Genomic DNA, 59,306 nt, shown 5'->3' with positions numbered 1-59,306 from the left:
CCATTGCTTTCAATGGAGCCGGCTGTATTGCCGGCTCCATTGAATTCAATGGTCAGTGCTCGTTTAATCGAGACGAGTACTGCGTGGTGCTCGTCTCGAGTAACGAGCATCTCGAGCACCCTAATACTCGAACGAGCATCAAGCTCGGACGAGTATGCTCGCTCATCTCTAATGGTCAGGCATGGAGGCATACAGGTTCTGTATGGTATCCTGCAGCATATCAGTCCACATTTGCTGTAACTGAGCCTCTAGATCATACAAACCTGTAGGCTATGGAAGTTGGCATCCCATATGGTACCATACATGTTCTATTGGTGATAAATCTGGTCACCGGGCAGCCATGGAAGTGTGACAATGTAGTGCAGACATTCCTGTGACCCCCTTGTGTGTGCGGCCGAGCATTATCCTACAGGAGAATGCCTCTTGGAAGCTGCCATGAGAGGAACACATGTGGCTGTAGTACGTCCTGAACATATCGCTGAAGACAACCCAATTCCACTCTGTAGCAGTCCAGTCTCATCATTCACGACACCACTGCAAACGAAGACAACAGTGGGTGGTTGTCAAAGGCAGGACAGGTAATGGGCACCGTGAGACTAAATGTTCTTCAGCCAAGTGCCCGGCACCTGTCTCTGGATGGCAGACAATGAAACAGTTGGAACTGCTTGTGTAGTGGCCCAGAGTTTTGGGGTCCCCTCCAGCATCTCAGAATGCATGTTTTATGTCTGCCTTGTGTTACTGTCTTAAATGTGGAATGCATGAGATTTATGTATATTGGATATTTGCAGGCATGAATGGTTAATGACTGGTCATGTCTGGAAAGTGTATCATTTTGTTCTTTGTGTCATATAAAAGAGTCACGTGAGAGTCCCAGAGAGAGAGCAGAGAGCCCAGAGTCCCAGATACTTTGAGGGGCTCCAGTCGGAGCTAGTGAGAGGATGTACTTTTCTTGCGGCGGTATCGCGAACGCCACTGTGCAGGAGACCTAAATGTTTCAGAGCTTACTTAATTATTATACCTGCAATTAGAAACAGCTAACAAGATCTTTGATGGGCTCAAGCATAAAGGGGCTGTCCAGCCTTTTACTATTGATCACTTACCCTCAGGGTAGGTCATCAGTAGTTGATCTGCAGGGGTTCACTACTTAGGCTCCCTGGACCAGCTGTCAATAGCATTGGGAACTATGCATGTAGTACCAAATGGGACTTCTGCAATACTATCAGCGGTATCTGCTTTTAGCACTATCCGTATTGACAGTGCTGCTGGGAATCAGCTGATTGGCTGGGATACCGAGCGGCGGTCCCCTAGTGATCAAGTATTGATGACCTATCCTCAGTATAGGTCATCAATAATAAAAGTCCAGACAATCCCTTTATAATCTCGTTACTGTAATGCATGGGGCAGGTTGTGTTTTCCACATTAGATTAATATATAATGCCTGGTATAAAGAGGATACTATCTAAAAGACAAATCACTAGTGCAGATTCTTTCCAGGCATTATTCAAAGAAGGAATACTGAAAGTCAGTAGAATTATGAATGCAGCTCTGGGCTATAATCCGAGCTGTACTCATGATGGGCATAGATAAATATATTTATATAGTTGCTCCTCCTTTTATGTACATGTACAACAGGGTTCCATGGTGAACATTGGCTTCAGAACCTATGAATGATTAATTTATACACATAGAAAAGATGAAAGACTTTCTTAGAAACGTACTTTTTTATTAAGAAAATTTACAAAGACATGTATCATAGATGTATCCACACTACAAAGAACAAGGGCAGCATGCAGATAATCCTGGACACTTCTTAGTTCTTCTTTTTGTAAACCTGATGACAAACTTGATCTCCACATGATAGTTCCTAAAATATAAAGATATCGTACAATGAGCAGCTAGAACTTCGTCAGATAACATACTTGCATAACGCTGATTGCTATGGGCAACCACTCCAAATTCTTTTGTACTCGTATTCATTCACGAGTATAGCTATGCTCTTGTCATAAAGGATTGCCTGCAATTAGGTCTGTATGGGTTTCTATCACCTATGTGTTAAAAATGTCTCTATTCACTTATAGTATTCCCTTTCCCTGAAACTAAGACCTACCCTGAAAATAAGCCCTACCCTGATTTTTCTGGATTTACGACGAAGCTTGAAATATAAGTACTACCCCGAAAATAAGCCCTTGCTGCATTACATAAAAAAGGAATACATTACCTAACAGGTACGATACAGGTTCCTTCCTCCCGCTGCTCTCTGTAGTGTCGACATGCTTCTTGTAGTCCTTAGCTGCCCACAAAAGATCACTTCCTAGTTAGGGGATTCATAAATCCCACCTCCAGGAAGTGATGGCTCTGATTGGTTCTTGACTGCTGCTTAGCTAATCAATGCAGCGCTCAATGAACTAATGCAATGGCTGGGATTGGTTCTCGAGCGTTGCATTGATTAGCAGATCAGCGGTCAAAGAACCAATCAGAGCCATCTTGTTGTGTAGGCTGGATTTATGAATTGGCCAATTAAGGTCGCGGCTCAGTGCGTTGGAAATCCGGAGAGCAGCGGGAGGGACCTGTACCGAGCCTGCTAGGTAAGTATAATAAGGCAACCGCCAAAAATAAGACCTAGTGCCTCTTTTGGGGCAAAAATTAATAGAAGACAGGGTCTTATTTTTGGGCTAAGCAGAGACTTTGAAAATGTATGTGAAGTCTACACAGGTACAGTTATATATGTTATCATATCTGCACATATAAGAGCTCTTTAATTGGCCAGTAGAGGCACTAAAACCATAAGTTCTTACCATGTAAAGTTTGCCTCCCTCGATCCAATGCTTCCAGCCACGGTTTTCCTTCTCTCCCCTCTGGACACAGACAAGTTTGTCCCCTTCCCAAGACACCAAGGTCTGTAATATCAATGAAACATACATCAGTATTACAATATAAGCAGTAAGAAGGATCATTTCTGACCATGCAAACTCATCACCAACGAACCTGAACCACCCGATTATCCAGGCCTTTAGTCTTCTCCTCGAATTCTACCCCAACAGTGAAGTCGACCTCATAGTTCCTGAATGTGCTGAGGGTCTTTGTCCTAAACTCATTTCCATTCTGAATAAGTTCTTTGGTCTGGGTCAGATGAGCAGCAATCTTACGGGTAGCGAAGTCAATGTCTGCAGAAATAACGGATCAGTGAATTAGTTGTCACAGTAGGGCCATGCAAGTCTTTTATAGGCGATCTATGCATGTTAAGGTGGGCTTACATGGAGCAATAAAGACTGGATATCGGTTTGAGCTCTGAACAGATCATGTTCTTGCATGAGAAATATAAAGCCCTGCTGTTTCCCATATTGGGGTTTCCATTCTGATCACCGTATACATTTACCACCAGCCAATACCAGTAATTGGACTGGAGATATTTCTTTGCGTGTCAGAACTTTGGGGCTACTTTCAGAAATATGTTATTGTCCATTTAAAGGGAACCTGTCACCATTTTCATGCTGTCTGAACCACAGACAGTATATACCTGGGACAGGTATACACAGTGCCCCCGTACATGTTTAATTCTAAGTCGCTCCAACTTTATAAATTGAACATACGCTGAAGTTTGACTCGGAACTGAGCTCCAAGTCATGGAGGCAGACCATGCCAGCCTGTCCCCGCCTACATTGTGTAGACTGACAGCTCTCTTCTATTTGTGTAGAGAGTGAGCTGTCAGTCCACATGATGTGATTGGGAAGAAGCAGTCACAGCCCGTTTTCCAAGTCACACTTTGAGGCATGTTTATTCTGAAACGTCGTAGCATTTCAGAATAAAGCATACGCAAGGCTATAGGCATTCCTGCCCTTGGTTCATAATGCTCGTGGTTCAGGCAGCAATCAATCTACTAACAGGTTCCCTTTAAAATAAGTGTATGTTTTACAGAAGTGCCAGCAGAGGGCACCACAGAATAGTGATTGCTAGGGAAAAACTAATTATACATTATTCTGGCGACATGCCGTGTATTCTGTCATAAGTGTTACAAGCAGCTATCTTGAATAAAGAGACTGTACGTAAAAATATATATTTCACAGTACTGTTCCGACCTGTTGGTGCCCTGAGTAGGGGTTTCAAAAAGTGCCACACCAGTCATTTAATTGCCCCCTTTCCACCCCTTTACCCATCAATCACTAATGTTGTTATATATAATCTCTTTCCTTATTTCCCTCCAGTCTCAACCCCTCCAAACAGTTCTCAATGGAGGACCATGAAGCTTGACAAAGACCATCTATGTAACGGTCGAAACGTCGCTGTATTTCATGATGATGTGATGTTCTGATGGAAATATAAGTCTTTATTGCACCTGAAGATCTGGACTCTGCTGCCTATTTTTCTTTTTTACTCTGTCTCAATGGAGGACCAACTGGCCAACCTACCATGATCCAGTAGTGGAGTCCATTGACTGCTCTTTCTGCTCCATTCTTTACCTCTCTTATATGATATATATCTGCTGCCACCCAATACTCACTTTCTTGGATTGCTGATTGGTTACTGTGGCTGCCTATCACACAGAAATACACAAAGAACAGACTCTTCCCCACCAATGCACTAATAGGAAGCACTAATCGTACTTACACCATAGGCACCTGCAACATAACCAGCAGCTCAGACTCAGATTCTGGTGCAACAAAATTGAAAGGCAGCCCTCATCTCTATCCTGCTTCAGGAATACATTTCCTGTATATTAGATACAGTAAGCTACCTTAAAATGTTAGGTAGAGGACTGTGGAGATTTGCTTCAGGACTATGGTCTTCTATCTGGAAGGTAGCAGTGCTGTCCATGTCCACAAGGGTAAGGGTGCTGTCACATGGGACGGAATATTCCGCAACTGCGTTAGACGTGCAAATTTTCGTGCGCAATTCCAGTATGGCCCATTCAGAGGTAAGAAACAGGCACTTAAACACGGCAACTAATCTGCCACATTTGAAGACATCCTTATGAGGGTAAATTGGCCTCTGCCTCATTGTTGTTGTTTTTTTGCCTTCCTCTGGATCAACAATGGGGGAGGGGGGGGAATAGGCTGAACTAGATGGACATGTGTCTTTTTTCAGCCCAGCATACTATGTCACTATGTTATATTACCTATTGTTATTATTGTATCAAGTGGGAGTGCATAAGTTGCACTTCTATCTGGTACTGGAGAGGGATCCAAACACTTCTCTATCAAATAAGGCTGCGTTCTCACATGTGCAGGTTGTGTTCAAGTTTTCTATGCGGTTTTTGAAGCAAAGCCCGGTAAGGATCATAAAAGGAAAGAATAGAGGACAGATAGAACGTTTCCTCTTTTATTGGATGCATACCTGTTTTTGTTTAAAAACTGCATTAACTGAACAAAAACTGCATGTGTGAACACACCCTAAGGGTCTTGGTGCAGAACTATAGCAGATTTCACCTTTCCAATTGAATTTAAATTTAGGAATTGAAATCTGCTGCAGATCTGTACCAAAATCTGCGCCAAAATCCACAGTAAATCAGCTACGTGTGAACACACCCCAAGGCTCTGTTCACATCTGCGACATGGTTTCTATTATTAACAGAAACTATCGTGCAGTGTTGGATCCCTCACCAGCGGACGCAAGCCCACACTAACTTTTAATGGGGTCCATTAGGTTTTCTCCAGAAGTTTGTCGCCCTGGTGGACTGCGTGCCGCACTGTGTTTCTGGTGAGAAACATCAAAATCTGTGATGGAGGCTTCTGATAGAGACTCTGGTGCAGATGTGATCACATATAAGTAGGGCTATATAGGGCACATGTGAATTAATAAGCAAGGGTCAATGGATTTCAAGTTGCACCTATACTCATTATTAGTTAATCCAAATCAGTTCTGGTAGCTAACATGATCAGATCTGGTGCTAAAGCCTGCAGACACCGGCGACATAAAATCTGTTATCTGACCGTGAAGAAATCCTCTGACATACCATAATTCTATTCTGGTTCACTTAGACAAACTCCTCACTACTTCCTCACCACTCCCTTACAATCATAAAACTTTACAAAGCTCAGTCACTTGAATGTAGAATACCTAATGCCTTCATGTATCCATCAAAGTTCTCATTGGACTCCATGACCCAGGTGCCATTGTAGTCTGCAGGCATGATGAGGTGACAGAAGGGTTGCTGCACAGACGGAGCGGAGAGGAGGGCAGGCTGCGAGAAGACTATATCCCAAGAGCACTTATATATGCCGTGGAGCGCAAGGCTTCCTGGGATACTGATAAAAGGGTTTCAAAGTCACAGATTAGTTGACAAGGAACTTTATCTGTAGTAATAGGTCCATAGGTCAAGTCTGGAATATTATCTGTATGATTTTAGATTTTATTAGTTGGACAGACCCAGTGAGATATTAACCTTTTCAGCTGGACCCAATATTTTATGTCAATTTTGTCATCTACAATTTGCCTATTTAAGGCTATATTTACACGGGCGAGTACAGTATTGGTGATGGGTTTGGTGAGAAAATACATGCGATTTTCAAGGGCATTGTTCACACGTGTGAAAATTGTATGTATTTTCAATAGAAAAAATGTTTTTTAAAAAATCGCATCATACTTACATTTGGAAATAATGGGCAAGATTTCTGCAGATTCGCAGAAAAATAGATCTTGGGAGAGAAAAATCATTTATTTAAATACACCCATTGCAAATAATGGGTTGTATTTTCATGTGTTTTGTGCATCTTGCAATGCACAAAACTCCCATGATTTTCTAGCCTGTGTAAATACGGCCTAAGGGCTTATTCAGACGACCGTATATCGGCTGGGTTTTCACGCCGAGCCGATATGCGGTGTCCTTGTCTGCAGGGGGCGGGGGATGGAAGAGCCAGGAGCAGTGCTCTGAGCTCCCACCCCTTCCCCTGCCCTATTTGCAATGGGAGGGGTGGGGCAGGGGTGGAGCTCCATCTTGCCCCCTCCTATTGCAAATAGTGGCGAGGGGCGGAGAGGGGGCGGGAGCTCAGTTCCTGCTCCTGGCTCTTCCATCCTCCTCCCCCTGCAGACAAGGACACCGTATATCGGTTCGGCGTAAAAATCCAGCCAATATACAGTCGTCTGAATAAGCCCTCAGTCAACAATTTGATGGACGATTACTTTTAATAGAACACTGCAGTTCTCAGGACCAGGCGGTCATGGTGATAAGCTGACCTAACTAATGTAACAAGCAGCTGAAATTTTGTATAAAGGGCACATTTTTCCATCCCTGGCCGCTTACCTGATTGCCTGTCACACTCTATTTCAGTCACTTCCATGCAGTGCAGCCCCCTGTCTAATACTTATCAGGCACCATCTTGATGCAGAGATTTGTCCCAGATTTCTTTTTCACTATGCTGTGCTATTAATTTTATGTTGTATCAGCACAACATCACATGAGCAGCTAGGGACTGCACCATCTCTGCCTACTGGTAGGACACTGTAAGTATTACTACTCTGTATATTCACCTAAACGATAGACAATAAGTTTACAGTCAGGAGCCTAAACTAGCATCTCCTTCATTATAACTGTGTGATGGGAGCCTCTAATCATCAGCCGTTTAACTTTTTTACATGTATAGCTGCCTGGACACAATTTAAATTGACTTTTTAAATTAACTGTTAGCAGGGCTTAATTTTGGAGTAGGGCTTATATTTCAAGCATCCTCAAAAAGCCTGAAAAATCATTTTGCATCCTCAAAAATTCTGGAAAATCATGCTATGTCTTATTTTCAGAGTATGTCTTATTTTCAGGGAAACAGGGTAGAATAGATGTCCTGTCAGAATGCCACTGTCCCATCCAAATCATTGTTGCTTTGTTTGCTTATCGTTTGGTTTAACCCCTTAAGGACACGGCCTATTTTGGGCTTAAGGACGCATAGATTTTTGGGGGCTTTTCATTTCCACATTTCAAAAGCCATAACTTTTATAATTTTCTGTCAACACGGCCATATGAGGGCTTGTTTTTTTGTGTGGCGAACTGTAGTTTTTATTGGTGCGACTTTTGGGTACATAGACTACATTGCAAAACTTTTATTAATTATTTTATGATAACAGGGAGAGAAAACATAAATTCTACCATTGTTTTTTTTTTTTTTGCTTATTTACACGAGTGCATATCGGCTGGCGCTTTCACGGGCATTTACATTTCAACACAAATTGCCATGGAGGAAGATGAGAAAGTCATCTAATAGCTAGCTAGAGTCATCTAATATAAAAGCTTTTAAGCTATAGAGAATATATAATAGACAGATTATTACAGAGTAGTATTGGAGTTATCTATCCTGATAGGAATACTCATTCTGTATGGACTTTGAATGACTGTATGGGTCTGGATAATGAGCATAAACAGTGAATGGTGTGCTTGGAGCAAGAACAGCACCAGCTGAAAAATAGGTTCCCAGTAGAGATGAACAAGCATGCTCGTTTAAGCCTGATACTCGATCGAACATTGATTTTTTTCGAGTAACAGATTACTTGACCTAACACCTGCTGAATAGTATCCCATGACTATAGAATATTAGAGGGCGGCTAGGTAGTGGTTAGGGATGAGCGAGCACGGTCGTTTAACCCCTTAATGATGCGGTCCTTTTTTTTTTCCATTTTCGTTTTTTCCTCCCCCCTTTAAAAAAATCAAAACTCCTTTATTTATCCATCGACGTCGCTGTATGAAGGCTTGTTATTTGCGGGACGAGTTGTATTTTTCAATGGTGTTATTTAATGTACCATATAATGTACTGAAAAATTATAAGTGGAGTAAAACGGAAAAAAAAACTACATTCCACCATCTTTCAGTCTTGTTTCTACAGCGCACAAACTGCAACAAAAACAATAATTCTTGATTCTATAGGTCAGTACGATTGCTACGATACCAAACTTGTATAGTTGTTTTTTACTATACTACTCTTTTTTTTTAAAACGACATTTAATTTTTTTCAATTATTTTCTGCGGTCATCTTGTGCACGCAATAACTTTTTAATTTTTCTGTCGACGTAGTTGAGCGAGGGTTAATTTTTTGCGGGATGTTCTGTAGTTTCTGATTTGGAATATATACGACTTTTTCATTGCTTTTTATTGCATTTTTTCTGGGAGACAGGGTAACTGAAAAAGTGCATTTCTAGCGTTCTTTATTTTTTTTTGGATGACGTTCACCATGTGGGAAAAATAATGCGCTACTTTGATGAATCGGACTTTTACAGACGCGGCGATACCAGATATGTATTTTTATTTTATGATTTAGATATTTTAATAATAGATATGGCAAAAGGGGGTGATTTAAACTTTTATAACTTTTTTTTTTACAATTAATAAAACTTTATTGATTTTTTTTAAACTCTACTTTAAAGTCCCCCTGGGGGACTACAACCAGCGATGCTTTGATCACTCCTGCATACTGCCATTTGACAGGCAGTCTATTAAGCCACCCTACGGGGATGCCTTGATAGGCAGTTTGCTAAGGTACCCCCGGAGGCCTTTCAAAAGGCCCCCGGCTGCCATGACACCTGCACGGCTCCCCCGATCTCACTGCAGGGGGCCGTGCGGGACCCCCAAACATAGTTTGGGGGATTTAAATGCCGCTGTCAGAATTGACAGCGGCATTTAAAGGGTTAATAGCCGCGATGTGCCAATCGTGGCTATTGCCCACGGGTGTCAGCTGTAGTAAACAGCTGACGCCGCGCTTTATGCAGAGAGGTCGCCCCGCCCGACGCTCCAGGACGTAAATGAAGGGGTTAAGGCTGATGCTAGAGAGAGAGAGTATCGGTCTTTTCGAGTAACTGCTTACTCGTCCAAGCACCATGCAGAAGGGGGGGGGGGAGCGGCGGGGGTCGTGGAGTGGGGGGCAGAGGGAGATCTCTCTCACTCTCTCACTGTCAGGAGTGTTATCAAATATTATTAAGTGAGATTAGGTATATATCTGTGAAATATATATAACCTATTGAGCACTTAGATTAGAGATGATGGTAGACAGGTGTTGTCAGGCGCTCTAATGTATGAGGACTAGTTCATTCACCTTGGATATTTTATATCAATAAATGTGAGACTTTACGTCACACGAAGAATTGGATTCATCTTTTTGTGTATGTGCACGCGCTTTTAATTGTGATATCAATAGAGGTTATATTTTAGTTTTAGTGGTCCTCTTGGTGATACCAAATTGTCGTCGGCATGCGCCGCACAGGAAATAAACTTATAAATTGCTCACCAGGTGGTATAGATGTCCGGACCTCATTCACTGTATTTATCCGGCAATATCGGACTCCTGTTGGCGCTGTGGCTCTGTGAGAGGCACGTCACTCCATGTGTGGTGGGACTGCTCGGAAGTCCATCCTTTTTGGGACGTGGTTTTCCAGATTCATGAACAGGTTACATGCAACCCAGTTGTTGCATCACCAAAATTGGCGCTACTTTCTATTATTCCAGGCTCGTTTGCTCAGGCTAATAAAGGTTAATTGCATCATTTCTTAACAGCGGCGCGAACTGTAATTCTTTGCTACTGGCGAACCCCCCCCACACCTTCTGTAGTAGAGTTTATTCAAGAGCTGAACTATTTAATGCACATGGAAGAATTGGTGGCAGGAGATGCCCTTGGCTCCAGTAGAGGTGTAGACACATGGATGCCATGAATCGACTTCCAGCATATACTGGAGTTCATGAATCTACTGGGGTGATTGGATGAGGGGAGCATTTTCCGTCCCGCCCCCATCCCGTTCCCGTATCCTATTCTTCGGTTTCTTCTCCCACCCCACATATAGGTTTGTTTCTTCCCATCCCCACTTTATTCTTTTCTTATCAGTTCTTTTTCATTTTCTATCCCCTACACCGTCCCTATTTGTCTCCTTATGTCCCTATCCCGTTCTTTCTCTTTATTTACGATACCTTTTCCTCAATGTTAGTTTACCAACCACTTAAGTTAAGCAGTGTTCTGGTATTTGAGAGCCATTCTCTAAAAAAAACCATAGTCACTCTGAGCTAAAAAGTTAAGCAAACACTCCAGAAGGGATCTCCACTCCAACTAGGAATTTCTATACAAGCTGAGGACCTCCTGGAGTATATGGACTCTCACCCCAGGTCGCAGTCCTATTCTGAGTATGAATAGCTGGTCCTTCGGCGACACTGCTACAGTTAATTGTAATTATTACTTTGGAATTCTGTATTTATCTTATAACTTTAAATGCATAAAAGGATTAAACATAAAATGCCAGACCAAGAGAGCTGCAGTGCCAGACACTAGAAGATGCAACCCAGCCTTGCAGTTCTGTCCAGCTTTCAACGAATCTCCTCACCTGGAACCTAGTCGGTTTAATTACTGATTGCCCAATAGTCTTTATTGTGTTCCTTTTAATTTACTTAACCGTTTTGCCTTTTATGTATAATAATGGAATGTTTTCTAGCAATCATCTGTCCTCAGGACAGGTCATCAATAGATGATCAGTGCGGGTCTACCACTAGGGATCCCTGCTGATCAGCTGATTTCCGGCGCTGGTGTCACTACTGACAGCACAGGAAGCAGATCACGCTGACCATAGTCCAGTGGCTCTGGTTCTATCCAATTTAGTGGGAACTATGCCTGCAAAACCAACCCGGGCCGCTGTACTACGGATAGTACAGTCAACTTCCTGCGCTTTCTGGTGCTGGTAATCAGTTGATTGGTGGGGATCCTGAGTGACAGATAGGTCACCATTAAAAAAATGCAAAAAAAAGTCCTGAATATTCCCTTTAAAGCTTAAAAATTTAATTGCCCAGTCCTTGTATGCTTTGTAGAATTCATAGCCTTTCCTGATGTCGAACCCTTTGGCTGCTAGAGCACAGCATGTGTCTGTATGCTACTCTACAGAACCAAAAGCAAGCAACTGGTCTGCCTATGGCAGCTGCCGGCAAGGGGAGGGGGGTACTTTAGCAACACAAGTCACTGTAAACTCCTTCCCACCTCCCTTTTCTGAGAGCTCCCACAGGCTCCCATAGGAGTCTATGGGAACAGCTGGTGTATAACGGCAAAAGATAGGACAAGTCCTATCTGTTCCGGATGGCCGATTTTATGCCCCGGAAAATCGCTCATCTGAACAAATGCATTGGAATCCAATGCTTTAGATGGTCGTGATTCTCGGCCTGCGTTTTATCATAGCTGCGATAAAACGCTTGTGTGAGAGAGGCCTCTGGGAGAGCACCTAGTGAGGAGACTTATAAAGTTATGCAAAAGAAAAGATGGAGCAATACCTCTGCAGCGCCACCTATTGGAAGGCAGCATTCCTGTAAGTCAATGTCTGACTCTTTAACCAGCCTTGTATCAATAACTGTGAATACACGCCATAGTCTTCTCCATAAGGCAAATATAAACCATTCACAGACTGACTACTTCGGGGTATCTGCCCTTCATCAGGTTGCAGTAGGTTTACTGGGCTGGCAAAGTGAGTGGCCTATGACTGCTGCCTTCCAATAGGTGGTGCTACAGAGCCTGCTGGCTCTTAAGGGTGGCCATGTTACATTTCCTTATTGAGTTTTCCAATTCCAGACATTTATAGCACATGCTGAGTTCACAACTATTATAGAGATGGCCACATATACCATTATAGAAATAGGAAATATGGAAACAGCAGAGCTGGCACCAGTGAGAGTGCCTGTGTCTGTGTTGAGAAATCCCTTTAAGCAAGCCAACAATTAGCAAATGATATGCTCCACTCTACACAGATTATTACACTGCTTACAGTCAATATAAGCTTAAAAAGGAATCTTTGTCAAACTCCATAGACAAGTTGTGACGGGCAGAACAGCTTTTCAGGATAGAAATCTTTGGATTGCTTAAAGGGGAACCTGTCATGTACTTGATGCCGTCCTCACTAGGGGCCAGGCATGCTGATTTCAGTGGTCTGCTACTTATGGGGTAATATGCAGGGTTTTTAAGAACTTACAGCTGGTTTCTGAAGTTTCCAGCAAGAGAGGAGCCCACATTATTTATGAGGATGAGTTAGCCGCAGGCTATACACCCCGATTGGCAGTTTTCTCAGTTGTACAGTAGAGCACACTGTCAGTAGGTTCTCCCCTTATACGATTGATGCTTTCTGATAGACTTTGCTCTGTGGCTGAAGTGAACCACTGCTAATGCCTGTACTAATAAATCTGTACTGTTAGCCCTGCTAGTACCTGCTCTTGCTTTACATTAGAGCACACTCTCAGTAACATTTGCTTACACCACAGTACATACTCAGTAGGTTCACCCTGTTACTAATGATGTATGCTTCTTAGGTTAGTTTCACGTGGGCAATCGCAATTATGCCGCAAGAAAATCGCATTCTTGTTCCCACATTTTTTGAGAGTCAGTGATGCTTTTTCTTGAGAATAATTTTGTATTGCATCACTACCGCCCGTGATGAAATTACGCAATTTTTTACCACGAAAGTCATTAGAACTTTTTAATGTTAAACACGCATCGCATGGGGGGGGGGGGGGGGCTAACCACCACTGTTAGAGGTTGCACAGAAAAAGAGCTCCGCTCAAAAAGTGGTTCAGTTTAGCACATTTACTGTAGCCTCAGACACATTTAGGGCTTGTCAGACCCTGCTGTGCAACCTCAACATACAAGCAGGAGCAGAAGATCCTCTCTGCACCATCGGAGACCCCAGGAAGAGACACAGCGACTTGAGACCCAACTGGGCAGTAGAGTCGGAGAGTAAATTTTTGGCCAACCGCGATATAGCAGGAAGCAGCTAGAACGAGGAGACTAAGGGAAGTTTTCCCTCACAGACCCTCAAGCTTCAGGGGTATTTCAGAGGCGAGGTGGGCTCTCCCTGCCAGGGGGTTGTGTGAAAAGAAAAGACAGCTGCCGCAGCACTCGGTAGCATCTATACAACACAATGGTCAAGTCAGGAAAAGAGAGAACTAGTCAGGCCTCTGGACAGCAGTCAGCCACTAACTATCAAGCTGACCTGCAAAGAACATACCACATACGAAGGAGGGAGATATCCCCGCAGACATGGACAGTGATAATGAAATGGAGCAAGGCAATACTCAGAGATCAAGCATATCTAAAGATTTCTTAAAAAGGCTCTAGCACAAGCTATTCAAAATGTCCTCTCAGAACTAAACGATATATTCTGACATTATCACTACTATCTAACGACCTGTCGGACTACATGGGCTGGTAGAGAGAGCAAATTGATAGAGCATTGGCTCTGATAGAGGACCAAGAGAACAAGAGTCGCAGGCGAAATATTAGGATTAAAGGACTTCCTGAATTTCAAGCATCTGATGGGTTTAAAAACATGTCGTCCACCATATTTGTAGATCTATTGGGAGAAGAGAGAGCTAGCTAGATCATAATAAAAAGAATACATAGGGCCGTGCGCCCTAAACCAAAAACGGGTGAACTACCGCGAGACATAATCTGCGGCCTACTCACTTTTAACAATACACAAACAATATTACTTGCCTCTAGAGATAAAGATCATCTAAGTTATCGAGAATCCACCATTCAATTAATCTTAAGCTCTCCCCTACTTGTGTGATTTTATCCAAACCTTCCTCTGATTAGAAGCCTACCAAGACCAACCTAATCACTAATCTCATAATGGCGGCCTAATCCTTAATCCCCCTTCCATGGCTTCAGTCTACTGCACCCACTGCAAGCCAATAGATAGCTAAGGTGGGCCTCTAGAACACATGGAAAATTTGAGTCCATGCGGAAGCCTTGGCGCATCGATGTCAACTAATAGGTTCGATTGGTGTAGTTTAGCTCTGTTTAAATAAGCTTTCTCCCTACTGTTTCTTGTAGCAGATATCTCTCATAGCATAGTCATGTGCTGTTATGTCCCACCTTCCCCCTTGTGTGGAATCTAGCCCTTAAATCCTCAGCCTGCCCCCTCCTCCCTTGAACCCCTTATCTTTCCCATTCCTTTTTCTCCTCTCCCCCCCCCCCCCCCCAGCCTGCTCAGACAAGAATGCAGGTACTCAAGAAGAGCGTGCTCGCTCATCTCTACTCAACACGAATATGACAGTCAAAATGCAAAATTGGCTCTATTTTTTCGTAATCTGCAATAATTGTTTATATCACGAAATGCATAATAAGTAATAGGCCTATAGTTAATACCGGTAAAAATCAAGTCATAGACTACATCTTAGATTTATTTGCCTGTCTCTTGTACAGCTGTTCGGGAGTATCTCTGTGGAGTGTCCAGCAGTAGTCAGCCAGCACAGTAGGGGACCATTTTCCCTGGTATCTTTGTTCCATTGTTGCAATATCTTGATGTGATTGGTCACAGCGCTCAACCAATCATTCAGCCATTGAATTCAATGAATGGCTGAGCGCTGCCTGTGATTGGCTGAGATTGGATCAGATACAGCCCTTTCAGCAGGCAGGGATTTTAAATCCATGCCTGCTGAAAGATTCAGAACAGTACAGGGAGAATACGCAGCTGGACCCGCCTGAGCCCCGGCAGCTCAGAGAGGTGAGTGTGTATATATATTTTTTTTTAAACACATTCTAGGGATAATTTTCAGGAAAGAGCTTATATTTAAAGCCCTTCGCCGAAAATCCCTGCAGGGCTTGCCGCGGCAGCCCATTGCTTTCAATGGGGCAGCAGAAGTGCCAGTCCCATTGAAAGCAATGGGAGAACATCGCAATCCGCTGTGACGGGGGAATTCTTCAGCCTCGCGGGGAGTCCCCTTGTCACTGTACACTGTGACAGCGCCGAATATTTACATGGCCGTGGCAGAGAGGTGAGTATATTTGGTTTTTTTTATTTTTTTTTATTTTTTATACAAACCAGGGATGATTTTCAGGGAAGGGCTTATGTTTCAAGCCCTTCCCCGAAAATCCCTGCAGGGGTTGCCGGCAGCCCATTGCTTTCAATGGGGCCGGCAGCAGCAGCTGTGGCCCCATTGAAGGCAATGGGAACATACCTACATTCACGCGTGTTTGCACACGTATGTGGGTGCGCGGTTTTGTGTGCACCTATGTACACACATGCTCATGTGAATGCACCCTTAGGGTGACTACCCACTACAGTTTTTTTTCACTGCAAAATTCGCAGCGTTTTTTTCCCTGCAGGGGTCTATGGGACTTGTAATGTTAAAATCGCGATCCTACTGGATAAATATACACGGTGAAACACAGAAAATGAACTATATGAAATATCATCAAAACGAGAGCCAATAAAAAAAAAGTCATGGTCATATTCGTGTTCAGCACACCAAGATACTACAGATTATGACCTTTCTAAGTCAGTAACAATTTCAGTGTTGACCAGTGTAATTATTGGGTTCATAATTCTGTTTTTTTACTTGCATCTTTGGGGGTAGTAGCAGCTTTGGCCCCATTCAAAGCAATGGCATAGCATAGCTTCCTCTGCCACAGCTGTGGCAGGGGATTCTCTCATCCCCGCTGCAGTCCCCTCATGACCGAACACTGTGAAAGTGCTGTCAGTGTTCAGTGATGAGGGGACTCCCCATGGGATTAAATGCAACCCTCGGGGAGCCCCCTCATCCCCACGGGGACTAAGGGGTTAACAGCGGGATATTTAAAGGCGGCTTCTGGCCAGAAGCACATCTTAAATGTCTTGCTGTAAGCAGCGGGGAAGCTATTCCCTGCACAGGAGTTTACATTAATTATTGCTTCCATGGAAGTCAATGGAAACTCCTGGAAAACCCGCACCTAAGATTGCCGGTCTTATCCTTTTTAGTTGCGTGCTGTTTTGCGCTTCATATTCCGTGCATATGAACGCTTCTATAGGAACCAATTAGTTCTTTTAGAAGCATGCATTATGTGCGCGCAAAACACACGCTCATCTGACTGAGTCCTCAGTAAGTGCCTCATCATACAGAGAGGGGAAGAAAGTGTTGGCATACTGGAAATTAAGGTATAAAAATTTATCGTAATAGAAGTCTCCTCCGTTTGATCATTCACTGTATTGATATCACAGCGGGAAGTACCTAGAACTTGACTGACGGACTTCAGTAAATGACTTTAATGAGCAGAGTGTATTTTTGAGAGTCCCAGTCACCTGTTATATATATCACTATCATGTAGGAGATTGAGCTTCTTTGAGATGCCCACGTGATATGGAGTCCTATTAACCATAAACATGTAGGATGTCTTTTTGGCCAATTACCATATACACTCGAGTATTAGCCGACCCGAGTATGTGGTGTCCAGCAGTAGTCAGCCAGCATGCTAGTGGAGTGTCCAGCAGTAGTCAGCCAGCATGGGACCATTTAAGCTGAGTCAATAAGTTTTACCACAAAAAAAATGGGAAAGCTTATTAACTCGAGTAAAAGCCTAGCTATACTCGAGTATATACTAGGTAAAGAAAAAATGCAATACTCACCTCCCAGCCGGCATCTGTGTCCCCAGTGGTGCGGCAAGCTGCTTGAGAATTCTCCCCGCTGTCATCTCCCTGCTCAGCTTTGAATTCCCCTGCCATCAACACTGTGTAAGCAAGCGCTGTGATTGGATCGAGCGCCAGCCAATCACAGCCGGCACTCAAATCAATCATAGCCATTCAGTAATGTCATCCACTGAATGGCTGTGAATGCTTGAGCGCCGGCTGCGATTGCCTGGCGCTCGATCCAATCTCAGTGCTTACTTACACAGCGCTGCCAGCAGGGGAATTCAAAGCTGAGCAGGGAAAATTCTCAATCAGCTTGCTGCACCGCCGGGTTTACCATTGCGCCGGGGACACAGACGCAGGCTGGAAGGTGAATATTGCGGATTTTTTGTTGTTTTTTTTTTTTACCTCACTCGAGTATAAGCCGAAGGGAGCTTTTTCAGCATGAAAAATGTGCTGAAAAACTAGGCTTATACTCGAGTATACATGGTATTTTATTGTAATCCATTAAAAGATATGCTTTAACGGGGGCCTTTTCTGCGATTCCCAAATTTTTTTCTTTTGGGGTTTCTACTGCCTTTAGCGATTTATCCTACACATAAAAAACACTTTTACACAAGACAATTATCGCCAAAAACCAACGCACCCGACAGTCGTTTCTTGCAAAATATACTTTTACCATAGAAGTGACAGACCACTGAAATCAGCATGTCTGAAGCAAAAAATTAAAAAAAAGCCAACTGCACAGCAATCCGCATACAGCGGGAGGATAGCAGCTCGTAAAGTCGCAATACTCTGGAATCCCCAGACTCACCATCCACAAAAGGAATCATACAGGACAGCATATCAGCTGCAAAAGTTAGAGACCCCTCTATTCCTCCTTCACAGCAACGTTTCAACCATCCTGGTCTTTATCAAAATAGACTTTGGGAGTCAGACCACAATCAGCCATATCCTAGTAATGTGCATAATGTTAGGAGGATGGAAATACTCTGTTCAAAGAACCACATATCCCTTTAAAGCCCTTGGGCTATTGTGTATTGAGAGCGCCGTCACTCTACATGATACGGGCGAGGAAATGCCGGCATGGCACCACCCGTGACTCAGGTCTGTTCTGGCTGCATCTTCAAAGTAGGTTTATTCTGAAATGATAGTGTTTCAGGATAAAGACATACATGAGCGAACTGTACATATCCGTCCGGGGTTCATGCTGTTCATGGTTTGGCCTAGTATGTGCCGTACAGAGCTCTTACAGCTACTATTCATCCATAGACGCCAGTAGAGGAGAGAGGAGCGGGCAACCACCAGATTTCTACGGGACTGGTATATGGCCTAGCTGATACACAAATGAGGTGCTCTGTAGTTGTGGGTTTTATTTTAAACCTTTGGGACAATGGAGCACAAAAAAAAACAAAAAAACAACAAAAAAAAAAACATACAAAAATACATTATGCAGGAATAGTAGTCACACCAATGCCCTAGTGCGTTAGGGGGCTCAAAGGCTCCTCTGCCACGAGAGGTTACCAATATTATACATGAGAAATGCTAGTTTGGAGGCTGTGTAACAGATTTTACACTGAGACCTAGGAATGTCACGTTTGACTCCTGCCAATAATGGCAGGGGAATTAAAGGGGTTGTCCGAGAAAAAAATGTTTTTAAAAGACCCAGTCCCACATAGTAATAAGATAATAAAGAGCTGATACTCGCCCTCCCGGCTCCCTACTGTGTCCAGCTCCACAGCAGGAGGTATCATTTACAGGCAGCTGCAACCAATGACAAAGCTCATTATTTGTTCACTGAGATCTATCATTGACTGCAGCAGCGTGTGATCTCATGTACACAGGCTGCTGCAGCCTGTAAATATTACGTCACAGGGGAGACCCGGAGCTGCAAATGGGGTATACAACAGAGATCTGTGAGGAGAATATGAGCTTTTTAAAATTTATTTATTTTTTACAAATGGGGGACTGGTTTTTAGAAAAAAAAAAAAAAAGTTCTCTCAGAGAACCCCTTCAAGCTTATAGGATTCAAACCTTACTAAACTGATCAAGTGTGCCAATAAAAGTACAAATATGTGAATATTTTATATCTTTTAAAAGAAAAAAAATGACTTTAGCTCATAGCTGGAACTTATGTAATTTATTCTTAAGCACAACATGGCAGAGGTCTAACAAAATTGAATTTTCCGTGATTGCATTTCATGAGTTGCATTGTGACAGTTTGGTAAAAAAGGAAACAATACAGTTTTGTAACAGTCATTATGTCAGCGAGTTATTTTTATGTAGCTGATGAGTCCCTGGAAACAATTGAATGACACAATGTAAAATCAGGTTAAGGTTTTTATCAAGGCATCTAACAGCACATTATAAAGGAAACCGAAAAAAATAAATCACAGAATATCTGACCCTAAAATAGTCATGTGGTCAAAATAACCAATACGGCTGCGGGAAGGGAAGGAATTCTCTAAGGATTTCTAGGATGGTGACTGCTACAGTCTTAAAGTCGGCGTCACTGTTGAACCTTCTTAAAAACTTGTTTGCAGGCGATGTCTCCTACCCGCATCTCCTAGAAGAAAAAACACAGGTCAGAAAAGGAGGTAAGAATCACAAAAGAAGCAACAATAAACTTATGGTATATGCATAACTGCTAGAAATATTTGTATGACTGTTAACATTAGAGGGGTTGACAGGGAGGGGAATGTTGAAGATTGATGGAATACTAAGGGGATATAATCCATATCTAATCCAAGGTTCCCCCAACCAGTAGCTTGGAACTCCATATGGTTCTCAGCCCCTACTCGTGGCTTTACAACTGTTCACAGCTCCATATTTTAATATAAGAGTTAAGAGGGCATGTTCACACAATGAAATCTGACACATTTTTTCCTGCACCTGGATTTAATCCAATCCATGGGCAAAGTGCACATGCAGAATTTCCCGTGTGTTTTTGCACAGAAACCCACAAAGTAGTAACATATTCCTTCTTTCTGCTGATATGTGCGGAAAGGCATTGGAGATTCTGCACGTGGATTTTGCCCATTAACAGGACTAACTGTGGATCTGCACAAGGTTTCTGCTGTTTGGCAGGTGGATTCCGTGACAGAATTCGCAGTGTGAGCATACCCCGAGTGTTTCATCACATGGTCATATTTTTAATAGACTTTACTCCTATTAATATACAGTGTGGTCAAGACCATCAGCTGTGTTAGAAGAAAGCCTGCTAACCACAAGGGGTTGGGACTTCTGGTTTAGTTAGAGTTGCCAGCCAGCAATTACATCAAGAGGCTGATGCTTGCATTTATTTTGCTAGATGGAAGTCATGCTGATCTATTTACAACATGGCTCGACTCCTCCTGCACACCATGTACTCCCGGGGAGGACTCCAGTTATGTTGTGAATAGAACAGCTCGACATCTGAGTTTATCCTGCAACTAGCACGAGGAACCATGCTTGTGTTGAGCTACAGAGGGGGCAGTAGCATTATGGGGAGGCACTGGGGATAGCAGCAGGAAGGGGAGAGTATGCAGAGACAAGTCTTGGATAGAAGGAGGCATCATGGTGGTCTGAGCTGAGAGAGAAGAAAAACAAAAATGGATGACTCAAGTTAGCCAGAGGAGCCATTACCTGAGCTTGCTTGCGGTAACTGCACGGTGATCACTATTACTGTGTTTAACTGGCATCTGACTATTATCTGATGACTGCATTATTTAGAGGTATATTGTAGGTGGGTTGTTGTATCCAAGTCTGTTTTGTTAAAGTTGCTGAGTAGAATTTTTTCTTTATTTGAGGGGGGGGGGGGGGGGGGGGGAATTCAGGTGGAAAGAGGTTAGGAAAAAGAAGGATTTTAAAAAAAGACGGAAAAAAAAACACGCTGTTGTGGTAGAGTACAATGGTCCCTTCATTACCACCCCCCCCCCTAACAGTGCTGCTTACAACCAGATGCTGTTTGGACAGTTGCAACCAGTCAACTACTGAAATACTTCATTTTATACTTTTGCTATAGGGACCCAGTGTCCCTTTTGCACGCTACTGGGAGCATCTGTACAGTTTTTCCACCCTGCCTGAAATACGTCACCTTCCTAACCCAGCATAGAGGGAGCTTTAAAAGAGTGTGCCTTAGTGGGCACTGCCCAGTTCATGCTGTAGCATGTGTTAATATGTGCAATGCACCATTTTTTGTGCAAATTGTGAATGATTTCTTGTTTCCTCTTCCTATTAATCAACTTTTTCATCACCGGAGGACGCCACGTACCTTCTTCACCATAAATCACAGCCTTGTACTGAGGTTTTTATATTCAATTTGTTTGTTTTAGCTAAAAGCAATCTTAACTGAAAAATTGCTAGAGCACCACTTGGACGGACAAAAGAATGACTCAGTCTACCACTTCTCCCGCGCTCTACTTAGGCAAATACACTCTTATTTTTGCTGCAGGAATCTATGTGGTTTTGTTAAAGAATTCAAAAGATGAGGGGAAGATGAAAGAAGATATCTTGGAAAAGCAGCGGCATCTACGGTTCAGCAGAGGGATGTGGAGAATGGAGTCTTTGTGTTTGAAGCAAGTTGGTTCAACATTGCTCATGTCCAATCGAGGCTTTTATCTCGGGGCTCTAACTTGCACAAGAGAGGCCTTTAAGATTCTCCAATGTAGATTTCTCCTTCCGTGTTTGATATTAATAGATGCCAAATAAAAGACTTTCTTTGCATGTGAAAACTAAACAGAATGGTTAGCTGCACTTGGAACACAAATGTACTCATTAAAACAGAAAATAGAAGAACTAGCTTTTTAGGAGGAAACAGATTTTTTTTTTTTGTATTTAATATTTTTCAAGTCTATGCAATAGAAGTGTAGTGGGTTTGGGAAAGTTAATGGTCGGTATCACCCTAGTGAGATTTCCAGATCATTGCAAACTGGACTAAAAGCAATATTACTTTAATCAGAAATATCAAAAAGTTGTGTGTATACAGCATCTATGCAGATCTAGTCATCAGACTAGTAGGAATGTAAACCTGCATTTCCATTCTATTTCACCCGAACTGCTACCAAAAGTGTACAAAGCGACTCCTACAAAGGGTTAAAAATGCTACTATGGTGGTAGACCGTAAAATGCACCCGTAACTTTGCCGAAATATTTTGTTTCAAAATTTACACCAAGTTTTGGTTCACCCGAAATGAGCATGCTTAAGGGGCACTTGCTGATTGGCTGATGCTGTGCAGCTGGAGTGCAGAGACAATGTAATGGGAAAGGAAATGTTGCCTGCAGGACTGAGAAAGGAGAAGACATCAGACAGGAGACTACTGGCTGAGAGAGCAGAGGAGTTGGAATTACCCTTACTTAGAGAGACAAAAAGGATGAAGAGTGGAAGCACAGAATGATGCTCCTGAATCCCCAGGCAATGCCGAGGGATCGCTGGGGTCAGTGGAAGCTGCAGGCTGACAAACCGTAAGGGAGGCCGGCCTCAATCCACATAGTCAGTGTGCACACAGTTAGAGACGCCATTAGTTAATCAATAGGCTTGTTGTACAGGAAGACACCATACCTGAGGACTTGGACTATTTAGCAAACTTCTATTGCTCATGCCCTCGTTTAAGGACTGAGATATTGGTACGGAGTGAGGGAGGATCGGATGGGAGTCTTGAGCAAGTGAGACACTTCAACTGGGATCTAATACACTGTATTTTGACTGGTCGTATTGGTAGTACTGGAGTGTTAATCCCTAAAGAGGAATGTTGTGCGACATTACATGATCTGTATTTCTGTAAAACAGGACTGACCTTCCCAAACAGTTATTGATATTGTTCTTCAGGTTCTACTGTTATTTCACATTGTACGGAAAGAATTCTTTTTCCAATGATCTAGTTAACCATAGGTAGCAAGAAGTTATTTAAAAGGAAACAGTATAACCATGTTTACCTTCATTCCTTTGTTTGTAAATATTGTATATTTTTGTTACTCCTCTTGCTGCATCGTATCTCAAATCTGCGTCACAATACCATCACACATGACGTGTTTGAAAGAAGTAGGATACAAGGGAATAGGTCTCCAAGATCAGACTACGCAAGGTTTGTCCATGCGGCTCACAAGAACAATTTATGTTCATTTGGTTGTGAATTCAGATGTTTGACTTGTTCTCTCTAATTAATGCAGCAAATAGAACTCAAAGCATTTTAGAATAAAGCTCCATTTACACGCAACGATTATCGCTCAAATTCGTTCAAACTATGGCAGCGAACGCTTCCATCTTTCACTCTTCGGCCAAACGATGATTTTTAGGCAAGCTTAAAATCTATCGTTCAGCCGGAGAGAGATGATAGGGACCACACGCTGTGTTCTCCACGGTCGCAGCTGAATTACATTGTATTCAGCTGATTGCACAAGCTGCTGCGGGCTAAGACAATGCAGCTGAGTGCAAAGTCCAGACCACATGCTGGGATTTGCAAACAACTGCTGGAGGCTCATTTACATGCAAATGAAGGTAATAAACTGCTAATGGACATTAGTGTCCATTTGCAGTTTATGCAAAACGATCGCTAAAACTGACAATCTTTCAATCGTTTGACAGATTGTCTTTGCATGTAAATGGGCCTTAAGGCTTGAGAAGCAACATTAGTAATTATACATGAACACAAAAGAGAGGGTTCTGTACCAGGTGTAATTCATCTCCTTCCACCCACTGTGTCCAGCCACGTCCTTCCTTTTCACCTTTCTGTACACATTCCAGTTTATCACCTTCCCAGCTGACGGTTGTCTAAAGAAGATGGAGATGAGACATTGCAAGAATAAGTCACATAGAACTCTAGAAGTAAACAAAATAAGTCAGAACACCACGACTATGTGGTTTAGAACATGGCTTGTATGTGCTGCCAGTATCTCAGGGCTCTCCACTGATGTCATAATGGAATACTTCATGGTTTAATCATCTTTGACTCAAACTGGAATTGAAAGCATATGTGCTGCTGCATAATTCATACAAATGTGGACTACAAACACACAGAGTTGGAATCCAAGCAATCATGTATATGTGTGTGTATATATATATCCTACTTGAAGCTCCTCACTTACCATGTATGAATTAGAACACCGTACTAGTTTCTTCTTCCAGTATCTTTGGTCTACCTTTATGATCCGTGAAGCTTCAGAATGAATCAATAAGCCTGTTCTGCTGCTTGTGTACTTTGCATGAAGCATAACAGATCAACTTGTGTATAGTCAGAAGCCACTTAGTATCAGAACCAGTGAGCACGCTGAAGGTTTCTTCTTGATTATTGTACAAGGATCATTACAAGATCCCAATATTTAGTAATACATTTAGATTCATCAGACTATCTGTTGCACATTTTATAGCACACTATGCACCATGGTGAGGCATTATGCACAAAGACATTATATACTGTGGATGTTTATCAAGACCAGACAGCTGCATGAATTACAGAGTCCCAGAATGAGAACCCCTATTTATATGTCCTATGGGGAAATCTGGAGATTAGAGAGGGTTAATGATCCCCAACCGGGGTGCCACAGCTCTCAAGCTGGGAATCGCTCAGCCGACATTAAAATGGTTTTCTAGGTAGTGAGTCGCGGCTGGTGCAGCCCTCATTGAAATCAATGGGAGCTGTGCTTGTAATTGCAGACTTGGGTCCCATTGATTTCAATGAGAGCTGCGCCTACAGTATCGCCACTGTACAAGGGTCGAACAGCACTTCCACACCAACCCAGCAGCACTGCATGGAATTTCACACCACATGTCAATTTCTGCTTGGGTTTGTTGCAGTTTTTTCCGCAGCCTGTAGACGAGATTTCAAAATCTCATTCATTTTGCTACCACTGTAAATACTGCTGAATGTCTGTGCGGAACGTTTGAACGAAAATTCTGAGGCAAATCTGCCACGTGTGGACCCAGCCTTAGGCCACTTCACTGGGCACCTGGCCACCTCTAGCGCCGCTGGTCAGGGGATGTGGAATTGGCCAGCAGTGGTGTTAAAGAAAGTTAAAGGGGTTTTACCAGTCATGCAGACGCGGCTCAGTCCCAAAGTGAATGGAATAAGTGGCCGCACATGCGCACTATTGCTCCATCCACTTCAATGGGACCGCCAGAGATACGGTAGTTGACTCAGCCACGGAGTTGTGGCGCACATTCACTTTGGCACCGGGCTGTCTGCATGATTGATAAAACATGTCATGAAACAACCCCTTAAGAGCTTTACATTAGAGTTAGTATTCATCCCCTTATAGAACCCTTTACATTGTCATGTCATACCATTTTCTTCTGAATTGTTTACCTGCTGCACCCAAGGAGTTAATAAAAACTCATGCTAAAACTTAAAGCCCCTTTTATATTATATGGGAGCAGGATTAAGCAGTAGTCTAATGGATAGACCTACCCCCACTCAGATCTTACACAGTCTGATTAAGAATTAGCTCGGCCTTGTATGTAGTTAACTTTGTCCTTTCCCCTCTGGTGTACGTGGAGTAACCTTTGAGACATTAATAAGTACTAAAATATCTTGTAGACAATCAACTAGCAACTTTTCTGGAAGGATTTACAACACTGGCCCAGATACATTTACAGTAAGGGAAGGGAGCTAGAAGAATACTAATGTAGTAGAGCTGAATTTGTCATGTAGCCATTTCTTTTGGGAGGCCTTGATACTGTAACTAGGACCATATCAAAGAACATGAGTAGCACAGAGTTTGCTGCATTGTATCCACTGGTGGCAATCATCTTTGAGCTAAACTGCAGTCTAGGGTCTAATCACACGGGCAAGTTATTGCGAGTTCCATCCAAGTTTGCACTGATAGAACTCAGACCCATCAAAGTAGATGCAGTCAGTCACACATGTGATTTTTTCCCCACGGATCAAGTCAGATGGTGTGAAAAAACAAAAGAAAAACACTTTTACATGTCCTTTGTGTGCGCACTTTTTTTTTCAAGCCCCCATTGACTTCAGTGGGAGTTTTAAAATTACATCAATTGGGTCGACTCGCCTACTGATTTTTTTTGGTGCACATGAAAAACCTATTACACTCGTGCTCTAAAAATGCAAACATGGAACTAAAACTAAGGTTAGATTCTATTCACATAGCATTTGGTTTTTCATTCTGCGCATATGCCAAAGAAATCTACTAGCATATATACCGAACAGAGCTCCAGTTTATACCATGCAGTAACTTGACACTTGCAGCAACATTTAAATTGACTTTTTCCCCCCAGTGGCTTTTTGTTATGTTAGGGGTATACCCATCTCAGACATTAAATCAATATATCCACAGATATGCCAGAAAAGGTTTATAGATGTACGTCCCACTTCTGGCCTTTTCAGTCTTCTCACTCGCCATCCAGGTGCTCTCCCTAAGGAGAAAAGATAGCGTTTCTGACCGCCGTCACAGGCCTCTTGCTAGCAAAGCCAGACTCCTACTGTACACTGATGAAGGGCAGATACCCTGAAACAGCTGTCTGTACATGGAGTCTGGCTTTGCTTTGAATTCCCAGTCATTGTTACAAAACTTGTATGAAGAGTTTAACTTTGGCTCGAAGGAATGCTGCCTTCCAATAGGTGTTACTGTGGAGGTATTATTCCATCTCCCTTATTTGCATATTACCCAGGAGGAGCATGAATGGCCTTTTGAGTCTCTTCACTCACCGTCTAGGTCAGTGTTCCCCAACTCCAGTCCTCAGGGACCGCCAACAGGTCATGTTTTCAGGATTTCCTCAGTGCTGCACAGGTGATGTAATTATTGTTGGTGCCTCAGACATTGCCACAGGTGTTCTTACCATAGGAGATCCTGAAAACATGACCTGTTGGTGGTCCCTGAGGACTGGAGTTGGGGACCCCTGGTCTAGGTGCTCTCCCTAAAGACAAATGATAGAGTTTCTGACTTTGGTACAACACAGCATATAAATGGGCCCTATGGCTACATTCAGTATGTGTGCTGGGAACTTATATTTGTATCCATTCTTCTACTGGAAATTGTGTCCTTGACAGGAGCACTAAGATCCAAATTTAGCGGTTACTTGTAGCCTTCAGCTCTGGTGACTTTGGTCTTATGATCATCATTTCACCTGATGGTCATGATAACCAACCATATTGGAACAAACTTAACAGGCTCTGCGCCGTATATAATCCCCTATCTCCTCCAGAGAGGCATTGTTACTGTAGTACCCACATGTATTTGGCTGAAAGCAATTAGCAACCACCTCTTACCTTGCATAAGTTAATGGCCTAATGGTACTATTCCTACCATTTTATGCGCCATGTACAAAAGGGTTGTCTGGGATTATTTATCATAGAGATCACCAAATCTCCAGCAGGCATGGTATAGCCTTTAATATATGGAAGTCACCCCCTGGTGGTAGCGGCAGTCAGCCAGTTATATCCAAAAACATACAAATAGGTAAATATACATTCTGAGCCCCAATGGGGACCGATCCAAGTATCAATTCATGTAACTAACATGTCTTATATACATGTACTATGTAACTAAAAGCCATTTTAAAATTATGAAGGGAATTTATCACATTTATGAACCAGTTTTCTGGCAAAAAAAAAAATTGCAAATTTTGGTGCAAACCATACTTGAGCAAAGATTTGCAGATATATCCAATTTTCTGCACCCTCTCCCCTTTTGTAAAATAAAGTGGATAGAGCTCATCAGCGCTGTCTGTTGGATTTGCTATAAACTGAGAATAGGACAACCTAATACAGCTGAATGCTTGGTGTAAGCAGCGCCATTAAAAGGCCTTGTCTGGGACCGGACAGCATAGGTCATCAGTTGATTGGCAGGGGTCTGTCGCTCATGATCTCCGCCGATCCACTGTGGAGAGCGTTGGAAGCAAATAACTACTGTTCTTATTGCAGTGGCCTGGTTTGACACTACAGACACCGCTCCCACTGAAATCAAGGTAGAACCCCACTAATCAACTACTGATAACCTATCCCGAGGATAAATCATCAATAGTAAAAGTCCTGGACAACCCCTTTAATGGCAGTTTTGCAGTTCCCAATAAGTGCCTCCATTTTATTTTACAAAAGGGGCAAGAGCAACAGAAAATTGAAAACATCCGCAAATTTTTGTTCAAGTATGATTTACACCAAAATGTGCAACTTTTTAATGCCAGAAAACATTGAATTCGATCAACTCCCTTTATATTTCTAAAATCAGACATTCTGACTGCTGCCACCACTAGGGGGCGACTTCCTATATACTGTCTGTACACTGAACTCAATAATAAAGCAGTATACAGAGTTTTTGCTGGAGATTTGTTGCTCTTATGCATAAATAAGCTTCCAAGGCTATCACAATATCTGAAGAAATTGCTCCGCGCAGACTTTTGAACTTCTTTAGCTATAAAGAGATATCACTAAGTGGCAATCCACTTTATACACACTTAACAGCTCTGTTACAGACCATGTGAAACAAAGTGGCACAAAGAGTGAATGAAAGGCATATGTTGATGTCAATCTAAGACAATTGTGAGTAGAAGCCCCTAATCCTACATTCCCTGTTTCAGTGTCACTAACCTTAATCTGTAAAAAAAAAATAAAAAAAAAATTTATATATATATTTTTTTTTATTATTTTTTTATTTTTTTTTTTATTTTATTTTTTTTAAACTAGGGTTTGTGAAAAGATACCATTTGTATGCATTTGCCAAAAGATAAACAGTCAGCATGACCTTCACATGGAGAGATAACTTCACCCAGGGTGAACAAACTAAAAAGGAAATGGGTGTTTACAGTAGTGGAGTGGGAGGCAGAACCCGATGCACTCGCAGAAGATATCCAGATGCAGTGAGCACATCCATCAGTAATGTCAGGCTTTGTATATTCTCATCACTGGAAATGACTGCAGAGCCCACAGTAATGGCTAAAAGGCCAGATAATGACCCTGGAACATTTTCCTGTAGCATTCAGCTGTTATAGCAGTTAATTATTATAATCATATAACCTCAAGTTTGACCCCCCATTATACCTCTAGATTTAACAGAGCATCTAGATTCATTAAAAGGAATCTGTCAGCTTGTAAATGCTGTCCAAACCACAGACCTGATGTTATAGGGCAGGAGGAGCTGAGCAGATTGATATATAGATTTATGGGGGAAGATTCAGTATAACTTGTGCTTTATTCATTTATATCTCTGCTCATTCTGAGCTGAACAGTCCAATGGGCGGAGCTATCAGTGATTGACAGCTGTGTATCACTGTGCATTATTTTTTTAGTCTCTGAAGAGAACTTCAAGATGCATTTGTTCAAATCATTACTGTGTTCCTCCGAAAATAAGATCTACCCTGAAAAAGAACCCTAGCTAAACTACATAGTAAATCTGCGCGCAATAACGCAGCTATTAGGTTCTATTGACCCTAATAGCCCAGTCCTCACATCCAAGATCTTGCCACGGATTTACGCCACGGGAAAAAAATTACCATGTTTTTTCCGTGGCGGGAGGTCTCCATTAACATAGTATTAATGGGGACCGCGGGGAGTTTTTTGGCATATTCCGCTCCGTCCGTGGGCATGAGCCCTTAGAGTCTGCAGGAGATGGGGTCTAGTAGGCTGAGTTACACAGCAGACATGGAGACCTTTGTTAGACCTCCGACAGCCTACGATCGCATTGTAGAATGCTGATGGGAGACTGGAGGAGCCGCTTCCACATCATCTGCTTACATGCTGCAGTTACTATTGATTGCGGCATGCAAGGAGTTAAACTGCCAGGATCTCAGGTTTCTCTGTTGCTGACTGTTAAAGCAAGAGCCTCACTATCAGTTGTCAGCCAGGCCGCTGTCTTAAAGTCCATTAGTGAGGTCAGTAAAAAGGCATGTTGAAGTTACTAAGGGGTTAAAGTATTGACTGGGTTTGTTGATTCATAATCATACTCAAGAAATATACTGATGGGCATTTATACTTCTAGCTTTGACTACAAGGAGGAGCCAAAAGCGTAATAGGAGGCACTGCTCCTATTAATGGGAACGAGACTCAACTACACTTCCAGCCCTGACCACCGAGGACATCTGACCCAGCTACAATGACAGTGGGCTGAAGGATCAGCTGATTGACGGGAGTCTAGGGCAACAGAAATAGTAAAAAATAAATAAATTTCTGTACTGTACTGTAGATTGGGAAGTGTGCGTCCAGTAATAAAGAAACCGAAAAAACCCCCAAAACATGTAAATTATACTATTTGGACTTATTCAGCCATCTAAAGACCATTCAGCAGTCCATTTTCTGCTAATTTATGTGTAATCTGTTACTGGATTCTTCTCAATGATCAGTTTTATTTTCCCCTCTACATATGGATTAAGGCACGTCCTTGTCATCCCCATGGTCCAAGACTTGGAAGGATATGGCGGCACTAATTCCACCATGTTCTATATACACTTGTATTCAAACTACTAAGAAGTAAGCAGAGACTGTGCCATGACAGACTGCTTACAGCGTGTAGGCGAGAAGGACATATGAAAGGACAGCTCTTGTACAACAGTGCAAAGTTCATGAAATCGCCTTCCAGCAGAGGTGGTAGAACTAGTACACTAAGGGAATACAGAACTAATCTTCTCAATAAGGCACCTTTTGTTAAAGAAATGGGCTAATCTGGCCTTAATTCTTACCATGCATTTGCGATCATCTACTCCAGACAAATCCTCTTCAAACTCCTTTCCCACATCAAACTCCATGATGTAGTTTCTGAAAGTGCTCAGCGTTTTAATGACCATGTGCTCGCCATTCTGAATAATATCTTTGTCTGGCTTCAGCAGAGTGGCGATTTTCCTGATGGCGACATTCACATCTGCATACGGAAGAAGAGAGGAGAGATTTTATTGTCAGTCAAAGGAGACTCTTCAGACCTAAACGGATTGCTCTCAGGAACGTCATTCCGTGTTTCGTAATCCGCGACGCATTTCCTGCTCAAGTGGACATTCCAGCTGAATTATTCTATGTGATCCAAAACATACATTTGATTGTGAGGGAAAGAGGCTTAGGCCCAAGAAGCTTACATTTTTCTTTACGCTTAGCATTATGGCCATTACATACAGAAGGGAAATGTCAATATCTGGAATAGAGCCAGCTTGAGCTTAGTTTCCCATCGACAAGCCCCGTTTCAGCTGCATTACTGTTGGTTTAAAGTTACAACTTGGCCAATCCAAACTTATGAGAAGTATCACAGTAAGTGAGACCCCCACCAATTAATGAAGTAATGTAAATTTAGGCGATATAACTCGTGCAATAGCCGTTTTTCTAAGCCCCCACCATGACCAGTCCCTGCCTCTGACCCCACCAAGTCTTCTCCTCCAAACAGCATTGACATATTGCAACTTCTGATCTTAAAGAACCTTTACATGGGACAGCAGTCAGGTGCATATGTGCCCAATACGTGGTCCCATGGACTACCGCACAACTATCGCTCGTGCTTTGCAGTCGCTCAAGTGAATAGAGACGAAGTGGGCTGTGATCATTCCAGTCAACCGCCTCCATTAACAGTAAACAGCAGTAGCTCAAAGATTGAGCAGCTCCTGTTCACATGGCCTGACAGTCTCCAACAGGTGAGCGATTTGTCACTCAGTGCCCTGTCGGTGATTGCATGTACACAGGACGATTGTTTCCAGCAATAATTTGGGGTGATAATCACCTTGTGTGCAGCGACCGAGGTGCAGGGCACACCACTGAGGAGATGGCTGGATAGCTGTTAGGGATGTCACGGTGGCACTACGACAGACCAACAGACTGACTTTTGCATGCATCTTGGAATCACATATATCCTTCACACGTGACAGCATTGGATACACGAAAACATTTCCAGACATTCATAGACATTAACCCTGTCCATTCTGCAGCTATGCAATACACATAGTGACAATGTGCACAGAGCATCCACAGTGAAGACATGACAATTATAGAGGGGACAGATATATGCATTTTGGGCCACTACATGTGTACAAGGTACCTTTGGGTATAGCCAAAAGAAAAAATAACATATTTTTCCCTACAAAACCCCTTTTATGAAAGAAATACCCTGCATATTAGGGTATTGCCGCCTTCAGAATGACCCATACTATAAAAATATTAAGTCTGCCATTCCACACAGTGAACAGCATAAAAAATAGCAGAATTGCTATTTTTCATCCACCCACCTCCCATAAAACAAAACCATGAAGCAGAACCATGAAACCCATGCTTTTCAATGGTTTCATTCACACCTATGGTGGTTTTTCCCACGCTATGTTGCAAGATTTCGAAATCGTGGCATGTCCTATCTTCCTGCTCTTTATCATTCATGTTTCCCTATGGAGCCTTCACAACGCACGAATTTGCAATTTTCGTATGATACATTTTTAACACTATTGTCTATTGCGAGAGAAAATTGCACAAGAAAAAAAACAAAAAAAAACGCAAGCGGCAGCGATGCGAGATTATTTGTCAGGAAAAGCATCGCTGACGCTCAAACATGTCATGAGCACATGTGCGATATCACACTCGCCTGTGTGAAACTAGCCTAAATGGAACCAGGAGAAACTACATCTTGGCCTGCAACAAGACCTCACACAGTTCCGTTGGCAGAAAAATATAAAATGTTCTGGGTCTTGGAAATTTTTTGATGTAAATACAATTATTTAGCTTTAAAAATGGGTTTTATTGTGAAAATGTAGTAAAAAAAAAATCTAACAAATCCATATACATTTAGAATCACCGTAGCCATACTGACCTGCAGAACAGAAGGTAACATGTCAGTTATATATACACAAAGTAAAAAATAAACAATGACAAATGTTTAAAAAAAAAAAATATTACATATACACACACACTATATTATATATATATATATATATATATATATATATATATATATATATATATATATATATAATTTTTAAATTACATCTCCCAAAAAAAAAATTCAAGAAATACGTACCCCAAAGTGGCGACATTAAGATTACAACTTATCCCACAAAAAACAAGCCGTTGTGTGGCTATGATAAGGTCATGGTTCTTGGAACAAAACACAAAAAAGAATTAGTGAAAAAAAACCCCTTGTTAGGACCTTTCACACATGCAGGATATTTCTGTAAGATGCACCTGAAGCACTGGCGTAACTATAGGGGATGGGGATGCGGTTGCACCCAGGCCCAGGAGCCTTAGGGGGCCCCATCAGGCCTCCCGTCTCCATATAGAGAGCCCAGTACTATGAATAAAGCGTTATAGTTGGGGGCCCTGTTACAGATTTTGCATTGGAGCCCAGAAGCTTCAAGTTACACCTTCGCGTAACTTGAAGCCCCCCCCCCCCTCCCCAAGATAAAGTGTTGCACTTAGGCCCATGAGCCTTTAGCTACACCCCTGAGCTAAAGACACCGCTTAATCTTCGGCTGCAGATTTTTGCTCTATAGCCCACATGCTCTGACACTTGTAGATTGCTAGCATGCTGAGAGTTCAAATAGCCTGAGCATGACCCTTTGATGGAGGCAAATAAAGAAGGGCCAGTGCCATAAAGTCATCACATGACCTAATGACTAGCTTCATTTCTCCCATCATTTTTCATTTTAACACAGTCCACACTCTGCAATGTCTGCAGACAAGACAGTCAGATTCATACAAGCTGGCACTGTAGTCTGTGTGATGTCCCACAACCCATGGTTATACCCTCATAGGATACTACAGCAGACAGGCAATGGACCATGCAGAAGAAAGACAGTTGTTCTCAGTTGGATCTGGGAGGCGAAGAGAGTCAGAAGCCTGCCATGCCCCTCTGCAGCCAGTGAGCTAGGAGTATGGGCTAATACAGCTTGCCCAAAGCCCAGGGAATTGGGAGCCAGCATCAGGACTCTTACACACCAGCCTGGGATGGTGGGACAGCGGTTAAAAATACTGTCCCTCAAGATCTAGGACTGGGACTTGTTACCTCCTTTAATAGTCCACCTGGTTGACACCCAGGGCCGTATTTACAGTGGAACTCTCTGCCCGGGGACGTGGTGATGGCAAAATCCATAGAGCAGTTTAAGAGGGGACTAGATGCCTTTCTAGAGCGCTATGATATTACAGGATATAGACTATAGATTATTCTGGCTGCCATTATAGTCAGGAAGGAATTGTTTTCCTCCAAATGAGCTAAATTGGCTCATTGTTTTTTATTTTGCCTTCTTCTGGACCAACAAGGGGGGGTGGGGAGTGGAAACAGGCTGAACTAGATGGACATTGCCCTCATTCAGCCGAACATACTATGTATGTTACTATGTTCATGCTGGCAATCAGACTGAATACGCCCCATTAAGTACCCATTTACACTTGCCAATCATTACTCCAATAAATAGGCTTGTAACATTCAGTAACAAATAGAGATGAGCGAACGTACTCGGTAAGGCCGATTTCACAATCGAGCGCCGCGATTTTCGAGTACTTCACTACTCGGGTGAAAAGATTCGGGGGTCGCCGGGGGGTGGGGCGTGGCGTGGTGGAGCAGGGGGTAGCAGCGGGGAACAGGGGGGAGCCCTCTCTCTCTCTCCCTCCCCCCACTCCCCTCTGCAACCCCCCGCTCACCCACGGTGCCCCCCGAATCTTTTCACCCGAGTAGTGAAGTACTCGAAAATCGCGGTGCTCGATTGCGAAATCGGCCTTACCGAGTACGTTCGCTCATCTCTAGTAACAAAGTTCTGTGTATTTAAATCAAGACTCCCAAGAATTCGATTATATACACAGAAGTAACGAATAGATCATATTTATGCAATAACAAATAAAAAAATATAAAACATTAAAAATGAGATGGTATAATATCTATGGTGAATCACCAGTACAGCCATAGATCACATTTATATCGCATTGTCCAGCACATAATACTGAACTCTTATAAATAAGGTGCCCAACAAATAGGAAGTATATATCCTAAACACAGCTTCCAACCACTGGGCATATCGTGTCCCAACGTACATTTTACTTTCTGCTGTATGCAGGGGTAATAGATAAAGTTCCAAGCTTGCTATATACCAGAACCAATCTTACTACATAGATACAATATCAAAAGTAAACCTACTACATAGAAACAATGCCAGAGCAGAGTTTACTACATAGATCCGCTAAGAGAACTGAGCTTACTATATGGATGCAATATGGGTGGGGGGGGGACGCACGCACGCACACACGCACACACGCACACACACACGCACACACGCACACACGGCAGCCAAGGAGAGGAAGGCAGTAGCGGCTTAGACGTTGCTTCTTGATTGCTGCTGTTGCCATCATAAACGCTTCCACCCCTATCTGCTTATGGAACTGCAGCCCACCTAAATTTTGGCAACTGTACTTTAAACACACTGCCACAGATTTACAGTTGGGCAGTTTGTGTGGCGATGGGACCTGTCATAGGCCTGTATAATCCATTATCATGTGGTCTACTAGCCTTCCCTGCATACAATATAAGAGCATACTGAATGTAGGGAAGACAGTAGCAGCTGGGGCACATAGTGGGTGGCCACATTGTCAATATATAACATTAAAGGCTTGTCTTTGCAGAGTAGCTCATGGAAAAAAGATAATCTAAGAGCCATCACTGTCCACTTAACAGGTCAGCCTTAAGCACCTGCCATTGGGTGCTTAGTGGCTCATACAGCTGTGATGGTGTGTGTGTATCCCCATTTTCCTTCTTTGCTGCACCCGGGGCACATGCCCCACTTGTTGCCGCTGCTATGTCCTGCAGTAGGAAAGCAGAGGGCAAAATGTAGTGCAAAAAAGGTTCTAGGTCTTCTCTGGGTAATTATATACCATAAGCATAACAATTGCGGGAAAATGTCTGAGGGGCTCTTAAGTGTGATTTTCCAATATATACAGTATATTATGCATGTTGTCTGGTATAAGGTCATTTGTCCTGAACTCTGTATTTATAAAGATTCCCCATTCCTTTGAATGCAATCTTCCAGTTATATAAGACAAGCTACCGTACAATGCAGAATTATTCAGCGATGTGCTGTGTTGGGACTATACAACATCCTCCACTCTTCTTTCAGACCGATTTGGGATGCAAAGAAAAGCTGAGCAGTTTGTTAGTGCCAGTGAAAAGGACTAAAGTTCAGTAGATGTCTTCAGATACCCTGCAAGCAGGATTTCTCCACCTTCGTTCACTAAGTAACACCTGTCTCTTGTAGCCATTTCGTGCTGCACTCACATTATTGTAATTACTGTAGAAATAAATAGCATTTTTCTTGTGCAGCTTAGGGAAGAAAGCTGAACTCTGACAGGTCACTATGGGCAATAAGGCCACTTGACCCGAGCCCCATCGCATCACCAAGTAATTTCACTGTACGCACCACAGCATTGCTTCTTGTTCTATTTATGTGTTCATATGGGCAAACCATGTTATAAGTGTGATCCAAAAACCGAACAGTGAAATAAAATGCCCCATCCTGTGCAATAATGGAGCGCTCTCTTCTATCCCCTTATTCTTTGGCAGCCTTGATGAAGGGCCAGTTACCAGAGATCACCCCCTGATGATTCCTAATCCACAACCACTCTCTGGTTTAGCACTGGATACACGCCAAACTACATTGGGCCCCATTTTTGGACTGAGTTGCCCATGGGCCCACCAGTAAAATTCATTCTGGGGGCCCAGTGTGCAGCTAATACAAATATTATCTGATCAGCATTCACAAAATTTCTCCCCGCTGCATTCTCCATATACTTCAGTAACAAGGTGGCAGCATTTACATCTGGCCCCATTTCCATTGAATAAGGAGAATGCCGCAAGCAAGAATAAGTAGACTCCCATTCACCCAACATGCGTAGGGGTTGGGCCGCGTACCCCACCCTGGTTCAGAGCCCACTGGAGGATTCACCTGTTCCCCTGTAGGCTAGTCCGAGACTGCAAAGATCACTTTGGCGGTAGGCCACCTTTTTAACATCTTCCACGTTTGTACACAAATTCTGCATTGAATAAGCAGTTTTTGTCAACTGACCTGTTATTTTCTTGCCAACTTGCTCAAATATTGGAAGATGACATGTCATTACATTTCCTTATGTTTCCCAGGGATGCAGAAACTAGAATATTCTTCGCAGTACATTTTTTGTAGCATTCTCAATAAAAACCTTTGAAATTATGCAATGTGGACTGTGTGAGATAAAGGGTTTGTGTATACAGCAGTGTGGCGTGCCTGGAGCTGATACAGAGACACGCAGAGTTGCTGTGCTGCAGTCTTGTACCATAGGCACTCTATGCGCCGTCTTACAGGGCTATTCTCCGCTAATGGTTCATGATGAGAGAAACATGGCTGCTTCCAAAAACAGTGTCACACACCTGGCCAATGCGGTACCCAGGCTAGCCCTATTCACCTCCGTGAAGTGGAGCTGCAACAGCAAGCACAAGATGTGTTCATGTGTTTCTGGAAGACAGCCGCCATATTTACCTCATCCGAAATAACTCCATTAAATGCCCCATAGAACTTGAGATTGTTCAGACTCGTAGCGTAAGGTAGCATGAGCCTTAAATGAACAGCCTAAGGCTCCTTTAACACGGAGCGATATTTTGCATAAAAACTAACAAAATGCGAACAACTTCGTCATTCAATTGTTGGCTGTGTTTACACTAAAAGATTAGCGCTCAAATTTCCATGAGCCAACAATATTTGAACGACACGTTCTATGTACAAGGGCCCTAAGGCTGGTGCTTACAGCGATGAGGCCTTTTTAAGGTAAAAAATGAGGAGTAGATCACAAACTGGGAAAAAAAATATGAGAAAAGTTATTCATTTTTTTTGGACTCATATTTTGTTGAGAAAAAGAACAATGAAATACCTCCATGCCCGTTATAAGTATAGGGCTATTATAAGTTCTGAAGTAGCGTTCACTTTCAGAACCTGAGACGGAGCAGCCAACGTCCTTTAATGTGGTTAATGAGTCCACTATTCAGCCCTTTGTGGCTGGGAAGACTTTGGTCAGGAGAGGTCCAGTTTCTCCTTGTGGATACTGCCGAGTACAACGACATTGATGGGCTTAATATCTACATTCTAAGGCTCGTTTCATTGCAATTTTGACGCAAGAAAATTTCCCCTGATTTTTGGCCATCAGCAATGCTTTTTTTTTTTTTTTTTTTTTTTTTTTTAGAATAATCTCAAATCGCATTGCTGCCTCCCGCAATAAAACCACGAGATTTTATGGCAAAAGTCAATAGGACTTTCTAATGTTAAAAATCGCAACACAAGTTTGTTGCGTTGCGATGAATAAAAAGGTGGCTCCATAGGGCAACATGGGAGAAAAAAAAACAAAAACACACATATCACATAAACATAGAGCATAACACGATTTTTTGTTCTCTTGACATCGCAATGTGAAAACATTGCGGTTAAGGAGGAAACCACTGAAAATCATTGGTTTCATAATCTGCTTTTTTACTGCTTTTCCTTCTGGCATTTTGCACTAGATATGCGACAGAAGCTCCAAACGGAGGTTCCAGCACAGATGTGAACCCGGCCTAATAGGGGGTGCTGCAGAGGCATTGTATTCTATGGAGGGGGCAACAACGATCAGGTATGTTAGGTTTAAACGTACCTGACTTGCTGTTCCCTCAGTAATGAAGATGATCCTAGTGTGAATATTTATGGGTCAAATGGGCAAGATAGCTGTTGGCCAAAGAGCGATTGGCTGACAACAAATTGTGGATGTACAACCTTTTTGTAGTACAAAAGCCAGTATAGATACATTACCAGTAGATTTATGAGCCTCGTGTGGTGCAGAGTGTTAAGGCAGCAGAATGCAGTCCTAAGCTCTCGCTCATGACCTGAAGGTTGTGGGTTCAGGTAGCTGGCTTAAGGTGGACTCAGCCTTCCATCCTAGCTGGGAAGTAAAGATGACTAGGGAAGGCAATGGCAAAGCACCCCGTAAAAACAGTCTGCTAAGAAAACATCAGAATGTGACATCTCCCTAGGAGTCGGTCAGGACTCGGTGCTTGCACCAGGGGACTTTACCTTTAAATGCAGCACAATATCAAAAAAAGAGAATGTCACAGAAAGAAAGTTGTGTGCCATTGACCGGACAGCGCCAGTCATGTGGCGACATTCTGTATGTTGCTCTATATTATTAGAGGCAGAATACAGATACTAGAAATAGCTTTGGAACAAAACCTTAATTTGCAGGCCAGGAACATTGTGTGATGGGTCATATACACTTTTACAATTAAGAACAATAAGGCTGCCTTCACATCTGCGCTGGAACCTCCATTTAGAGGTTCCATCACAGATCCAGCACAAAATACTACATGCAATGCGTTTTCTTCTGGTAAAATGCCGGGCAGCTCAGCAGAAACCAAACAGACCCCATTATAGTCAATGGGGTCCGGTCAATGTTGTTCGGGTCCGTCATAAGACGTTGCTGTTCAGCCAGGGGATTCCCCTTTCCTGCTTCCCAAACAGAGCAGGTAAACAGAATCGCCATCGCTGGACGCAGCGGCATTTTCGGCCCTCTAAATCGTGATAATGGAAAACAATCACAGGTTAACTAGACTTACCACCTCGTACGGAGTTAATATATATAATTTTTTTTTTACATAGAAGTATATATTCTGGGAGACTTTTTAATGCAAATCTAACATTGTGAGCATCCATTGTGGTCTGAACCCGTATGACAGCGTGATTGATGCTGCGCCCTTGTGAACAAAGACTATTACTTGCTCCCATGATAGAAATCGCTAAATATACGGGTTAAGTGTTCCTATCATATATTTCAGTAATGTTGGTGGTATTGAAGAGCAGGAGACACATTTGTGACTCCTACGAAGGAGCATCAGAACAATCTGCTGTACATTGCAGATCTGGATAATGACGTCACTAAGTACCTTTGTTTGAGTCCCTTTTACATAGATGGTAAGAACATGTAGAAGGTAAATAGCGAGCAGTAGAGCAGAATAGCATCACGTATACAGCTGTGCTTCTATAAAGTAAGTGCAAACAGTACTTATCATCGAATCATTAGTCTCTATATGGGGTGGGTGTAGCAGAGCCGAGTCCGTCATTTGACATAACTCATTCTGACGCTACAATGTCATTGAGCTTACTAAGGGCTACAATTAAACCTATGGTTGGTTTCAGGTGGTCACATCTTTCCATTTGTACAGCATGTGGCTAGGAAACCGGATTGCTTACTTCTACTAAGCCCAATTTAGATCTCTATAGGGGTCTATAGTAATCGTTCACAATAGTGCGACCATGTGTTCTAAAAATGTGTCCCCCTTACAGACGTGTGGCAAATAATGCAATCCTAAAGGGTTAAATGAAGAACATTTTTGCTCTGCTACTTCTCTTCTCTCCCCAGGAAATACACATTCTTACAGGCTCATCACTTCTTTGTTGCTATATCCCTTACAATCTCACATGGCAAACATCACATTTATCTCACTAGCTGCGGGATATAAAAACAGACATCAGTGGATATAAAATAGACATAAAGTAACAAAATAACAAAACTGAAGATTCTTAAAACAAACAACAATCTACAAATAAATAACAGGAAGATAAACAGAGAAGCCAAAATCATGGAGTAAAAGATCGGCGTTCCTCCAAGTGAAATCAGAGCAGTGTAATAGGAGATCTGTGGGGGAACCAAAAGTTGGAATTTAGGAAGAACATTCCTGCCTCCCCTAATGAATGCCTTAGGAAATGGAGATGTACAAAGGATTTTACCCTTTCACTAGTTAAAGGGGCTGTAACATCGATCTATGAGAAGTCTTAACAAAACCTCTCATCACATTCCGGACTACAAGAAAGCGGATGATTGTGCCAAAAACAAGACATCTGACCTCAAACCTGACTCACCAAGTGCCTTCAGGTACTCCTCAAAATTCTCATTGCTTTGCATTTTCCAGTAGCCGTTGAAGTCAACTGGCATGATTGCTGGAAGAGTAGGGGTGCTGGAGCTGTGGCAGGAGGGTGTAGTGTGTTCTGTGGAGGCACTGAGCTTGTGGTTACTCAAATCCTGCTGGTAACAGAGCCCCTCCTAATGCTATCACAATGCAAGAAGTTACCTCCCACCCGCTGGACATCTCACAATGTGCACAGCTTGATGCGCTCACTAATAGCCTGTTACATGGTGTGCTGGCCCACTGCCCATCCGCATGCCAAGATAAATGAACACGCAAGAGCATATGTAGCGAACGCAAAGAGGATACATTTTAGACCCTCTCTGACTGCTTATCATAGACCTCCTGATTGTTCGGTGTAGTATTGGTCTTTATGGATTGCACAGGCCTGTGCACATGCGATACGGAGTAAATAGAAGCCACTGATTTTATGGGTTTGTTCACAAGCGTGTATTTTGCATGTACAATTGCATTGCACAAAAAAAACGCCGTAGCATGCTCTATTTTACTGCACATTTGCGCAGCAAAATTACGCATCAATTTCATTAAAGAATTTGGCCAGTTCAACGGCTAAGAGCATCGGAATGTGTTTTCTTATGAGTGCAAAAAGTGCAGCGATAAGCGGAGTTGTGCGTGAAAACATGGCAGATACGCATACGCTCATTTGACATAGGCCTAAGGTTTAGGGTGGATTCACATGAACGTATATCGGCTCGGTTTTCACGCCGAGCCGATATACGTCGTCCTCATCTGCAGGGGGGGAGGATGGAAGAGCCAGGAGCAGGAACTGAGCTCCCGCCCCCTCTCTGCCTCCTCTCCGCCTCTCTGCACTATTTGCAAAGAGGGGAGGTGAGACGGGGGCGGGGCTGATTTGCGGAACTTAGCCCCACCCCTGTCCCGCCTCCTTTCATTGCAAATAGTGCAGAGGGGCGGAGAGGAGGCAGAGAGGGGGTGGGAGCTCAGTTCCTGCACCTGGCTCTCCCTCCTCCCCCCCCTGCAGATGAGGACGACGTATATCGGCTCTGCGTAAAAACCGAGCCGATATATGTTCGTGTGAATGCAGCCCACAAGAGATAAATGTGTTTGCGCACGAGAAAATTATGCCCGTGTAACATGACGAATCAAAACCATTTATCTCAATGGGTTCATTTTGACAAGCGTTTGTCTCACACGCAAGAAAAGATAGGACCTGCCCTATCTTCTTGCTCAGAGGCGTAACTTGAAGCTCCCGGGCCCCGATGCAAAGCTTGTAAGAGGGCCTCCAACTATAATGCTTTACTCATAGTACTGGGTTCCCTATATGGAGAACAGAGGCCTTATGGGCCCCCTAAGGCTCCTGGGCCCGGGTGCAACGCATCCCCTGCATCCTCTATAGTTACGCCCCTGTTCTTGTGTGTTATGCAGTAAGCTGCTGCAGAAGTCTATGGCAGGTTAAAATACGCAAGGGAAGGGTGTGACCGGCAGACAACAGAGGGAAAAGAACACAGCTGGCCTTAATCAGGCTTTAATAGCCATTTTATTCCACGGAAAGGCAGTATTGCGCGTGTGAACTGGCAATGTGAGTGCAAAAATGATAGTACTGTGCGCTGACATGCTAGAAACAGCCTGAATATTGCTATCTCCAAACCTTCTTCATGCACAAATACGCTCTGTTGCGGCAAGTGTGTTTGTACATAAACTTGTCTGTCGAACCCCTTATGGTGGTTTCACACGGGTGTATTTGCACGCTCAATACACAGAGAGTAGAACCCATTGACTTCAACGGGTACATAGACATTTCCATATATGCATGCGTATTTTGGTTACGCAAAAAAATAGAACAAGCTCCATCTTTCTGCATATTTGGACACCAAAGGTTCCCATAAATGTCAATGGTGGATGCGCAAATACGTGCGTGATACGCAAGGAGATGTGTGAAACACTGCATAATTGCGCTGGAAAAAGAACACATGGAACTCAATTAGCCATTTCAACCTGAGTGTTTGTTTGATGCACACATATGAACAAGCCTTGCGGGCGGAAAGAGGTACAGAACACTACGCCGATACGTGCGCAAAAAAGCCTCATTCAGTGCAATGTCTCTGCAGATGCGAGGAAGTTTTGTAATAAAAACGCCTTGCAATATTTCAGGGAAGTAACGATCCTAAAGGTCGCGGTGGAGGATCGCAGAGTGTTTTCCGTTATTTTCAGTGGGAAATCTCGCATCACATCAAATTCGCATCCACCTTGCACGTGATGCGATGTGAGGCGTTCTGAGGAAATGGAAAAGCTAGGACATGCTGTGACTTTTTCCTGCGCCGCGATGCAGGAAAAAAAATGCTCACGTGTATAACCACATCCAAAAGAATGGGGCTCATATTTGTGCAAGATTTGTCTCGCAACGCACAAATCTCTCATGATTTTCTCGACTGTGTGAAAGCAACCCACCATTGCGCTTGCCAGCGTGTGATGTCTCTGGTGATGCGAGGCGTTTTTGTGCTTAAGGGAAGTAGCAATCCTAAAAGCCGCGGCGGAGGATCGCTGAGTGTTTCCCAAACCTCACATCACACTTACGTGCGATGCTTTGCCAGCCTCATTAATAACAGTCTTTTCTACTTGCCAATAGATTACAATACCAATAAATGGAAATACGAAGGCAAAAGTCAACAAAAAAGTAGCGCATACTGCCTTTTTCAAATACGGCCATGAAACATATGGCTGTGTGAATAGCTATGTAGACTTACGTTAGCTTCATATTACGGTTTGTCAAAGCAGGACCAAAGGTAGCGTAAAATTACACTCATCTGAAAGCAGCCTAAGGCCGACCAATCAGGCAAGATTTGTGCGTTGCGAGACACACTAATGTCATGTGACTATGAACCCCATTCTTTTTGGGCGAAAAAAAATGGTGGCATGTCCTGTCTTTGGGCGTTCCCTTGGATCGCCTCACCCATTGTTTTCAATGGGATCAGAACAAAACTTCACATGGTGTCTGAGATGCACGTGAGTGCGATGCGAGGTTTCCTATTGAAAACAATGGGAAGCACCGGAGAATCACTATTTCCCTGAAGTGATAGGAGGAGTTTGTGATACAGAAACGCCTCGAATCCACAGTGACATCGCACGCTCCTGAGTGTGATATTGGGTTCACCCATGTGAAATTAGCCTTAGTCCTGGTGAAAGAAGCTCTGAGACCGCGAACACATTGGAGATGGAGGATGGGGGTAGCATGATATCTTCTGAAATCAGGGGCACTTTCACAGATGGTGCAGATGTTGATGCTAGTTTGAATGTGGAAATGTTGTGGAATTTACCACAGAGCTTTCCGCAGCATTTCCGCTATGTTCTGTATGCATAAAGCGCTGTGGAGCCGGCCTATTGCCAAGTATGGCAGTGCTGTTCTACTGCGTCATGCAGTCTTCCTTTATTTTATTTTTTTTGCTTACATTTCCTGGGCTACATGCAAATGTGAGCAAAACTGCATAAGGCAATGTATTTGATTGCCTGCAAATTACTGCGTATCACACGGGGGCGTACGGCACATACATTATACACAGTACTCCCATGTGAGCCTGGCAGCAGTCAGGGGTCTCTGGATCTGTCAGACCCCCCTGCCTCTGGACAATAAGGCACAGATTATTTTCAGCAAGGTTTTATCCTGCCGAAAACTGCATTTTCTTGCCATGTATTATGCGTGCGTTGCACAGACATGTGATACGCGGTGAATGGAGTCAATGAATGTCGATGGACTTTCATTGAACCATGCACACTGGCATGTGCATATCGATACGCAGGAGAAATAGATTGCAGCATGCCTTATTTCTCGGTGTACACAACATGAGCCCTATAGTCTTGTATAGGCTGTATATGAAACGAGGTCTATACGCAATACATTACGTATGGGCAGTGTTTTCATATACAGCCCTATAATGAAACAGAACTGGGAATTTAAAAATAAGGAGTCACACTGCGCATGTCCTTGTGATACGCAGTCAAGCGCAGTGCCATACGCGGTCTCTGTTGTAGACCTGATGTTTACAAAATGGGTAAAACACTGTGGGGAGACCTGCAGCATTTTACACATACGCAGTGGGCATGAGCCCATAGTCAATAAAATACGGTAAGTAAATAGCACTGTGATGAAACCCCCAGATGTAAATACAATGAACCATTCCCATCACTTTGGTGTTCATTTGCCAAAGTTTCTGTTTGTTTCTATTATTCACGGAGTACAGAGTAACTTATTGTATGCTGTAACCTCTCTTTCGGCACAAGGCCTGAAGGCCGCTCACAGCTCCTGACATATGTCCCCTAGCAGATTCTGAGGAAGAGGGGTTTGTAGCCTCGAAACGCGTGTGTATGCTGGTTGTTAAATAAACAGTTAAGCAATACCACCATTGTGCACTCATACATGTCCGCTGGTTGCGCCATATACCCAATTTTGAAACCTTTTTTGGTATATATTGTCTATACTGGAGGCTGAGATGGTCGGTTGAGGTTGGCTGCACCTGCTATACAGAGAACTTTCTCTTATGAAGACCTGTTTCACACGGGCTACTAAATCTCGCTACAAAATCATCACTACAAAACGCATGTATGTGAAGCCCATGGTCTCCAATGGGTTCTTTCACATGAGATGTTTTGTAGCCTGAAAGACTCCATTGGACACCATGGGCTTCACATACATGTGTTTTGTCGCCCACGTAAAAGACGCCTCAGTCTACACACTTTTATTGGATATAGTCCCACTTCTTTTATTTGGGTTGTTCCACCTTTGTTTCTCCATGCTATCTGTAAGGGAAGAAGACTCTCTAAACGTAAGTCAAATCTGCCACACCCTATAATATTTATTATATAAGCCAGCATCGTCCACAATGAGCGTGCAGTTCCTCAAAAGTATTTGAGGCAGCGACAGAGGATTTCCAATGCCGGGAAACAACCAGATATGTGACTTGAAATAAACAACATAATAAGCCCCTCTTTAAATGTGAGACCATAGAGAGGACAGCCAAGTCTAGTGTCCAATGGGAGGTAGAGCCACACATCCTATTATACAACACATTAAGGACTCCCAGCAGGGTTTAACTGTAGATCACTTCCACTGAATGTGGGCCATAGTACCCTCTTCCACACCACATCTCCAGCACACTGGAGAACTTTCTAGATACATGGAGTGAAGACTCGAAGGAGTATAGTAGCTAATGGGAAAGCATTTTAAAATTATTTTCTTGGACATTACAACATAAAGAGGATTTGTGAACCAAAGTAAAGGCCCTCATCCAGGATTCACTGGACAATGATGGTTGCAATACCATCTCCCAAGCCCTCAGATAAGGCAGAGAAGAAAGAGATCATAACACTCCCATGGGCAGACCATAGAGAGGTGACACAAGATTAGAGAAAGGGGGGGGGGGAGAACAAGACATACAAGGATTCAAAATGGGGTAAGGTCACTAGAGATCCAAGAAATAAGGCACAAGGAGGAAGCAAATTAGAGAGTTGAAGCAAAATAGAACCATGTACCTCTAGACCTGTCCCTTGGGATGACAGCAGGAGGCCAAGAATATCCCCATAGTACAGCCCCATGGGAAAACCAGGATTATTAAACATCAAGACCAAAGGTTCAGGAAAGGGGGTGAGACCTAGCTGAAGGGCCTGACGGTCCCAAAATTGAAAAATGTCAGAAGGCAAAAGAAAATCCCCCAGTTTCACTGGCCTACTTCCCATAGGCCGCTTTCACACGGCCGAGAAACCCGCGCAATATTTGTCATATTTGTCTCACAAATATGACCACCATTCTTTGAATGGAGTCATAAACATAAGCGATGCATGTCTTATCATTTCTAGGAATACATCAGCCATAGTAAAACACATTGCATGGTGTGCAATGAATGGGTTCCCATTGAAGACAATGGGAAACACTTGCCGATCCTGGAAGGCGGCTGATCGCTATTTGACGGAAGTGATGGGAGGCATTTTTGCCAGAAAAATGTCTAGCATTGGCATGAAAATGCATGTTGATGAGCACAATATCGGGTCAAGAAACTCACACTCGCTCGTGTGTAGGTAGTCTTACGCAGGTCTAATATTTCAGTCACAGAGGCCTCTGATATGCATTTTTTTGAAGTTTTTATTCCTATAAGGAAGTCTATGAAAAAACTCTTGTAAGAACGCCACAACTAGAGAACGCTGCGTGAGTAGAACATCCCAAAAATGCCCTGGTCCGTATCTCCTATTGCTTTACAGCCAACATCTGGCATTTTAGGACATGAGAGGAATCTTCCACACAGGAGTTTCTCATGTTTATGTCATATATTATGTGTTGTGGTAACTCAGTACTGGAGCCCCGGCCATTGGCTGTGAAGATCACCCAAGGATGTGTATGCCCACATAGAAATGTAGTCATCCATGGGGTCTTACATGTAAACAAGGGCGGCGCAGTTATTTTCCCAGAAATCAAAATTTGGCTAAAAGATGGCAACTCTAAGGGGGGGATTTACCAAAAGTAGTGCTTAGGAAAAGCGGAACTACTAACTGATTAGCAACCAATCAAATTACAGCTCTCATTTTTACAAGGTTGGTTGTTCCTTGCAATGTAGATGGGGATCTTGTGTGAAGAGAAAAGTCACACATAACCGTGGTGGTCACCCGGCTGTAGGGCTTATTCACATGGACGTATGCTTGTTCCACCATGTATCTTGGGTGCAAGACACATCAGACAGCAAACGAACACACGTCTGTCTGATGTCCATAGACAGCGCACAACGGGCAGTGAAAACTAATGAGATTAGGGCATGCAGCGATTTTTTATTTACATGTACCATGAGGCTGGTGTCACATGGACGTGAGTGCACTTACGTGTGCAAAAAAGGTCATGTGAAGAAGCCCTCATTGAAACGGGCAATTAACTTAATCAGTTCTTTTTTTACCTGCATATTGCGTGTGCAAATGTTGCAAGTGTGCAAGTACGTTCGTGGGGCACATGCCTTAGAGCGGCATCACACCGGCGGATGTTTTTGTGTCTATGTATGTGGAAACATCCCGCTTGCACAACGCAGAGAATAGAACTCATTGATTTCAATAGGTACATCCTCCTTTCTTTTCTTTGCACACGGTTCTCATGGGTCCTGCTCTACGTTGTGCGCACTAAAGAGGGCCATAGAACATTTGCTTCTGAATTGGCCCTTACGTGTGCAGTAAACTGTTCACCTGCGCATGGGAGCGTCTTGCTGCTGAAATACGTCCCCATCCAATGAACAGAATGAAGCTCGGAAAAAGTCAGCTGTTCTGCGCCGCTCTACAGGCAGAGCAATGAAAGTGATAGCGGTCATATGTTGGATATGAACTGAACAGGAACATTGACCAAAATGGTGTCTGTCAGGGTTCTGTCATAGTGTTTGCTGTTTCACTATTAAATATAGCACTCCACATGACAGTAACAAGGGGGCGCCCTCTACATCTAGAGGAGGGAGGGTTTCTACACCAACATAGAAGGGGGTGCTTAACTGTAAGAGCAGTGAGACTATGGAACTCTCTGCCGGAGGATGTGGTGATGGAAAACTCAATAAAAGAATACAAGAGGGGCCTGGATGTCTTACTTAAGTGATACAATATTACATGCTATAATCATTACTAACTTCAGAAGGGTCGGTAATCCGGGGATTATTCCATTTGTCAGGAAGGAATTTTTTCCCCCTTAAATTGGAAAAAATTGGCCTCTACCTCATTTGGTATTTTTGCCTTTTTCTGGATCAACATTGGGGGGTAGTAGGCCGAACTGGATGGACAAATGTCTTTTTCTGGCCTTACATACTGTGTTACTTTGCTGCAATATTTTTTCTGGTAACATAGTAGAATCTACAACAGAGGCTCGTCGGACGCAGATGTGAACGAGGTCTTATTAGACATTGTAATGTGTAATATATCACTATAAAGGCACTGCAGCTGTGTACTGTATTGATATTTCTGCCTACCAAACCCTGCACTTCCTTTATTTATGCCTCCCAGTGGGGAACATTTCTAAGCCTGAAGAGTTGTGACCCCGCAGGGGACTTCAGAGAGCACATATGTTGTACTCTGCTAATGAATATAAACCGTGCAGTGGAGAAGTGTTTGTCCCCGTGCACAAAGTCCTGTATATTAGTGACAGTGGTTCTTGATCTTTATGCAAAATGTAAACACATCACAGTCTTTGATTTGTCAGTGCAATTAGGGGGGCTTTCAGACGAACGATTATTAAAAAAATTGTTCAAATAGGCAAAACGTGAGCAACAACTAAATAATAATTGTTCACTTTTCATACAAGCATAAGGGCTCATGGCCACGGCGGGTCAGATTGCACATGCGGGAGCCCAAAGCCAAGGACGCTGCTTACCCGTCCGGGTCTCCTTTTTTCTCTCCTGCGGATGTGTGCAGAAGCACCGGCCGCCGCAAATAAGCAGTAGAGGTTTTTTTCCCAAACTCCTGCTTTCCAGCAGCATACCCAGGCCGTCCGCAATGTCAATTAGGGACAGCCCGGGGATCAGAGGGCTTCCATTGAAGGTACTGGGGAACCGCACTGAAATGGAGCATGCTGCAATTTGATTTCTGCACCCAAAGGTCCGCAAAACAAATCCGCATGCTTTAATTCAGTTGTGTGCGCCAATGTTTCCCTATGGGCGCCTTGAACTGCGGATGATAAACTGTATTAGTTGTAAAACCAAAATTGCACAATTTAAATCCGTCTGTGGAGATTGGGCCTAAAAGTCATCATTGGCTCGTTAACTTATACAGAGAATGTGGAAGACTGAACGATTCTTGTTTGAACGAGCCAACGATGCATCTGCCTGCCTAAACATTGTACATGAGCGAACAAGCTGACGATGATGTTACACGCTCGTTCAAACAAGAATCTGTCTTATTTAACCCTTTCCAATCCACTGTCTGACTTCTAAAGACATTCTGATTGAAGGCTGTACAGCTCCGATGTCGGACGACGTCCGGCAGGGTATTCTTACTGTAGATTACTGGCCGCTCTGTTGTCGGTGGGCCTCTCCAGCATGTCACATACTGCAGTACTGCCTCTAGCCAGCAGATGGCACCATTGTATAATGGCAGAAAGAGAAAGCCCCCTAGGAAACCCTGAATCCAAAATTGGATTGCAAAGGGTTAAGGGTCCTGTGCCACCATCACAATCCCTGTACATGTGCTCTGTTATGACGACCCCCCGTATAGGACTCCTCTCTATGAGCTGGAATGGAGACCTGCTCCGTAAGCATCTGAATGGTGATACTTCCTTGCTATAGTCTGACTGGCTGCGGCTTTCTCGCGGCAAAATCAGCTGTTTTATTCTCCTCCTTAATGAGAATAGTAGAGTGAACACACAGTGAGGAGGGGAGGGGAGACACAGGATCCCCATTCTCGTGATTAGTGGGGGTGTCAGTAATGAGACCCTCACCTATCAGACTTTTATCACCTATCCTTTGCATGGGTGATTGAAGTCAATTTTGGTACAACTTATTTAATTTGCATAGATGTGAAACACAGAAAGTCCTAACCTACCACATGAAAACCAGCAATACATCATGGTCACTGTGGTCAGGTAAGACTAAGGCTACATGCACAGGGACGCTAAAAAGGTGGCGCCCAATATTCTTGGGCGCAAGTAAGATCATACAGCACACAGACATCCTGTCCATGTGCGGGACGCCGCATATTGGACAAAAATTGGACATGCTACAACTTTTTATTTGGACTATTCGTCTGAATAAAAAAAGGCCACGTGAATACACCCACTGGCGTAACTAGAAGGGATGCGGTTGCACCCGGAGGGCTCATAAGGCCTCTACTCTCCATATAGGGAGCCCAGTACTATGAATAAAGCATTATAGTTGGGGCCCAGTTACAGGTTTTGCATTGGGGCCCAGGAGCTTCAGTTACACCTCTGAACACTCCCATTCAAATGGGTCCAAATTAGATTTTTCATTCCCAAAATCAGATGGAAACCTCTTCCACATGCATGTAGCTTAATTTGTGCTTCCCTATACAATGCTCCTTATAAACTTTGTACTACCGTGACATTAATGCCAAAGGAAAAATAGTCTGTGCAGCAGATGCGCATTCACAACCAGGCTTTGTAATGAAGTGCCCCTAACGAGGTTGTGTAATGTTTTATTGCAGTTAGCAACTGTTATATTACGTTTTTTTGGCCCTGGGTGTCGCTGCTTTGATAGACGGATGGTGCTCTACTAGAGGATGGAAGGGTCAGGAATTGTTTGGTGATACAAGATATATAAAAAGAACATCCCAGAAATGTAAGATTGTGTGATGCAGCAGAGTTTGAGAGTGAACTGGAGAAGGAAGCAGATTCCTTTAGTTTTGCTCAGTGTAAACCTAGGCCCTATATAAGACAAAGAAGAGTGCCTAGAAGAGGGCCAGGAAGTGTCCAGTTCCACAGACCACTAAGTACCATCCTGAAATCAAGCCCAACATCGGGAGAAAAGCTTTTGTGTCCAAGTTGAATAAAACAAGCTATTGGTAGCTGTAACCATGTGTCCGCCTCCAATTGGTTCTAAACAGTAAGGCCGGGGAGTGGGGAAATTCTCATATCGACTCCCTGCAGGAGTGACTGTGGCTGCAGAATCTTGGCGTTCCCCTTGGATATGGTGAGTCGATCTTCAGTCCTGCCTGAGGGACCCCGGCTGGGGTTCTATCAGTTTTGTGCTGGCAACTCTAACTATCAATTCCCAGGGATCGCAACTTTTTACCCTTTAACCACTTTTTGAGCAAGATGAATTTTGCTACTATGACCCCCAGGTTGTTTTCCCCAGAGAAGTTGCTGACTGGTGGAGCAAGCAGGCAACAGAATCAAATAAGCCAGAGGTCAGTACTGGAAAGTCAGAGTGTTTGTCTGAGCCATAGGGTAATATGACAGTGGCAGTGGCAGTCAGGTCAGAGCAGGCCCGAATACTGGGAGAACTACCAGGAAGAACACAAGTCTGGCAAGCCAAGGTCATAAACCAGGAGGAGAGTCAGGTTAGGTGCGGATAAACAGATAGGAACAGTAGTAGTTCAGAATCAACCAAGCAAAGACCAGGGTTTGGGCTAGAAGAACTCCAGAATAACTGGCAGAGTGTGGAGGGTTGAGCAAGTACAAATAAGTGCTGAGTCAGTTGGGTCTACTCGGCGCTGTTCTGTTCCGTCGTTCGGCCGGAGGGAGCAGGAAAGTGGAATCCTAAATGCAGATGTGAAACCACCCTTAGCCATGTACCTTTACCTCCTGCCCTGCACTTCTCTACTCTGGAGAGGCACATAGCCCTCATATGGTCTTCACTGGGACTATACCTTAAATTGCAGCACTATAAATTCATTTTTTTTAAACATTTAGGCTCTGGGACACCATAAAACCAAAGAGAGACAATTACTCTGAAAAGAAAGGGCTTGGTACAGTTTTGAATGTACTAAAGGCGAAGCAGCAAATCCAAAAAGGAAGTTAGAAAACATCCCAGAAGACCATCTAAAGCTGCAGGCATTACTAGGCTCAACTAAGATCAGATATCCTGACTACAATAATAAGAAAGAGACTTAACAAAACAGTGAATCATAGGGAGTGGTAGGGCAGAAACCAAAGCTATCCAAGAGTAACATCAGTATTCTCTAAATATACAGTAAGAGTATTCAATGCACAATCCAGTATGGTGGAGCAGGGTGAGGGCTCACGTATACATTGTGTTACCAATCTGTGTTCAAAGGGTAAGTAATACAGTGCTAACACCCCGCTAAGGGTCCCACTGGACCTGTTAATTTACATGAAGGAACACAGGAGATTCTTTCTTCATGTATTCTGTCACAATCTGCAAGAACAAAGTTATGGCCTGGTATATCTTATTGTGGATGAGTGGTGTCTATGCTACCAATGGCAAAAAACCATGAAGCTTCTATGGGGTTTGTAGAGCTGGCGCACCTGAGGTTGAATGGCCCCACCCCCTGTCCCACCACTGACTCACACACGATAGCTGGGCATAGTGCACTCTGTACAGCTCATAGCCCAACTTCACCCCCTCTCCTGCACACGGTGCACTGAAAGCAGGAGACACTGGTTCTAAGTGGAACTGGAGGGGGCACTATTACATAGTGGAGTCCTGGAGGAACTACTTTCACTTTGTGGGGCCACAGAGGGTACACTATTACTTAGTAGGGCCACAGTGAGGGCACTATTACTATGGGACACTCAGAAAAAGGGGTTGTGGCAGAATGGGGAGAGTGTGCAGAGACGAGTCTTAGCTGAAAGCGGTCTGGGCCCAGATAGAGAAGAGAAACTAAAACACGACTCCAGTTAAAGAATATGTCACCTGTGATCACTGGAAGTAACTGCACTGTAATCACTATCACTGTAGAACTGATATTTTACCATTATTTGGTGCCTGCACTATTTAGTGGAATGCTAGAGATGAGTCACTGTATCTAAGTTTACAGTGTTATAAAAATTGACTTATAAGGCCCATTTAGATCCAACAATTCTCGCTCAAAATTCGTTCAAAGCCGTCTTTTGAGCGATAGCCATTGCGTCCGAATGCATGGACATCGTGCAGTTTTCAAGCACTATTGGTTTCTCGCTCAAGTCTAGTTTTCTAGAATTGAGCGATGAACTCTTATCAGCAGTGCCAGCTGTTATCAGAGTCGGCAGCACTGATAAGATTCTTTCAGCTCGTGTCCCGCTGGTAGTTCACAGTGGGACGCGAGCTGTAAGCGCGGAGAACACTGCAGCAGTTTGCTTATGCAAAATTTTAGCCCATTATGCAGCCGTGAAAATCACGGTTGCATAATGGGACTAAATAAAAAACCATTGATTTCACTGGTTTCACTTTCACCATCGGAATCTTGCGCTGCAATAGTACACGCGAGAAAAGATAGGACTTGCCTTATCTTTCTCGCACATAGTTAATACTACGTATGAGAAAGATAGGGCAGGGCCTATCTTTCTGGGTTTTTTTTTCAAACTTGCAGTTTATAGTGGCGAGCGTATAAGGCCTCATGTCCATGGGCACGCACGGTTTCTAAGTGTGGAATCCCACAGCTGTTTCCACTCATGCTCGCAGCCATGAGGTGTAAAAAGACATTTACTCACCTGTGCGGATGCCGTGCGGGTCTTCTCATTCTTCTTTCTTCTGTACAGCGGATTTGCCGCTAATCCTGGGATAAGCCGGCCATATGGAAGAGATTTGTTAAAATTTCGTCCACACAGGGCGGCCAATCTGTCGTGAAAAAGCTGGGCGGATCTGGTGCCGTGGTGCAGAATTGACAGCCACAGCATTTCAATTTTTTTTCCCCGCTACTGACTCGCTCCTCTCTATGGAGAGAGAAAGCCGCAGCGGGATACCAGTGGCTGAACCGCTCCAAAACCCGTGGTGAAATGCTGTGGGTTTTGAAGCTGCAGCTCTCCCGTGGACTTCTCACGGTTTTTCGATGCGGCCAAACTGCTAGAATTCCGCCGGGGATCTGCTCCATGTGAACCCAGCCTTATATTTGCAATGCATTTATTGTATCATTCTGAATGCAGGTCACATATACTATATCTTTAATAAAAGCTTGATAATTAAAAAATGTGTTAAATGCATGATAAGAGTAAGGGCTCCCTTGCGCGATTTTCGTGCAATGCAAAAGTGTGAGCTCTCGCCAGAAAAATAAACACCTGCTGTGATGTTTTAGCGCAGGCTGCGCTGCGAGGATAATAAATCGCAGCAGGAGTGCTTGTTTTTCTCACTCATGTAGATCAATGGGAAATAAGATTTCTCGCTTCGCATCTCAAAATCTTGTATTTTTGCAGCGTTGCAATTTTCCCATTAAAACCTGCGGCAGTCTCCTGCGCTAAAAAGACGCGCCAGAGAACGAAGTGCAAAAACGCACCCTTTTGCGATGCGAGGATTTACAGGGAAATTGCAATGCTAACGCAATGACATCGCATTTAACAAATTGCGATATCGCTTCGATTTTCTCGCAGCTATATCGCTATCCCCAGTGCCCTAAGTCTCGTTGCACACGGGCGATCGTGATTTTGTCGGGAGAAAAATCATGGCAAAATCACGTTTTTGTTCCTGCGATTTTTGAGTGTCAGCGATGATTTTGTTTTAGAATAATCTTGTATCTGATCGCTGCTGCCCGCAATAAAATCGCACGATTTTTTATCGCAAAAGTCAATAGGACTTTCTTATGTTAAAATCACAATGCACGTTTTGTGCGTTGCGATAAAAAGAAGGCTCCATAGGGAAACATGGGGGCTAAAAAATGAGTAAAAAAAAAAAAATCGCACAGCGCAGAAAGATAGAGCATTGTGCGAATTTTTGTTCTCTCAACATTGCATTACTAAAAACATCGCAGATGGGAAGGAAACCATTGAAAAGCATTGGTTTCATAATTAGCTTTTTTACTGACTCTTGCATCACGTGCAAATTGTGCGAAATTTTCTCGCCCCACGTGAAACCCCCCTAAGGGGACTATGACTGCCGTCACTTTATAATTTATAGGCGCACTTTACAGCTTTATTGAATGTAGAGCTTTCTGCTTTGTTCTTTAGAGCTATGCCATTATTTATGTGTGTAGCTCCATTCAAATATGTGTGTAATTAGTTGCCTGACCTATGGTCATAAAATGCTGTAATGCAAATGGCATTTATATGACCCAACCACCAACCTGTTAAATCATTGTGGATTGATTTCAGTGTGTTATGTGCGGCGTGTGCAAGATATTGATTCCCTACATCCTCACCAATGTGAGACGTCAATGATCCATAGCGTAAATATTCTATTCTTATATCGCAATTTTAAGGAAATCTCCATTTTCATCTCATAAGCTCATGCATAAGAGATTTGTGCCTTATCCCCAATATGCCCCCATTAGCTGCCATTCTACTAATGAAAACCAAATTGACTGAAATTGCTTCTGGAGGGAAGAAGATTCTAGTTTTGGCTTGCATTCCCAGTCATGTTACGAGGCCGGTTAAAGGGTCGGACATTGATTTATAGGGACGATAGTACTACCTTCTAATATGTGATGCTGCAGAGGCATTGTACCATCTTCTTTTGAATAGGAATTTCCCAGAGGAGCATGGATGGTCTAATAAGGCTCCTCACATCTACTAGGTGCTTTCCACAAGGAGAAACTTTATCCCTTCTGACCCACATCACAGGCCTATGATGCAGCCAGAAATCTACTGTACTCTGATGAATGGCAAAACCCCGAAACAGTTGTCTGTACATGGTTATCTTTTCTTTTTGGAGAAGTCTCTGACTTTGGCTTATATTTTCAGCCACATTACAAGGCTTGTTAAAAGGTGGCCATATAAGTTGCCTTGTGCTGAGAAAGCATTGCTCCATTTGCCATTTGCATGCCGTTCTAGATTTAGTATTTACAAATGATGATCTGCTGTCTGAGAGTAAGGTATAAGAGAATTTGGGGTCCTGTAACCACCAATGTTTATGGTTTGACCTAAGAGCAGACTTTGAGCAATCCTTTACTGCAACCAAAGTATTAGATTTTAGAAAGACCAAGTTGAAGGATATGGGTGAGTTTTTAAAGAAATGAAGTAATAAGGTAGAATAAAGCAGCAGGAGGAAGTGCCCAGGGGATACTATTAAAAATGGCCATATTAAAAGGGGTTTTCCTGAGAAAAACTATTGATGACTCATCCTATTGGGATCCCCGCCATCAACTGATCACCTGGCCAACTGTTAGTGCAGTTTGCAGGATGTCGTTATAAGGGTCAGGACAGGAAGTGCCATAGCAGGCTTCACTCCCTTTGAAATCAATGGGAGCTGAAGCCAGCTGTTACAGTTTGGGAACTTCTGGGTGAAGTGTAATAGCCACTTGAGCTCCCATTGGTTTCCAGAATAATAACATGATTGGGTCTGGTTTCACCTGTAGTTATAAGGGTTCTGATCTAGTGTTTTTTTTGGGGGGTTGATGTTGAAGGTGAACTTGCATGTTTAAAATTGAATAAGGCAATGGGTCCAGGGGGCATCCACCCCAGAGTTCTTAAAGAACTTCTATCTGCTGCACCTCTAATAGATTTGTGTAACCAGTCTCTTCTAATAGGTGATTTTCCTAAAGACTTGAGACTGGCCAATGCTGTACCCATCCATAGGAAGAGTAGTAGTGAAGAACTACAGGTCAGTTGGTTTATATTTGACCACCTAAAAACTTATAACCTGTTGGACCCTAAACAGCACGGCTTTATTGAGGGCAGATTATGTCAAACTAATGTCATTTATTTATTTGAAGATGATTATTCGTTCAGTCACATCCGACCATTGGTCACTTTATGGATTAATGTTCTCAACGCATTCCTGTCTTTCACCGCTTCTTTCAGTTCTGCAATTGACATGTTCGTGGTGGCCTTGATTGTATCTAGCCATCTTGTCCTTTGTTGTCCTGATCCTCCCATTCCACTGACTGACTATGTCAAAAAGTATGTAAAAAAAATCAACAAACGTGGTGGATGAAGGTGGTGCCATGGATATCACCTAACTGGATTTTAATTAGGTCTTTGATACAGTTCAACATAACGAGTTTATAGATAAGTTATTGAGAATTGGACATAATCATTTGATAGTCCGGTAGATTCACAGTTTGTTAACAGCAATACTTTGATATCTATCTTTTAACCAAGTGTTTTCTGAAGAGGGAGGAGTTACAAGTGGTGACCACAAAGGTCTGTCCAGGGTCCTTTTATTTTTAATATGTTGGTAAGTGACATATGAGAAGGTTTTTTAATAGGTAAAGTTTTTCTGTTTGCTGATGACACAAAAGTGTGCAGTAGGGTTGATCCTCCGGGTAGGGTCTTGAACATAGGGAATAATTTCGTCTTAAGGCCCATAGGCCTATTTACATGCAAAGATAATCCTTCAAACGATTGAAAGTTTTAGCAATCTTTTTGCATTGGGTGGTAATGGACAGTAATGGCCATTAACACTTCATCATCTTCATTTGCATGTGAAAGGGCCTCCATGAGCTGTTTGCAGAGCCCAGCAAGTGACTAATCATGCGCACAGCTGCATTGTTCTTCACACGGCTCCTGGCAGAATACAATGTAATCTCCCGACTCCCATGGAGAACACAGCATGCGATCTGTTGAGAGATACTTTATCTCTCTGCCGCTGAACAATGGATTTTAAGTTCACCTTAAAATCATCGATCAGACAAAAAGTGCATGATGGCAGCGTTTACATCTACCGATTATCACTCATTTTCGGTAATTTGAACATTACTGAATAAATGGTCAAAATAATAGAAACTGCAGTTCAATGTTTCTAAATGTAAAATAATGGACTTAAGAAGAAGGACTCCTCAGACTGAGGATAATATTGGGGTTGTCTGTGTTATCCAGGACTTTAGAAAATAAGGATGTAGGGGTTCTGATTTCTTATAGACTTAGAATGAGTCCACAGCGCGCTCAGGCAGCAAAGAAAGCAAGTAGGACGCTCAGTTGTTTAGCTAGAGGTGTAACCAGTAGAAAGAGAGAGATTGTGATCTTGCTGTATAGAGCTCTGGTGAGATCACATCTGGAATGCTGTATGCAGTTGTGGAGACCTCATCTACAGAAAGATATGAATAAAATAGAACGAGTCCAAAGATGGTCTACAAAAAAGGTGGAAGGTCTCAAGAACAAAACTTATCAGAAGAGACATGAAGAACTTAATTTGTATAACCTGGAGGGGAGAAGGGAGAGGAGGGGACATGAGCAAAATCTTTAAAAGTATAATAAGGTTCAGAAGGGAAGGAACTAAACACTAGAACAAGGGGGGCGATCTGAGATTGGGGGAAGATCAAAAGCAGCGACAGAAAACATAATTTTACTGAAAGAGCAGTAGATGCTTGGAACAAGCTTCCAGCAGATGTAGTTTGGAAATCAAGAGTGAATGCATGTAAACCGCCGGGGATAAGCATAGATCTGTCCTAAGATAGAAATAAAAAGTAGATAATATAAGGGCGGATAGATGGAACAGGGGGGTCTTTTTCTGCATTTCCATCCTGTTACATAATGACTTAGTTCACTACAGATATTTTACATAAAGACACCTCCATAAAAAAAAATGTGAATGGGCTGTAAAACAATGTTGACCGGGCATTAGGCCAGCTTTACTGCTTTACTAAAAACCTGTGACCCTCAGCTCAGATTATCTTATATTAAAGGATTTTAACAGTTTTATGTAATTAAAGCT

General features: G+C 43.1%; 2 protein-coding genes across 2 annotated transcripts; both read right to left on the bottom strand.

Moving 5' to 3' along the window:
- Positions 1 to 1,723: 1,723 nt before the first annotated feature.
- RBP2 (retinol binding protein 2) lies at positions 1,724 to 6,167 on the bottom strand. Its single transcript, XM_066589381.1, has 4 exons — positions 6,055 to 6,167; positions 2,986 to 3,164; positions 2,796 to 2,897; positions 1,724 to 1,864 (listed from the first exon to the last, which is right to left on the bottom strand). The coding sequence occupies exons 1-4, from the start codon at positions 6,125 to 6,127 to the stop codon at positions 1,811 to 1,813; spliced, it is 408 nt and encodes a 135-aa protein (XP_066445478.1). The 5' UTR covers positions 6,128 to 6,167; the 3' UTR covers positions 1,724 to 1,810.
- Positions 6,168 to 19,431: 13,264 nt separating this feature from the next.
- Positions 19,432 to 41,253, bottom strand: RBP1 (retinol binding protein 1). The gene is made up of 4 exons (XM_066598192.1): positions 41,090 to 41,253; positions 30,917 to 31,095; positions 23,960 to 24,061; positions 19,432 to 19,879 (listed from the first exon to the last, which is right to left on the bottom strand). The coding sequence occupies exons 1-4, from the start codon at positions 41,160 to 41,162 to the stop codon at positions 19,823 to 19,825; spliced, it is 411 nt and encodes a 136-aa protein (XP_066454289.1). The 5' UTR covers positions 41,163 to 41,253; the 3' UTR covers positions 19,432 to 19,822.
- Between the last annotated feature and the right edge of the window lie 18,053 nt (positions 41,254 to 59,306).

This window comes from Eleutherodactylus coqui, chromosome 1 (genome assembly GCF_035609145.1).
Source record: "Eleutherodactylus coqui strain aEleCoq1 chromosome 1, aEleCoq1.hap1, whole genome shotgun sequence".
In the NCBI taxonomy this organism is placed as follows: Eukaryota; Metazoa; Chordata; class Amphibia; order Anura; family Eleutherodactylidae; genus Eleutherodactylus; species Eleutherodactylus coqui.
Note: the sequence above shows the minus strand (reverse complement) of the source record. Positions and strands in the feature narration are given on the sequence as shown.

Coding starts and splice junctions, on each gene's coding strand:
- RBP2 (XM_066589381.1), bottom strand. CDS start 6,127: ATGCCTGCAGACTACAATGGCACCTGGGTCATGGAGTCCAATGAGAAC. Junction 3,165..6,054: donor TGGATACATGAAGGCATTAG/GTATTCTACATT, acceptor TTATTTCTGCAG/ACATTGACTTCGCTACCCGT. Junction 1,865..2,795: donor AGGGAGGCAAACTTTACATG/GTAAGAACTTAT, acceptor TTTATATTTTAG/GAACTATCATGTGGAGATCA.
- RBP1 (XM_066598192.1), bottom strand. CDS start 41,162: ATGCCAGTTGACTTCAACGGCTACTGGAAAATGCAAAGCAATGAGAAT. Junction 24,062..30,916: donor TAGATGATCGCAAATGCATG/GTAAGAATTAAG, acceptor CATCTTCTTTAG/ACAACCGTCAGCTGGGAAGG. Junction 19,880..23,959: donor AAGGAGATGAATTACACCTG/GTACAGAACCCT, acceptor TTTTTCTTCTAG/GAGATGCGGGTAGGAGACAT.